The 72,089-nt window shown below is 36.9% G+C and overlaps 4 protein-coding genes and 1 pseudogene across 4 annotated transcripts in view; all 5 read right to left on the reverse strand.

The window, feature by feature from the left end:
* LOC102971613 (olfactory receptor 4F15-like) overlaps positions 1 to 24 on the reverse strand; it is a 936-nt gene extending 912 nt beyond the window's left edge. The window contains exon 1 of the mRNA XM_007087493.2: positions 1 to 24. This exon is cut by the window's left edge and continues 912 nt beyond it. Coding sequence (XP_007087555.2) covers positions 1 to 24 — 24 coding nt within the window.
* A 21,371-nt stretch (positions 25 to 21,395) lies between these two features.
* On the reverse strand, positions 21,396 to 22,331 carry LOC102971319 (olfactory receptor 4F21-like). The gene has a single exon (XM_007087492.2). It carries the CDS (start codon positions 22,329 to 22,331, stop codon positions 21,396 to 21,398), a length of 936 nt encoding a protein of 311 aa, XP_007087554.2.
* A 19,401-nt stretch (positions 22,332 to 41,732) lies between these two features.
* Positions 41,733 to 42,668, reverse strand: LOC102971023 (olfactory receptor 4F15-like). Its single transcript, XM_007087491.1, has one exon. The coding sequence runs from the start codon at positions 42,666 to 42,668 to the stop codon at positions 41,733 to 41,735; it is 936 nt and encodes a 311-aa protein (XP_007087553.1).
* Positions 42,669 to 56,747: 14,079 nt separating this feature from the next.
* Positions 56,748 to 57,686, reverse strand: LOC102970721 (olfactory receptor 4K3-like). The gene has a single exon (XM_007087490.2). The coding sequence runs from the start codon at positions 57,684 to 57,686 to the stop codon at positions 56,748 to 56,750; it is 939 nt and encodes a 312-aa protein (XP_007087552.2).
* Positions 57,687 to 61,746: 4,060 nt separating this feature from the next.
* Positions 61,747 to 62,687, reverse strand: LOC107180141 (annotated as a pseudogene).
* Between the last annotated feature and the right edge of the window lie 9,402 nt (positions 62,688 to 72,089).

The raw sequence follows: 72,089 nt of genomic DNA on the forward strand, positions 1-72,089 counted from the left end.
CACAGAGTCATTTGGTCCATCCATTGGCTCAATCAGTAGAGAAGACGCTGAAGTATTCTGAAGGTAGAAAATAAGGAAGAATTGAGAAATATGGGTACTGAACATTGATGTGCTTTTGCCCCTCAATGAATTTGTGGAAGATATGTTGTAATTGCCAAAATGTGAAGCTGGAAAACATACAGAGAAGGCAAATGAAAGGAAGATAAATGAATAGGATAATTGAGATAATCATAAGTTCAACTAGAGAGAGAAAGAAACAATTATTTGGAAACATGGAGGAATTAGGAGCAAAGAGTAACACTTCCTGGTAAAGAGCCTCTTTACCATGCTCGTTGTCCAATAATTCAGTCTTTCTCAGTCTTTTCCATATACATTCAGGAAAACATCTTCTGTTTCGTGAATAGTTATCCATAATTTGAATGTTCAAACTCTTAATGATATTTGTACACACATTTTCTTGCAGAATGTACTCTCTGACTAATCTTTACTTCACACCTGTGAAATCTTGGGAATTAACACTCATTGTGACCAAGCCAATGAGTAAAAGCCAATGAGTAAAAGAGTGTTGAATGTAAAAGGAGTGGTAACATAAAATGAAAACGCTTAGTCCTTTGATAGTTTACAATTTTTGTGATTGCAACAAGTCACTTGGAAAATTAAGATACATTTGAGGTCAAGTGAACCTCCCAATGCCAAAAAGAGAGTGTCAGAAGACTCAGAAAAATGGCTTTTCAGTACTTTGCTAGGATTGAGAGAGATTTTGTGCTTTTGAAAGGTGTGTTCTAGGATTAATGAGTGGCAATTTAAACACAAAACAGAAATAATTATGCTCACTGAATCAAAATATTTAATCATGATATACTAAGAGCATGTCAAAACTACTGGATCTCAAGCATCATGAGAGCTTGTCTTCAAATATTTGAAGCTTAGTTCAGCTAAAATGCTATTTGGAGGTGTGCAAAATTGCTCCCAACAACTTTTTTCCAGGGGAATATCTGTTTTCAGTTTGAATAAGTAGAAAGGATGAAGATATATAAATTCATTTGGACCCATTCATTATTTAATTTAAAGTGAAAAATTAAAAGGACATTTAAGAGATAAGATATTAGAAGATATGCAGAAGGGAATTGAGAAGATTAGTACCAAAATGAGTGTGGCCATTATAAACAATGCAAATTTGGATTTGACAAGTCCACTAAATTATAAAGTGACAAAACCTGGTTACAAATGAGTATGTGTTATGTGATATGCTCTTTACAAGTATACACTACAAAAATATGTAAATACATGAACATCTCAAGAAGATCACTGGATCAATGACATTTTAGGTAATTTTAATATTAAAAAACTTGACCATGTATATTTTGTTTTTTTCTATATTGGCCACATGTTTGTAATAAAAACTGTGAAAATGTAGAAAGAGACTCATAAATACAGAGAAGAAACCTGTGGTTGCCAGACAGAAGGGTTGTAGAGGGTTGTAGAGAAAGGGGTGAAGGGAGTGGTGCTCCATCCATCTCTGTCTCTGTTTCTCTCAAATAAATAATAGAGAAGGGCAAGAGAAAAAGAAGCATCTTATGAGATTTATGGAGAGAGTAGAGAATGCATATATGTGAGAGAGGTAGATTATTACATATTTTTGGTACTAGATTTATAATTTAAAATTTAAACCATCATTTCTTGGGGGTAAATGACAATTACTGGTATACTGTGTAGAAAATCTTGGTGTTTTATGCTTAATTTTAACCAGAACTTTACACGTACATTCAATACGTGTGAATGAGTTTGGAGTTAAGGAATATTAATGATTGGCAACTGAATGGCTTTTTATAGTATGCTGGTGTGTTATTTGAAACATGCAAGTCTTACACTGAAAACAATGGGAAAGCATTAATATAAGCTATCTTTAGTTTGCTAATCAAATTTTATTCTTCCTAATATTTCCTAAAACAGAATTGACTGAAGAAATCTGTCTAAAGAGAAAAGCTAAAGGTGTGTAGCGAAATCAGACTTACTAGTGACTGCGTGCTATGTTGTGATGATTACCCTGCTTACAGAGGATCCCATCTTTGCTCATGATTTATCAGGAATTGATTCTAGTAATTAGTTTATTCTGAAAGATTGAGTTCATGCTTACAGCATGAGGAGAGGATGAATTCAATCTGCTTAAAAATTTTTTAGTTGTTTTTCTTGCTTAGAAAACATTAAGAATTAGAAATTCTTTGGAGGCAGAGTCTCAAAAGAGTTGGTTTCTATCCCTGCTGGATATTTTGACTTTAACATTCAGAACATAGAAAACTTTTTATGTAGGTAATGCAGATAATCAGGTAGAACTCAGGTTTTTTTATTTTAGTGATTGAAAATTCCCACTTCTTAAGGGGCCAAGAGCAATTATCACCAACCTAAAACTGAAAACACAGAGAAGCAAAGCTGTCCCAAACTCATTTTGCCAGTGTCTTGTCACTGTTGTACCATATTTTCAGAACTGATGGATACCAGTTATTAATCCATATTCATTCTTATTCTCTCTTTATTTCTTGACCCAGTCATTGGCTAACATCATCAAATGCTTTATCAAATATGCCAAGTGGAGGGACTCCACTCCAGCATTCCCCATATGAGGACAGAGAATCATTTCCATTTGTTCAGTCGGTTAGGAGCATGAGTGGGAATGGAGTGGGCAAGAAATATTTACCATATTTGGTCTTCACAATAGCAAATGTGAAGTGTCACATAAGACGATGAAGAAAGTGGTGAGAGGTACAAGATTCTTGAGATACCAACCTACCAAAACCAGACATCATAAATGTTAATCTTTTCAGAAATATCTCCTTCATCAGGCTTAATATAATTTTGTGATTAAAATAGTAAGAATAGTCGTCAAGGGACTGGAATAACTGAAGACAGAAGGAAAGTATACAAGTGGAAAAGAAAGAGAGAAAGTGGAATGGAAGAATAAGAAGGGAGAGATTGCTATGGTATTGCTCAACATTAGGAATATTTTTCTAACCTACCTGTTCTGTTCTAGGGTGTGAAGCAGCATTTGTAGAATCTCAATATTTTTGTTTTCTACTTTGTAGTATAATCACCTTCAAGACAAAAATATATGTTTCTTCCCAGTGAGAATACAGTTAATTAGTGGTAGTAGGTGTTAGTGACCCACTGATATTTCTTAGATTTCTACTAACCAGCCTTTTGTTGATTTCTCCTGGGTACCAGTTCTATGAGTCATGTTAATTTTCCCAAGAGGAAAAAAAAATATCAGAAGAGTTACTTGGTGATGAAAGGTAAAAAAAAAAGGAAGGTGTTATAATATCTTCTGTATATCAGGCAAGATAATATGCAGGATGGGTGGAAATAGGTACCATTTAGAACAGGAAATGTGAGCCTACTTAGATTTGCTGGCTTGGGAAGAAGGAGAAGTCTACAATTATTGCAGATGCCCTCATTTATGGAGTGGCAAAGAATGAGCCCTATGTATCAATTTTTTTTCCCAGAAGAAACAAAAGACTTTATGCAAGTCTTATGTGCATTCACGATTCATTCTCATTCAAGATGTTTTATCTGTTACTTATCCCAAAATTAATCACCAACACTAAAAATGTATTGAATGAATGAACAAATAAATATCTTGCTGTGACTATTCTATTCTTTAATCATATTGGATTATAACTGGACATAAGTGGTATGGGACCATGCTGAATTGTTGAACAAAAGGAAAAAAGCTTAAAAAATGTAATTCTGGATTAAGAGTTGGAAAATTATGACCTATAGGTCAAATTTGGACCACTGCCTCTTCCTCAAATAAAGTTTATCGGAACACAGCCACAACCACTTGTTCATGTGTTGTTTATGGCTCCTTTGTGCTACAACAAGCACAGTTGCATAGTTTCACCAGACACCATATGGCCCATAAGGTTTGGCCTGTTACACAAGATACTTGATGACCATACCCGAGCTCATGCAAGTTAGGCAGAAGAAGAGGGAATAGTAGAGGATCGTCCACATCCATCTTCATCATCTTCATATATATTCAGGAGTAAAGATACAGATGAAGGTTGTGAAGTTAGTTGAAGTCCTGCAGGTCATGCCTCCACATACACTGCCTACACTCAACAGGCACATGCCTGTGGCATCCAGTTCAAACTGAATACGTATAGCTTTTATTTAACAAAATTATTTAAAATGACACCACTCCTTCTCATACCTTTCCAAAAAATCAAAGAGGAGGGAACACTCCCAAATGCATTCCATGAGGCCAGCATAATTCCAATATTAAAGCCAGATCAGACACTACTAGAAAAGAAAAGTACAGTTTAGTGCTTCTGATGAACATAGATGCAAAATTTTTGGACAAAATACTGGCAAACTAAATTCAGCAGCACATTAAAAAGATCATTCAGAATGATCAAGTTGGATTTATACGTGGCATGCAAGGAGGGTTCAATGCACAAAAATCAATCAATGTATCACATTAATATAATGAAAGAAAAAAAATATCATATGATCATCCCAGACGCAGAAAAAGCAGTCAACAAAATTCAACATCAAGTTTATAATAAAACACAGCAAATTAGCCATAGAAGCACATTTCAACATAGTAAAGGCCATATAGGATAAGCCCACTGCTAACATGATACTTGGCGGTGAAAAGTTGAAAGCTTTTACTCTAAGATCAGGCGTAAGACACAGTGCCAATTTTCATCACTTTTATTCAACATAGTTCTGGAAGTCCTAGCTAAAGCAATCAGGTAAGAAAAGATATAATATCATTAGAATTAGAAAGGAAAAAGTAAAACTGTCTATATTTGCAGATGGTATGATTTTATATATGGGAAATCCTAAAAACTCATCCCAGAAAACAGTACTGAACAAATTCAGTTTAGTTGCAGGATACAGAATTAACATTGAGAATTCAGTAGTGTTTCTATACACTAGTAACATATTTTCTGAAAAGGAAATAATGAAATCAATCCCATTTATATTAGCTATAAAAGACTAGGGAATACATTTTACCAAAGAGGTGAAAAATCACTGCTTTGGAAACTGCAAGGCATTGATAGAGAAGATACAAATAAACGGAAAGGTATCCATGTTCATGGGTTAGAAGAATTAGTGTTGAAATGTCCATACTACCAAAAGCCAACTGTAATTTTGATGCAATGTCTATTAAGATTCCAATGGCATTTTTTACAGAAGTAGAAAAAACTCCTAAGATTTATATGGAACCTCAAAAGACTGAAGAGTCAAATTCTGAGAAAGAACAAAGCAGGAGGCATTACACTTCCTGATTTCAAGCTATTTATAAAGCTACAGTAATTAAAACAGTATGATATTGGCATAAAAACAGACGAATAGACCAATGGACCAGAATTCAGAGCTCAGAAATAAAGCCAAGCATATACATTCAACTACTATTTGAAAGAAAAATCAAGAACACTCAATGGAAAAGAGACAGCCTCTTTAATTAATGCTGGGAAAATGGGATATTCTCATATAAAAGAATAAAGCTACCCCCCTAATTTACACCACTCATGAAAAATAACTTGAAACCTTACAGACTTAAATATTAAGACCTGAAACTATGAAACTCCTAGAAGAAAACTTAGGAAAAAAACTCCAAGATAAGGATCTTGGTAATGATTTTCTGGAAATATACACCTAAAGCACAAGCACCCAAGTCAAAACACACAAGTGGGCCTACATCAAACTAAAAAAGCTTCTGCACGGCGATGGAAATTATCAACAAAGTGTAAAGACAACTTGTGGGTGGGAAAAATGTTTGCAAACCATATCAGATTTATTTATTATTTAATATCCAAAAGTTATAAAGAATTCATGCAGCTCAATGGTAAAAACCAAATATTCCAAAAAAAAAAAAAATGGGCAAATCAGGATACGTGGGTGGCTGAGTCGATTAAGCGTCTGAATTCAGCTCAGGTCATGATCTCACAGTTTGTGAGTTTGAGCCCCACATGGGGCTCTGTGCTGACAACTCAGAGCTTGAAGCCTGCTTGACATTCTGTGTCTCCTCTCTCTGCCCCTCCCCTGCTCATGATCTGTCTCTCTCTCAAAAATAAGCATAAGGCAAAGCACACGAATATTCATTTTTTCCAAAGAAGATGTATGAATGGCCAACAGGGACAGAAAAAGATGCTCATCACTGGTCATTAGGGGAGTGCAATAAAACTACAATTAAATATCACCTCATTCCTGTTAAAATGTCCATCAGCAAGAAAACAAACAAACAAAAAAGGTAAGAAATGTTGGTATGAATGTGGAGAAAAAGGTACCCTAGCACATTGTTGGTGGGATTGTAAATTGGTAACCCCACTATGGAAAACACTATGGAGGTTTCTTTAAAGGTTAAAAATAGAACTGTCATAAGATCTAGCAGTTTCACTCCTGGGAATATATCCAAAGGAAATGAAAACTAACTCAAAAAGATATCTGCACCTCCTCATTCATAGCAGCATTATTTACAATAGCCAAGACATGAAAGCAACCAAGGGGTCCACTGATGGATGAATGAATAAAGAAGAGATATATATATATATATATATATATATATATATATATATATATATATACACACATACACATACATATATACATATATATATCTTCAGCATGGAATATTATTCAGCCATAAAAAGCAATGAAATCCTACTATTTGAGACAAGATGGATGGATGGATTTGGAAGGTATTATGCTAAGTGAAATAAGAAAGAGAAAGACACATACTGTATGATCTTTAAAACAAAAACAGTCGAATCTCAGAAAAAGATAAATTTGTGTTTACTAGATGTGGCGAGGGTGGAGGGGGAATTGGAAGAAAGCAGTTAAAAGATACAAAATTCCAGTTATAAGAGAAATAAGTAGTGGGAGTGTAATGTACAATGTTATGACTATCAATAACACTGCTTTATGATACTTGGGAAGTTAAGAGATTAAGTTCAAAGAATTCTCATCACAAGGAGAATTTTTTCTTCTTATCTCTTTGAGATGATGAATGTTAACTAAACCTATTTCAGTAATCATTTTACAATAAATATAAATCAAACCATCATGTTGTACAACTTAAACTTATACAGTGATATATCTCAATTATTTCTCAATAAACCTTGGGGAAAAAGCTCTAACAGTAGGCCTCCCTTATTTGTGGGGGATGAATCCAATAGACCCAATGGATGCTTGAAACTGCAGACAGAACCAAACCCTAGATATACGATGTATTTTCCTGTATGTACATACCCAACTAGGATAAAGTTTAATTTATAAATTTGGCACAGGAAGAGGTTAACAACAGTAGTTAGTAATAAAATAGAATAATTATAAGAAAATATTGTAATGAAATATGTATGAATGTGTTCTCTTTCTTTCAAAATTTTTTATAAGAAATATTTTCTTTTTTTCAAAATATTTAATTTTTGGTGAGAGTGGGGGGAGGGGTTGGGGCAGAGAGAGATGGAGAGAGACAATCCCAAACAGGGGGCAGCCTGAAACCAGATGCAGGGCTTGAGCTCATGAACCACCATGAAATCACGGCCTGCGACAAAATTAAGAGTTGGAAGCGTAACAGACTGAACCACCCAGGCACTCCTCTTTCAAAATATTTCGATGTACTATATTCCGCCTTCTTGTTCTTATGATGAGATGATAAATTGCCTATGTGTTGAGATGAAGTGGGGTGAATGATGCATGTAGGCATTATGACATAGTGTTAGAATGCTGTTAACATTCTGATAAGTCATCAGAGGAGGATCATCTGTTTCCAGATTATGGTCAACCATGGGTAACTGAAACCACAAAAGCTGAACTGCAAATAAGAGAGAATTTCTGTATTTTTGATGCTTTTTTTGGTATTCATTTTCTCTCTAATTCATAATTTCTCCTCTGATCTTTGTGATTTCTTTTGGTCTGCCAAGTTTGGGCTTAGCTTGTTCTTTTTCTAGTTTCCTGGGGTGTAAAGATTGTTTGAGATCTTTCTTTTTTCTTAATGCAGGCATTTATCAATGTAAATTTTCTTCTTAGGACTATTTTTGCAACACCCCATAAGCTTTTCTATGTTGTGTTTCCATTGTCATTTGTTTAAAAATAGTTTTTGATTTTCCTTTTGGTTTCTTTGCCCCATTAGTTGGTCAGAAGTATGTTGTTTAAATCCCACATATTTGCAATTTCCTTTGTTTTCCTCCTGTTACTAATTTCTAGTTCAGATTATTATTGTCAGAAAAGATATTTGGTATGATTTCAGTCTTTTAAAATTTGTTTGGACTTGTTCTGTGGCCTAACATATGATCCATCCTGGAGAATTTTCCATGTCCACTTGAGATTTTGTGTTCTGTTGCTCTGATGAATGTTCTATATATGTCTGTCAGGTCTATTTGGTCTAAAGTGTAGTTCATGTCCAGTGCTTCCTAATTGATTTTTTCTGAGTATTCTATCTAGTGTCGAAGGTGGGGGTGTTGAATCCCTCTGCTATTTTTTGTGTTGTTTTCTATTTAACCCCTCATATCTGTTAGTATTTGCTTAATATATTTAGGTGGTATGATGTTCTGGGCATATGTATATATAGGAGAATATATATATATATATATATGTGTGTGTGTGTGTGTGTGTATGTGTGTGTGAGATATATGTTTATGATTGTTACAGACTTACAATGAGCGGTCTCCTTTGTCATTATATAATGACCTTATTTGTTCTTGTTACAGGTTTTGACTTAAAGTCTATTTTGTCTAAGTATAGCTACCTCTGCTTTTATTATTTTTTTTCTTTTGGTTCCCATTTGCACGGATATCTTTTTCTGTTCCTTTATTTTGTGACTTTGTATGTTCTTAAAGCTGAAGTTAGTCTCTTGTAGGCAGCATATAGTTGGGTTTTGTTTTTTTAGTCATTCAGCCACTTAGTCCTTTTGTTTGGAGAGTTCAATCCATTTACATTTAGAGTAATTATTGACAGGCTAGGACTTCCTAATGTCAGAAAGGATTCTAAAGGATAATGCCATCTTATTGTTTTCTGATGTGTTGTAGTTCTCTGTACTTTTCTTCCTCTTTTGCTGTCCCCCCCTTTTTTTTTTGGTGAGCTGGTGATTTACCATAATGGTATGCTTCAATTCCCTTCTCTTTATCTTTTGTGTATCTACTCTAGATTTTTGCCTTGTAGTTACTATGGGGTTGCTTACAACATCTTAGAGATATAACAGTCTATTTTAAGCTGATAGCAATGTAACTTCAGCTACATAAAAAATTCTCTTTTTGCTCTTGAAAAAGATAACCCTCCACCTTGAGATTTTGTGTTTTTTAAAGTGAGAATAGTTACTTTTTGTTACTCATCAATCATTTCAGGAAAAATACAAATATTTGTGCGCTGTCTGCCTTGGGCATTTCCTAACTGGCTAGAATTCATCAAAGCTTCAAGTTTGCACAGGATTTGGGGGTAATTTGGTTTAATTTTTTACGTTCATGGATTTATTTTCTTCTATATACGTTCTTTGTGGGACAACTTTATAAAGACTTTAGCCATTGTAAGAATGGCCATGTAAACATAATTCAGTCCTTATTTTTTATTCTACAACATTTTCTCTTTTTTTAAATGTTTATTTTTGAGAGAGAGAACCTGCAAGCCACATGAGCAGGGGGAGGGGCAGTAAGTAGGAAGCCGGAGGGTCTGAAGCAGTCTCTGGGCTGACAGCAGAGGGCCCCATGTGGGGCTTAAACTCACCCTGAGCCTAAATTGGATGCTTAAGTGACTAAGCCGCCCAGGCACCCCTGCTCTACAACATTTTCTTATCACTTCCCATGGAATGCAGTGTCCTGTAAGAGACAGCTTTGTAACACATTTCAGGAAGGGTTTGAGGAGCCTGCCTTTGAAGTTGGTTGGTCTTCTAGCCTTGACTCCTCTCTCAGCACATGCTTTTACATGAGGGGTCTTTTGTTTGTCTGCTCCCCCCGGCTTGGCAGGATACAATGTTGCTAACCAAGTTTTCCTAAGATGGGCACAACCTGCTGACCACCCCACCAAATCAGCAGATCATACGGTAGCATACACGTGTCCATTGCAGAGGTCATGGGATAGTGATTTGAAAATCTTAACCCCTCATTTTTTTTTCCTAATCATTAGGCCATACTCATTTTTCTTTTTTTAAAAAAAATTTAATTTTAAATCCAGGTAACATACAGTGTTATTTACATTAGTTTCGGGTGTACAATATAGTGATTCAACACTTCCGTACAACACCCAGTGTTCATCAAGACAAGTGTACTCCTTAATTGCCATCACCTATTTAACGCTTTCCTCACCCCCCTCTAGTAGCCATCAGTTTGTTCTCTATAATTAAGAGTTTATCTCTTGGTTTCTCTCTCTTTTTCCCTTTGCTCATTTAGTTAACTTCCACATGTGAGTGAAATCATATGGTGTTTGTCTTGCTGTGACTGACTTATTTCACTTAGCATTATACCCATGCCTCCCTCCATGTCATTCTTGAAACCTTCAGTAATTGCTTATTCATTTAGCAGAGTTTTTGTTGCTGTTGATTAAGATTTTTTCTTAAATATATAGACTGTTAGGTCATCTGCAAACAAGGACAATTTTATATCTTTCCTCTAAATCTGTATACTCTTCTTTTGTTTTTTTTTTGTCTGATTGCATTGACAAGGTCTTCTAGTACAATGTGGTAAGGTAAGTACAATGTAGGAGTGGTAAGATGGGTTATTCTTGCCCAGTATATAAGTGGGAAAGACTTGAGTTTCTCACTAGCAAGTATGATGTTAGCTGTAGGTTTTTTATTTTTATTTATTTTGTGTGTGTGTGTGTGTGTGTGTGTGTGTGCGCGCACATGTGTATAACCTTTATCATGTTGCAAAAATTTCCCTCTGTTCCAATTTATTTTTATTATTATTATTATTTTTTCAATATATGAAATTTATTGTCAAATTGGTTTCCATACAACACCCAGTGCTCATCCCAAAAGGTGCCCTCCTCAATACCCATCACCCACCCTCCCCTCCCTCCCACCTCCCATCAACCCTCAGTTTGTTCTCAGTTTTTAAGAGTCTCTTATGCTTTGGCTCTCTCCCACTCTAACCTCTTTTTTTTCCTTCCCCTCCCCCATGGGTTTCTGTTAAGTTTCTCAGGATCCACATAAGAGTGAAAACATGTGGTATCTGTCTTTCTCTGTAGGACTTATTTCACTTAGCATCACACTCTCCAGTTCCATCCACGTTGCTACAAAGGGCCATATTTCATTCTTTCTCATTGCTATGTAGTACTCCATTGTGTCTATAAACCACAATTTCTTTATCCATTCATCAGTTGATGGACATTTAGGCTCTTTCCATAATTTGGCTATTGTTGAGAGTGCTGCTATAAACATTGGGGTACAAGTGCCCCTATGCATCAGTACTCCTGTGTCCCTTGGGTAAATTCCTAGCAGTGCTATTGCTGGGTCATAGGGTAGGTCTATTTTTAATTTTTTGAGGAACCATACTGTTTTCCAGAGTGGCTGCACCAAGTTGCATTCCCACCAACAGTGCAAGAGGGTTCCCATTTCTCCACATCCTCGCCAGCATCTATAGTCTCCTGATTTGTTCATTTTGGCCACTCTGACTGGCGTGAGGTGATATCTGAGTGTGGTTTTGATTTGTATTTCCCTGATAAGGAGCGATGTTGAGCATCTTTTCATGTGCCTGTTGGCCATCTGGATGTCTTCTTTAGAGAAGTGTCTATTCATGTTTTCTGCCCATTTCTTCACTGCGTTATTTGTTTTTCAGGTGTGGAGTTTGGTGAGCTTTTTCTAGATTTTGGATAATAGCCCTTTGTCTGATATGTCATTTGCAAATATCTTTTCCCATTCCATTGGTTGCCTTTTAGTTTTGTTAGTTGTTTCCTTTGCTGTGCAGAAGCTTTTTATCTTCATAAGGTCCCAGTAGTTCATTTTTGCTTTTAATTCCCTTGCCTTTGGGGATGTGTTGAGTAAGAGATTGCTGCAGCTGAGGTCAGAGAGGTCTTTTCCTGCTTTCTCCTCTAGGGTTTTGATGGTTTCCTGTCTCACATTCAGGTCTTTTATCCATTTTGAGTTTCTTTTTGTGAATGGTGTGAGAAAGTGGTCTGGTTTCAACCTTCTGCATGTTGCTGAACAGTTCTCCCAGCACCATTTGTTAAAGAGACTGTCATTTTTCCATTGGATGTTCTTTCCTGCTTTGTCAAAGATGAGTTGGCCATACATTTGTGGATCTAGTTCTGGGGTTTCTATTCTATTCCATTGGTCTATGTGTCTGTTTTTGTGCCAATACCATGCTGTCTTGATGATGACAGCTTTGTAGTAGAGGCTACATTGACATTTTGACAATATTTATTCTTCCAATCCATGAGCAGGGAATGTCTTTCCATTTCTTTATATCTTCTTCAATTTCCTTCATGAGCTTTCTATAGTTTTCAGCATACAGATCTTTTACATCTTTGGTTAGATTTATTCCTAGGTATTTTATGGTTCTTGGTGCAATTGTGAATGGGATCAGTTTCTTTATTTGTCTTTCTGTGGCTTCATTGTTAGTGTATAAGAATATAACTGATTTCTGTACATTGATTTTGTATCCTGCAACTTTGCTGAATTCATGAATCAGTTCTAGCAGACTTTTGGTGGAGTCTATCGGATTTTCCATGTATAGTATCATGTCATCTGCAAAAAGAGAAAGCTTGACTTCATCTTTGCCAATTTTGATGCCTTTGATTTCCTTTTGTTGTCTGATTGATGATGCTAGAACTTCCAACACTATGTGAAACAACAGCAGTGAGAGTGGGCATCCCTGTCGTGTTCCTGATCTCAGGGAAAAAGCTCTCAGTGTTTCCCCATTGAGGATGATGTTAGCTGTGGGCTTTCATAAATAGCTTTTATGATCTTTAAGTATGTTCATTCTACCCAACTTTCTCAAGGGTTAAGAAAGGGTGCTGAATTTTGTCAAAGGCCTTTTCTGCATCGATTGAGAGGATCATATGGTTCTTCTCTTTTCTTTTATTAATGTGATGTATCACGTTGATCGATTTGCGAATGTTGAACCAGCCCTGCATCCCAGGAATGAATCCCACTTGATCATGGTGAATAATTCTTTTTATGTGCTGTTGAATTCGATTTGCTAGTATCTTACTAAGAATTTTTGCATCCATATTCATCAGGGATATTGGCCTGTAGTTCTCTTTTTTTACTGGGTCTCTGTCTGGTTTAGGAATCAAAGTAATACTGGCTTCATAGAATGAGTCTGGAAGTTTTCCTTCCCTTTCTATTTCTTGGAATAGCTTGAGAAGGATAGTATTATCTCTGCTTTAAACGTCTGGTAGAACTCCTCTGGGAAGCCATCTGGTCCTGGACTCTTATTTGTTGGGAGATTTTTGATAACCAATTTCTTCGCTGGTTATGGGTCTGTTCAAGTTTTCTATTTCCTCCTGATTGAGTTTTGGAAGCTTGTGGGTGTTTAGGAATTTGTCCATTTCTTCCAGGTTGTCCAATTTGTTGGCATATAATTTTTCATAGTATTCCCTGATAATTGTTTGTATCTCTGAGGATTGGTTGTAATAATTCCATTTTCATTCATGATTTTATCTATTTGGGTCATCTCCCTTTTCTTTTTGAGAAGCCTGGCTAGAGGTTTGTCAGTTTTGTTTATTTTTTCAAAAAACCAACTCTTGGTTTCGTTGATCTGCTCTACAGTTTTTTTAGATTCTATATTGTTTATTTCTGCTCTGATCTTTATTATTTCTCTTCTTCTGCTGGGTTTAGGCTGCCTTTGCTGTTCTGCTTCTATTTCCTTTAGGTGTGCTGTTAGATTTTGTATTTGGGATTTTTCTTGTTTCTTGAGATAGGCCTGGATTGCAATGTGTTTTCCTCTCAGGACTGCCTTCGCTGCGTCCCAAAGCGTTTGGATTGTTGTATTTTCATTTTCGTTTGTTTCCATATATGTTTTAATTTCTTCTCTAATTGCCTGGTTGACCCACTCATTCGTTAGTAGGGTGTTCTTTAACCTCCATGCTTTTGGAGGTTTTCCAGACTTTTTCCTGTGGTTGATTTCAAGCTTCATAGCATTGTGGTCTGAAAGTATGCATGGTATAATTTCAATTCTTGTATACTTATGAAGGGCTGTTTTGTGACCCAGTATATGATCTATCTTGGAGAATGTTCCATGTGCAGTCGAGAAGAAAGTATATTCTGTTGCTTTGGGATGCAGAGTTCTAAATATATCTGTCAAGTCCATCTGATCCAATGTGTCATTCAGGGCCCTTGTTTATTGACCGTGTGTCTAGATGATCTATCCATTTCCGTAAGTGGAGTGTTAAAGTCCCCTGCAATGACCACATTCTTATCAATAAGGTTGCTTATGTTTATGAGTAATTGTTTTATATATTTGGAGGCTCCCGTATTCGGCGCATAGACATTTATAATTGTTAGCTCTTCCTGATGGATAGACCCTGTAATTATTATATAATGCCCTTCTTCATCTCTTGTTACAGCCTTTAATTTAAAGTCTAGTTTGTCTGATATAAGTATGGCTACTCCAGCTTTCTTTTGGCTTCCAGGAGCATGATAAATAGTTCTCCATCCCCTCACTCTCAATCTAAAGGTGTCCTCAGATCTAAAATGAGTCTCTTGTCGACAGCAAATAGATGGGTTTTGTTTTTTTATCCATTCTGATACCCTATGTCTTTTGGTTGGTGCATTTAATCCATTTACATTCAGTGTTATTATAGAAAGATATGGGTTTAGAGTCATTGTGATGTCTGTATGTTTTATGCTTGTAGCGATGTCTCTGGTATTTTGTCTCACAGGATCCCCCTTAGGATCTCTTGTAGGGCTGGTTTAGTGGTGATGAATTCCTTCAGATTTTGTTTATTTGGGAAGACCTTTATCTCTCCTTCTATTCTAAATGGCAGACTTGCTGGATAAAGGATTCTCGGCTGCATATTTTTTCTGTTCAACACATTGAAGATCTCCTGCCAATCCTTTCTGGCCTTCCAAGTTTCAAAAGAGAGATCAGTCACGAGTCTTATAGGTCTGCCTTTATATGTGAGGGCACGTTTATCCCTTGCTGCTTTCAGAATTTTCTCTTTATCCTTGTATTTTGCCAGTTTCACTATGATATGCCGTGCAGAAGATCGATTCAAGTTATGTCTGTAGGGAGTTCTCTGTGCCTCTTGGATTTCAATGCCTTTTACCTTCCCCAGTTCAGGGAAGTTCTCAGCTATTATTTCTTCAAGTATACCTTCAGCACCTTTCCCTCTCTCTTCCTCCTCTGGGATACAAATTATGCGTATATTATTTCTTTTTAGTGTATCACTTAGTTCTCTAATTTTCCCCTCATACTCCTGGATTTTTTTTATCTCTCTTTTTCTCAGCTTCCTCTTTTTCCAAAATTTTATCTTCTAGTTCACCTATTCTCTCCTCTGCCTCTTCAATCCAAGCCGTGGTCGTTTCCATATTCTTTTGCATGTCGTTTAAAGCGTTTTTCAGCTCCTCCTGACTAGTGCTTAGTCCCTTGATCTCTGTAGCAAGAGATTCTCTGCTGTCCTCTATACTGTTTTCAAGCCCAGCGATTAATTTTGTGACTATTATTCTAAATTCACTTTCTGTTATATTATTTAAATCCTTTTTGATCAGTTCATTAGCTGTTGTTATTTCCTGGAGATTCTTCTGAGGGGAATTCTTCTGTTTGGTCATTTTGGATAGTCCCTGGAGTGGTGAGGACCTGCAGGGCACTTCCCCTGTGCTGTGGTGTATAACTGGAGTTGGTGGGCGAGCCGCAGTCAGCCCTGATGTCTGCCCCCAGCCCACCGCTGGGGCCACAGTCAGACTGGTGTGTGCCTTCTCTTCCCCTCTCCTAGGGGCGGGATTCACTGTGGGGTGGCGTGGCCGGTCTGGGCTACTTGCACACTGCCAGGCTTGTGGTGCTGGGGATCTGGCGTATTAGCTGGGGTGGGTAGGCAAGGTGCATGGGGGCAGGAGGGGCAGGCTTAGCTCGCTTCTCCTTAGGTGATCCACTTCAGGAGGGGCCCTGTGGCAGTGGGAGGGAGTCAGATCTGCTGCCGGAGGTTTGGCTCCGCAGAAGCACAGAGTTGGGTGTTTGCGGGGAGCAAGCAAGTTCCCTGGCAGGAACTGGTTCCCCTTGGGATTTTGGCTGGGGGATGGTGAGGGAGATGGTGCTGGCAGGCCGCCCCTCCGCCCTGGCTCCCTCCTGCCAATCCTCGGAATGTGCACCGCCTCTCCGCCCTTCCTACCCTCTTCCTTGTGCCTCTCGTCTGCGCTTGGCTCCGGAGACTTTGTTCTGCTAGTCTTCTGGTGGTTTTCTGGGTTATTTAGGGAAGTGTAGGTGGAATCTAAGTGATCAGCAGGACGTGCGGTGAGCCCAGCATCCTCCTTCGCCGCCATCTTCTTTATCATTATTTTTTTTAACATTTATTTATTTTTGAGACAGTGAGAGACAGAGCTTGAACGGGAGAGGGTCAGAGAGAGAGGGGGAGACACAGAATCTGAAACAGGCTCCAGGCCCTGAGCTGTCAGCACAGAGCCCGACACGGGGCTTGAACTCACCAACTGCGAGATCATGACCTGAGCGAAGTTGGACGCTTAACCGATTGAGCCACCCAGGCGCCCCCCCTCTGTTCCAATTTAACCTAGAGTTATTACCATAAATTGGTGTTGGATTTTGCAAATGCTTACATTTACATGTAAGCATGCATTAACATATATATGTAAATATATACACATATATATGAATAATATATAAACCTAGGCATATATAATTGAGTACATTGTTGCTATTGTTATTTAAACAGTTATCTGTAAGATCAATTAAGTATAAGGAAAATAAGTTTTTATTTTATTTTCACTTATTCCATTTTCTATGCTTTTCCTTTCTTTGTGTAGCTGGGAATTTCTGGCCTATATTATTTTCCTTCTCTCAAATGAATTTCTTTTAGTAGTTTTTTCAATGCAGGTCTAGGCGCAAATTCCCTCAATTTTTACTTGTCTGAGAAAGTCTCTGTTCTTTACTTTTGAAGGATAATTTTTAGAGGTATAGAATTGTAGGGTTTTTCCTCTCAATATATTAAATATTTCACTCTATTCTCTTCTTGCTTGCGTGGTATCTGAGGAGAAGTTGGATATGGTTCTTCAGTTTGTTTTTATATACATAAAGTTGTTTTTTTTTCCCTGTGACTTCTATCATGGATTTTTTTAAAGTTTATTTATTTGTTTTGAGAGAGAGAGAGAGAGAGAGAGAGAGAGTATAAGCAAGTTGGGGAGGGGCAGAGAGTCCCCACTGAGCTTTTCTCTTTCTGAAATTCCCATTATGCATAAATCACACCTTTTTTAGTCATCCCACAGTCCTTAGTCTGTTTGTTTTTAAATTCTTTGTTCCCTTTGCTCTTTAGTTTTCAAAGATCCTATTGATATATGATCTAGTTCAGAGATTGTTTCCTCACCTGTGTCCCACCTACTGATGAGCCCATCAAGGTCACTTTTCATGTCTGTTGCATTGTTTTTGATCTCTAGCATTTCTTTTTTGTTCTGAGGATTTCCATCCCTTTGCTTATATTGGCCATCTGTTCTCACATGCCATCTATCCATTGGAGCCCTTAGCATATTAATCAGTTATCTTAAGTTTCTTGTCTGAGAATTCCAACATCCCTGCTGTATCTAGCTCTGAAGCTAGTTTTGTCTCTTGTTTTTTTTTTTTTTTTTTTTTTTTTTTTTTTTGCCTCTTAGTATGACTTGTAATTTTTTCTTGATGCTGACATGATGTACTGGGCAAAGGAACTGTTGTAAATTGGCCTTAGTTAATGTGGTGGAGTGTGGGTGGAGGAAAAACACTATGTAGTCTGATGATTAGGGCTTAGGCTTTTAATGAGCCTATGCCTCTGTACTGTGAACTCCACAGGTGTTTCTGGTTTTTTTTTGTTTTGTTTTTGTTTTTTTTTGTTTTGTTTTGTTTTGTTTTGTTTTTTCAATTCTTACAAGGGACAGAATGGCAAGCATGGGTTGGAGTTGGGTATTTTCCTTCTCCAGGTCAGTTAGGCTCTTATAAATACCTCAGTAGTTTAGATTCTGGTTTGCTAGTTTCCCGAGGGCAGGGATTCTTAAGAAAAGAGTATTGTGGTGTATTTCAAAATATTTCCTTTTCCTCTTCCTCTGCCAGAAACCTGAGGGGATTTTTCTCAGATATTTACTAGGGAATCTGATCAAGCTGTTTCAAGTAAACCTCACAATATTTTTGGGACCCCCTATGGCTGGTTTCCCCTGGACAGGTTTTAACTTTCAAAATCGCTTGTACTGAGACTCCAGAAATTCATCAATTATGGCTTACATTTGCTACCCAGCTCTCATTCCCACAGCAGTTTCTGGTTGTTTGTGTCTGCTCTAATAAGCCATAACAACCTGTATTTTGTCTGTGTCTCTAATTTTGGAGACAGTAGTTTGCTCTGTGTCCTCCCATTGCTTTTTGAATTCAAGAATTGTTGATTTTTCACTTTTTTCTACCTTCTATTTGTTGTTAGGATGGAATCATGTCCAGGCTCCTTATATGCAGAACTAGGAACCAGAAGCCTTTATATTTATTTTTATAAATTTAAATGTAGTGTAGTAAAATATAGTCTTTTCCTTTTTCATGTTTTCTATTTGTTTTGCCTTGCCTAAAATTACAAATTTTATGCCACAATCATATAAATATCACACTATTAAAAGGTGCTTTATAATAAATTTTTAAATAATTTTATCCAATTTATTTATTTTGAAGAGTATGTATCTGATTTTTTTATATGAAGAATGTAACTTTTTGTTCAAATTCTTAATTTTTGTGATTATGTGGATTTATTCACCTCTGTTTTGAGAATCCTCCTTTATTATAGGATAAAAATTAAATCTCATCTGAAGTCTCATTGTGAAGTCTTTCCATGGGTTCTTTGAGTATGGTCTCTTCTCAGTTAGGCAGTTATAGTGACAGCCACTATTGAATGTTTGTTCATTTCAGAAGTACAGACAGATGCTAAACCCTTGATGTGGTTTCATCAGTTGGTGCTTTTAGCCAGCAACTTGATGGCTAGTTGTTCACATTAGGTTCTTTTCATGCTGTAAGAACAGCAGATAGTTCTTATTGGGATAAACATCTTTTCCGGGTCACCTGGGTGACTCAGTTGGTCGAGCGTCCAACTTTGGCTCAGGTCATGATCTTGTGGTCTGTTAGTTTGAGCCTTGCATCAGGCTCTGTGCTGACAGCTCTGGGCCTGGAGCCTGCTTTGGATTCTGGGTCTTCCTATTTCTCTCTCTGTGTACTCCTCCACTGCTTGCACTCTGTCTCTCTCTCTCTCAAAAATAAATAAGCCTTAAAAAATTAAAAAAAAACCATGTTTCCCAAGTATGGTTTTGACTATCCTTACAGCAGTACCTTGGCCATTAAGCGATCCAAAGACACACAGAATGTCTAATGTCTTTCACAACATTGCTTTGGACAAAGAAGTATCTTTACAACCAAGAAAGAACAACAGTGAGCACACAACCAAGTGATCCACTGATATGGCAATAGATGGCATTATGCAAAAGCTGTCAGACTAATAGAACATGGGAACAGCCTTTTAAAAATGCAAGTAAAGGTGCGAGTAAGTGTGCTTGGGGATAATACTTAGTGCTTTAACTTGTGGTACATACTTTGAACCAATGGGCATTATAAGGTATTGTATTCCAAAACGCAGAGGTCTGGAAACCCAAGGTAGTCAGTGAGAGTTGCTCAATTCACCATCACTTCCTTGGAGAATTTGAGCTTTCTGGACCTACAACTTGAACCTCTGCTGGGGTGGTGTATGTTTCTTCTGGGGACAGAGTAAGCATTTTAATAAAACTAAAATTTTAGTAGCTCCCTGGTCATTTTGGTTTCCTTGTGTTTATAGATCAGCAGACAAAAAACAGTTACTTCCATGCCAGATATAATTAACCTTCATTATCACCAAGAAGTAGAATGTCTGCTATATGTGGTGATAACTCTAAATGAGCAGTTACAGTAATTACAGCCTGACGAAAGCATGGTAATCATGGATTTAGCCTTCATAGGTAGGAAGTGTGGATCTGGACAAGTGATCTAGATCAGCAGAAGTACAGAAAAAATGTGAGGGAAATCTAGAATGGATTAGGGAGGAAGAAGATAGCGATTATCTTCCTGGAAATGTGCAATGATGGAACCCATTAACACTTGTTTCATTAACACTCCTGCATTTGAACAATCAATGATGGAGTGATTTTACATCGAATGTGAATGCCTCTAAGCATGGAAAGATGTGGAGTGTTTGTGATGCTTTCGATGCCACACACATATCCCTCTTAATATTCCTAAGAATATTAAGCCTGGGTGGCTCAGTCAGTTGAGCATCTGACTTCGGCTCAGGTTATGATCTCACAGTCTGTGAGTTGGAGCCCCGCACCGGGCTCTGTGCTGATGGCTCAGAGCCTGGAGCCTGCTTCCGATTCTGTGTCTCCCTCTCTCTCTGCCCCTTCCCTGCACATGCTCTGTCTCTCTCTGTCTCAAAAATAAATAAAAACATTAAGAAAAAAAATTAAAAAAAAAAAAGAATGTAAGATTGTTTTATACCACGAGCTGCAAAAATTTTCTGCCTGAGTACTTTTCTTTGGTTATCAGAACTGCTCAACCTACTATGTGGGGAAGCCTGGAACTGCCATGGGGTCATTGTCTCAGAACTACCCCAACACAGAAATACAGCTTCTTAGCTTCTTAAGTGAAACAACTGTATATTATAGAATATGTACATTCTCCTAGAGAGCCATAGCAGAATTGAACCCCAATGTCCACATAGTAGAATACCCATTAATATATCCTCTGTTGGCATCTTTTTTTTTCCTGTCCCATGTCTCCACTTCTGAAAAAAATGTGTTCCTGGTGCCCCATCCAAATAAACTCTGGGCCTTGAATTTGTCTCTGTGTCTTCTTTTAAAGAATAAGAAAAGCCATTGGGCCATACACACACAGATACATACAGCACACACACAGCAGTTTAATGTGATGGACATTCATCCATTCATAATAACAAATTTACAAGTTATTTTTAAAGCTTATGAATAGCAGAAACAGTGTTATTACATTTTTATTGGCAAAATAACCAAAAATTCAAAATTAAAATGTTGTCAGATTATGCTATTCTCTGTTAGAATATCAATTCTTTGTATGATGAATTTACAACTTCATGATAGTTTTGGTAATGGTCTTATACTTCACAGATGAATTAGTAGCAGTAGTAATGGCAGATGATAAGTTTGTGCAGGATATGTTAAATTTGAGGTGCTTATATAGGGATGGGTCAGCGTGCAGTGGGGTGTTTAGTTTTAGAGCTCCCTGAAAAAGATGTAGTCAACAAAATTTGGAATTAGATATCCTTTTGTGCAGTCTTTTTATAGATAACTTTATGTCTTTGTTCCTTAGTGTATAGATAACAGGATTCAAGACAGGGGTAATAGCGAAGTCTACAACGAACAGATTTTTATCAATTGAAGGTGGGGGAGAAGGCCAGACATACAGAAACATGCATGGAGTGAAAAACAAAAACACCACAGTGATGTGAGCTGACAAAGTGACAAATGCCTTGGATAATTCTCCTGAAGAACGTTTCCAGACAGTGATCAAAATGAATGAATAGGAAAGGATTAGCAGGAAGAAGGTGCCCATGCTCATGAAGCCACTGTTGGCAGTAACGATAAACTCAAACTTGGCCGCATCTGTGCATGCAAGTTTTATGATCTTAGGAAAGTCACAGTAAAAGCTGTCCACTTTATTAGGACCACAAAAAGGCAAGTTTATAACAAATAAAAACTGAGACATAGCATGGATCACCCCAGTTACCCATCCAGTGATTACAAATGAAACACATATTTTAGGGTTCATGATGTTCAGGTAGTGAAGAGGCTTACAGATTGCTGTGCACCTGTCAAATGCCATGGCTATGAGTAACACCATCTCCACTCCTCCTATGATGTGGATGAAGCATATCTGTGTCATACAACTTTGGAAAGAAATTACTTTGTATTCATTTAAGAGGTCTGTGATTATCTTTGGAACTGTAGTAGAGGAAAGACCCACATCAATGAGGGACAGGTTGGCCAGCAGGAAGTACATGGGAGAATGTAGGTGAGAATCAAAAATTACCAAAAACAAAATAAAAAGGTTTCCCAAGATGACCCCTAAATACAGCAAAGAACATATCAAAATAAGAAAAAGTTTTTTCTCCCAAGAGCAAGAAAGGGCCAGTAACACAATTTCAGTGACCACAGAGTCATTTAGTCCACCCATTGACGGGGACAGGAGAGCTGATTTTCAAGTGACCTGAGGATAAAAATTAAAAACAGTAAGCATCACGGGCAGAAACATAGATTCCCTATTTGCCTTGCTAATTAGGTTAGATATAATTCACTGAGAGAAGAAAAATGAATTTGGAAGAAATAAAGTTAACAGCAAATTTATTATGGAGAGGGGATATGTGGGGGCACCTGGGTGGCTCAGTGGGTTAAGCATCTGACTTTAGCTCAGGTCATGATCTCGCAGTTCATGGGTTCAAGCTCTGTGCTCGAACGTCAGGCTCTGTGCTGCCTGCTCAGAGCCTGGAGCCTGCTTCGGATTCTGTGTCCCCACCACCCTCTCAAAAATAAATAAACATTAAAAAAATAAAAAATAATAAAGGGGTATGTGAGGAAAAATGTAAATTTTTCAGATAGAGCCAAAAGGGGTTACTTTAATTTTCATCTCATACCTAAATCTTTAAAAAAATTTTTTTCTCAAAGAATTCTAGATCATTTTCCTAACCATTGCCCTAAGTGTTCTCACACCACATAAACGTCAGCTTTTCTGTTGCACCCCTATTAATATTTTCATACTAATTCTCTATTCTCTTATCTGAACTTTTCTTAGCCCCTTAAAATTTCCCTTCTTCACTGGACTTATAGAGATGACCATGACAAAAGTATTTGAACATATCCCATAACTCCCTACATTGGGCTTTTTAAGTTTAAATGGAACTCAGATACACAGGCTTAATAATTTTAAGGGTTTATTGTATGATTATCATATTAGTCCATGATAACTTTTAATAAACAAATTACTTAATGACAAGCTAAAAATAAAATAAAATATTGCATATCTGAGAGCAAAGAGGAATAAATGTAACCAAAATTAATAAGTCTAATGATCACAGATAACAGATTTGAATGTCTCCTATATTTAGGGAATTGTGGTAAGTACATTATTTCTTCCAAACCTCTCAATGACTAAAAGCTAAGTTCAATTTTATTATCCCCACTTCACAAATGAAACCATGCCTAGGAAGGATGAAGTGGCAAAGCCAGGACTGTATCAAGAGCTTTAGGACTTTAGAATGCATTCTTCTTATTTTTAATATAATTTATTGTCACATTGGCTTACATACAACACCCAGTGCTCATTCCAACAAGTGCCCTCCTCAGTGCCCATCACCCATTTTCCCCCTCTCCCCCCATCAACCCTCAGTTTGTTCTCTATATTTAGGAGTCTCTTATGGTTTACCTCCCTCTCTCTCTGTTTGTAACTATTTTTCCCCCTTCCCTTCCCCCCCCTTAACTTCTGTTAAGTTTCTCAAAATCCACATATGATTGAAAACATATGATATCTGTCCTTCTCTGACTGACTTATTTCACTCAGCATAATACCTTCCAGTTCCATCCACGTTGCTCAAATGGCATGATTTCATTCTTTCTCATTGCCAAGTAGTATTTCCATTGTATATATAAACCACATCTTCTTTATTCATCAGTTGATGGACATTTAGGCTCTTTCCATAATTTGGCTATTGTTGAAAGTGCTGCTATAAACATTGGGGTACATGTGCCCCCTATACATCAGCACTCCTATATCCCCTGGGTAAATTCCTAGCAGTGCTATTGCTGGGTCATAGGGTAATTTTATTTTTAATTTTTTGAGGAACCTCCACACTGTTTTCTAGAGTGGCTGTACCAGTTTGCACAGCATTCCAAATATACTGTAGTCCTCTTCAAGGGTCTAGATGCATCAACCATTTTCTTTCATCTTTCATCTGAACTTTTTACTTTCCTTGGCGTGTTACACATTGTGTCTCTCCTTCAAAAATTAAATCTGTGAAGGATGGGAGTGGGCTATCCTCCTTTTTTTCCCTCTACTCTCTAAAACCCTTCTCAGGTAAGTTTATTTTAATATATACATTCTATTTATTGAACAAGCCAAAACAAGCTTGCTTGCACTCCAGAAAAAACTTTTAGAGAAGTTGCCAGGGATTCAGCACACAATAGTCTACATATAAAAATGTCACATATGATAATGTTTTCAGTCTTTGTTACATACCTGTTGTCCAAATTTGATACTAACGATCTTGCATTGTTTTTGAAATTCCTTCCGTCATTGGATGTTACATATGTTGCCATTCCCAAAGCATTTTCCACACTAGTTCATGCCAAGAGAACACATATCTGTTCTCAATTTGGGGTGGGGTGTGGGGGGGTAGGTTCTTATCTTAGCCCTGGGGTGAAATATGATAATCTATGTGACTTGGCCATGGATTGGTATAAGAGGGGCATGTAGCCTAGACTTGATGAGATACAGAATAATGCCTTCTGTGAAAGGTTTTATTTCCCAGATTAAAATACAAAGATTAATGTGAAGAAGGCTCTTTGTCTAGCCTTTTTATTCCTGTATTCAATATTAAGGTGATGACTAAAGATGCAGTAATCATGAGCCCTGGGTGTCCACATGTTAAGGACAGTAGTATGAACAGATAGAAAAATAATCCAGTCTAAATAGTCTTTGATGTCTGCAAAGATCTACCTTCTGATATCTTGTAATGTGAGAAAAAATACTCCCTCCCCCCACTTATCTTTGAGTATTGATGTGACTCAAGCTGTAAAATATTTTTTTAATTCCAAACATGTAGTTTTAAGTACTCACCACTTATGGGAGATTTCTATATCCATAGCGCTATTCCTGGACTCTAGGATAATATATCCAAGGCTGTATTGTAGTACATAAATGGACATCCCTCAAGCACTTTCAAATTAAAATGTGCAGGGCTGAATTCATGATTTTATCCTCTTTTTAATCCCTTAGAAAATATGATCATTCTCTCAGATGCTTAATCCAGGGATCTTCGAGGCACATTTTCTCCTCTCTCACCTTATATGCCAGTTGGAAAATTGTACCTTCTGAATATTTCTGTTTCATCTCCTCATCTCCATTTCCACTGTCAGTTTTATTTCAGGTCTGTATATTTTTTGTACTTAATGACCAAAAAGCCTCCTGAATGATATCTCTGCCTCCAATCTTACCTACGTTTAGTATGTTCTACATTCTGCTTTCAGATTTGTCTATCTAAAGATCAAATATGGTCATGTTACTCTTCTATTTTATCTTCTGATTCTATCATGGATAAGCTAAAATTCAATAGCATATCACATCAGACCCTTTATAAACTGAACATGTTACTGTATTTTTTCACATTTCTCTGCTCTTGAATATGATTTCAACTGTGTTATTCCTGGTCATTACTACGTGGAAACATACTTGTCTATAAGACCTGATAGACTTGGTTGCCATTCTAGTTCTGCCACTTAGGAGCTATATAAACTAGGGTAAGCTAGCCAATGATGCTGATGGTATTTATTTGTCCATAACATAAATATAACAAATAAAATATTGTGAGAATTTTACATTATAGGAGTTTAACTGTCTGACAGAAGTATTACTTCCCTTTTTCCTTATCCTTCAAAACTTAGATTAAATGCCAGCTACTCAGACGTATCTGTTGAAGACCCTAAGAAGAGTAGTGTCTATGAACTATTGTTGTATCTTGTACATTCTTTATAATATACTATATTATAGTTTCTTTTGCATGTTAGTTCTTCATTCTCAACTATAATTTCTTTGAGAAAAAGGGCTTTTAGCCAACTTTGTATACCCCCATATTTAGCACAATTTCTCACACAAGGTAGGCACTATTAAATAATAGTCTTCACTAACATTCATAGTAGAAAGTTCAAGAAGACATGATAAGCAAATCAGGGGCCTAGAATCCCCTGTGGGAGATTTTGGTGGAGAGTAGATTTTCACCAAATGACTTTGGGGATTGAACTCATTGACATCGGCATACAAATGGTAGAATGGTAGATCAGCAACTCCCTTGTCATGACACTGTCCTCACAGAGTGACCTCAACACCCCACATTCCCAAGTAGACCCTCAATTGTATACAGTAAAACAAGAAAAAGTACAAACCTTCCTCTTTATTTTTTGCCCCAAACAAAATGTGTATAGTCATTACAGAGTGTCTGGAACTTTCCTCAAAATACAGTTAAGTATTAAAGTATGCTATGGAAATAATACTAAGCTTAAAACATCACTGGGATGTTTGGAAAAATTCAGAATTCAAAAGAACAGTACACTTTTCATGCTTTAAGCCCCAGTGAAAAGCTGTTTGGTACATGAAGAAGGAAGAAAACTTTTAAATACACCTGAATCTATGTTCAGAAGAGTTTTTGATGCACATGACATAAATTAGAACTTTGGATAAAGTAAATTGAAAAAACATATAATTTGTTAAGTTAAAAAAAGATTATAAAACACTAAATATAGTGTAAATGCATATGTGTAGATATTTAGACTTTATAATATCTGTAGTTTGTGGGATTTTGAGTAATTTTATCTTTTCCTAAATATGGACTCTTATTTTCTATATTTTTACAAGTAATATTTATGCTTTCTTTAATTTTTAAAGAAAATTTTGAAATTAGTGAGGGGAAATAGGAAAAATGAAATGGGGCAATTTTATAATGGCAATATTAGGTAGTCACTAATAGCAAACATTCTGGAGACAAACTACCTGGATTCGAATCTCCATCTCCTTGATTTATGAGCTATGTGTCCTTGGGTGAGTTGCTTCACTTCTCTGTCCCTGAATTTCCTCATCTGTAAAATAGGGATGATAACAGTACTTACCTTATAGTGTTGTGAGGATTAAATGAGTTAATACATGGAAGACAGCAGAGCATGGTGTGGCATATATTAAGTACTTAATAAATTAAAAAAATAATTTTAACGATCTTTAAGACTTGATCATTCAATGCTTTCCAAACATAGAGATAGCTTGCTCTGCCAGATTGTGCTCAATTGGAATGAAATAGCAAAAACATAATGTTTTATTTCCATTAATCTGATATCAGAGTGAAAAGGGGGTGGAAAATTAAAGCCCCTTCACGTACCAGTTTAAAACTGATAAGGGGGGCGCCTGGGTGGCGCAGTCGGTTAAGCGTCCGACTTCAGCCAGGTCACGATCTCGCGGTCCGTGAGTTCGAGCCCCGCATCAGGCTCTGGGCTGATGGCTCGGAGCCTGGAGCCTGTTTCCGATTCTGTGTCTCCCTCTCTCTCTGCCCCTCCCCAGTTCATGCTCTGTCTCTCTCTGTCCCAAAAATAAAAAATAAAAAACGTTGAAAAAAAAAAAAATAAAAAAAAAAAATAAAACTGATAAGGACTCCTTGAAGAGAAATTCACGTCATAATACAATTGAACTTAAGAAAATGAGACCAGAACATACATAAAACAGTATGAGTGAAAATCATTCAAAAAGCACATGAACAAAAGGAAGCTTGAGATACAGAGGAAAGAAGGTTTGGTAACAAAATGTAACCAGTTGCTAGGGAGTTAAGAGAGCAGGCTTCATGTGTACCTGCTCAGGTGCAGGTTTCACTCAGCAGGAGCTTCAAGAGATTGAGACACACAGACAGTTAACACCCGCTTTGAATCGCCTCCATTTCTTCAGACAGAAACTTATAAATAGTTCATTCCATTAGGAAGGGAGTCAATTAGTAGGACTGGATAGCGGGACTGGATTGAGTCCATAATTACTTCAAATGGAAACCAGGTCTTCTGTGCATACTGGTTTTCCCAAGGGTAAATTATCACAATTTGCAGAAAAGAGATCCAGGGAAATTGAGCAGTTCAATGGGATGATGGTCTGTGATTTTGTGCTCTGATAATATTTTTTTCCAAATGATAGAATTTTAGGTTTGTTACATATTCATTGTTATTGCAAGTTATCTGAACCATTGATAGTGTCATTTTGGCATCACTATCAAATTTAAGAAAACTACCACATTATACCTTAATGGATTTCTAACTTGGATTTTGAGAAATAATGGACTGGTATTTGAACAAATCAGGGGAGTTCCAAAAGTAGTACAAAGTTAGATTTCAAAGTCTCACTTGGTATTTTTAACAGCTTTATGGAGGTTTAATATGTATACTGTAAAATTTATCCAGTTAAATGTTCTACTTAGTAATTTCAAATAAATTTATAGAGTTGTATAATCATCATCATAATTAAGTTTTAGAATAATTTGATCACCCCAAAATACTCCTTGCACCTATTTGTAGTTAATCTTTACTTCCGTTCCCAGACCTAGACAACAAGGAATTTGTTTCATGCATCTAGAGATTTGCTTTAGACTGGATCTGATTTACCAAACCAAAGCTCCTTGAGTGAAGGGAGGACTGTGTCCTCTTGAGTGAGGACCTTTCTACACAGCCACTATTTTATACTATATTTTTCCTATCCTTCTCCCAAAGGACTCTGAAATAATCAGAATTTTGGGCATTATTAGACACTGATTTTGAACTGTCACTAATTTCTGGAGAATGAAAATGCTACTGTGGACAACCAGTCAAAAATTAGGGGCTTATGGTGGTCAGGTGGCCAATGAAATTTTGTCTGTGCCCATCTCACAGTGTGCTCTGTGGTTTCCTAAATCCATTATTTTTTTCTTTTTTTTTAATATGAAATTTATTGTCAAATTGGTTTCCATACAACACGCAGTGCTCATCCCAACAGGTGCCCTCCTCAATGCCCATCACCCACCTTCCTCTCCCTTTAGTTATGTCTATAGTTTGAGGTAAAGATTGGCATAGATATACTAACTAATTGGCAGAATTCCAATATTGATTAACTAAGCCATGAAGTCAAAGCTGTTATGATAAGAAAGGACAAGTGAGCCAAATTAGACCTAATTAACATATCAAAATAATAAACCAAAACAATACTTCATTTTAGAAAGAATTGTAGAGATTAGCACTACCATCAGTGGATTCAAAGATGTAGAGTTTTTTTTTGTTTTTTTCTATTGTAGTAAGAATACTTTATACTTGATCTGAGAATACTTTATATTCTTTCCTAATAGAGTTTTAAGTGTCCAAAACAATATCATTAATTATAGGGTAGATTGTTGTACAGTAGATTTCTAGAACTCATTCATCTTGTTTAACTGAAATTGTTATCCGTTGAATAGCAACTCTTAATTTCCTCCCCCCTACCCAGTCCCTGGAAACCACCATTCTATACTCTGTTTTTATGATGTAATTATTTTAGACACTTCAGATATGTGAGATCATGTAGCATTTTTCCTTTGGAGACTGGCTGATTTCACTTAGCGTAATGTCTTCTAGGTCCATCCATGTTGCGTACAGCGAGATTTCCTTCTTTTTTTGAGGCTCCATCGTATTCCATTTATGTATATAAAACATTTTCTTTATCATTCTTCCATAGATGGATATTAGGGTATTTCCCTATCTTGGCTATTGTGAATAATGCTGCAATGAATGTAAGAGTGTAAATATCTCTCTGTAATGAAATGATGCTGATTTCATTTCTTTTAGATGTAAACTAAGAAGTGAGATTGCTAGATAATAAGGTATTTCTATTTGTAATATTTTGAAGAACTTCTGTACTGTTTTCTAAAATTCTGTACCACTTTACATTCCCACCAACAGTGTACCGGAGTTCTTTTTTCTCCACTTTTTTTTTTTTTTAACCAGCACTTGTTCTCTCTTGTCTCTTTTATAATCGCCACTGTAACATGTGGAATGGTATCATTGTCATTTTGATTTGCATTTCCATGATGATCAGTGATGTTGAATACCTCTTAATATATATATTGGCCATCTGTATGTCTTCTTTTGAGAAATTTCCATTCATGTCCTTTGCCCATTTTAAAATTGGATTATTTGCTTTTTACTATTGAGTCATATGAGTTATGTATGTTAAGCCTTATGGGAGGCATAGTTTCCAAAAAGTTTCTCCCATTCGCAACGTAGGTTGTGTTTCCACTCACTTGTTTGTTTTGCTGTATAGAAGTTTTTATGTTTGATGTAGCTCCACTTGTGTGTTATTCTGTTTTTGTTGCTTGTCTATGGTGTCATGTTCAAGAAATCATTGCCAAATGCAATGTCATGAAGCATTTCCCTTAGGTTTTATTTTAGGAGTTTTATACCTTAAATCTTTATTTCATTTTCAGTTGATTTTTCTGTGTGACGTAAGGTAAAGGGTCCAATTTCATTCTTTGGAGTTTGGGTATCCAGTTTTCCAAATGCCATTTGTTGAGGAGACTCTCCTTTGTGCATTGTATTCTTGGCATCCTTGTCAAAGGTCGGTTGACTGTAATATGAGGGTTTATTTTGGGGCTTTCTAGTCTGTTGCATTGGTCTATGTCTGTTTTCATGCCAGTACCTTACTTTTTTTAAACTACAATAGTTTTGCAATATATTTTGAAATCCGGATTTGTGATAGTTCTAATTTGTTTTTCTTTTCTTTTTTTTCAGTGTTTATTTTTGAGAAAGAGAAAGAGTGCAAACAAGGGAGGGGAAGACAGAGAGGGAGACACAGAATCTGAGGCAGGCTCCAGGCTCTGTGCTGGCAGCTCAGAGCCCTGACACTGGGCTCGAACTCAGGAGCCATAAGATCATGACCTGAGCTGAAGTCGGATGCTTACCCGACTGAGGCACCCAGGTGCTCCCATCTTTGTTTTTCTTTCTCAAGATTGTTTTGCATATTCAGGGTCTTTTGTGGTTCCATATGAATTTTAGTATTGTTTTTTCTATTTTTGGTGAAAAGTGCCATTGGAATTTTGTTAGGGATTGCACTGTATCTGTAGATCACTTGAGATAACAATGAAATTTTAATAACATTAAGTCTTCTAATCCATGAATGTGAGCTATCTTTTCATTTAGTTGTATCTACTTTAATTTTGTACATTTGTGTTCTGGAGTTTTCCACGCACAAGTCTTTCACTTCCTTGGTTAAATTTAATCTTATGCATTTTATTCTTTTGGTGGTGTTATAAATGGGTTTGTTTTCTTAATTTTCTTTTCAAATGTTTATTGTTAATGTATACACATACAATGATCTTTTGTATTTGATTTTGCATTCTGCAACTTAACTCAGTTTTTTATTCTATAGTTTTTTTGTGTATGTGTGAAGACTCATTAGGGTTTTTTACATGGAAGATCATGTGCAAACAAATAATTTTACTTCTATATTTCTGGCTTACATGCTTTTTATTTCTTTTTCTTGTCTAATTGGTCTGGCTAGAATTTCCAGTACTGTATTGGATAGAAGTGTGTGAGTGAGCATCCTCACCTTGTTCCTGATCTTAGAGGAAAATCTTTCGTTTTTTTCTCCATTGATTATGTGATTTTTGTAGATAGCCTGTATTACATTGAAGTAATTTCCTTCTATGTCTTGTTTGTTCAGAGCTTTAATCATGAAATGGTGTTTGAATTTTTAAATGATTTTTCTTCATATATTGACATGGTCATATGATTTTTACCCTTTATTCTGTTAATGTTCTGTGCCACATTAATTGACTTGTGTATGTTGTATCTTCCTTAAATCTCAGGGATAAATTTCACCTGGTCATGGTGTATGATCATTTTAATCCATTGAATTTGGGTTTGCTTGTAATTTGTTGAGGATTTTTATATCTATATTGATCAAGGATATTGGCCTATAGTTTTCCCTTTTTGTAGTGTCTGTTTTTTAAAAATGTTTTATTTAAATTCCAGATAGTTAACATACGGTGTAATATTAGTTTCAGGTATACAATATAGTGATTCAGCTCCTCCATACAACACCCAGTGCTCATCAGAAATGTCCTCCTTAATACCCATCATCTATTTAACCCCTTTCCCCATCCACCTCCCCTCTGGTAACCATTAGTTTGTTCTCTATAGTTAAGAGTCTGTTTCTTGGTTTACCCCCGTCTCTCTTTTTTTCCCCTTTGCTGGTTTGTTTTGTTTCTTAAATTCCACTTGTGAATGAAATCATATGGTATTTGTCTTTATCTGACTTATTTAGTTTGGCATAGTACTCTCTAATAACTCTATCAAAGTCATTGCAAATGGCAAGATTTCATTCTTTTTTATGGCTGAGTAATGTATTGTATGTATATATATCATTTCTTCTTTATCCATTCATCAATCCATAGACACTTAAGCTATTTCCATAAATTGTCTATTGTAGTCATAATGTGAGGCCTGAAACCATAAAAATCCTGTAAGAGAACATGGACAGTAACTTCTTTGACATCAGCCATAGCAACTTCTTTCTAGATATATCTCCTGAGGCACGGGAAACAAAAGCAAAAATAAGCTATTGAGACAACATCAAAATAAAAAGCTTCTACACAGTGAAGGAAACAATAAAACTAAATGTCTTAGTTTATTTTTGATATTAAGGCCTTCTAAATATTAATAGTGGCCTCATAAAATGAGTTTGAAATGTTCCCTTCTGTTTAATTTTTTGGAAGCGTTTGAGAAGGATTGATGTTAATTCTTTTTTGAATGCTTGGTAGATTCACCAGTGAAGCCATCTGGTTGTGGACTTTTCTTTGTTGTGAAGTTTTTGATTAGTGATTCAATCTCCTTACTCATTATTGGTATGTTCAGATATCTGTTCCTGATTCAGTCTTGGTAGGTTGTGTATTTCTAGGAATTTAACCATTTCTTTTAGGATATTCAATCTGTTGGCATGTGATTATTTATAATAGTTTTCATGATCTTTTAAATTTCTGTGTTAACAATCTTAATATCTCATTTTTCTTTCTGATTTTTTTTTTACTGGCCTTTCTTTTGTTAGTCCAGGTAAAAGTTTGTTAATTTTGTTTATATTTTAAAAAACACTTATAGTGTAATTAATTTCTCCCTTTTCTCCATTTTATTTGTGTAGCAAGCCTTCTGCCCCTTCCCTCTGTTTTTGGTTTCCTTCAGGCATACAACCTATACTGGTTCAGCAACACTTGTAAAGGGAAGATACAAACTGGCCCCTCAGGTAGTGCACAAAAGGCTGTGGTCCTTGGATGTAAGTTCCACTTTCTCTTTCCTCCATGGGAAAAGTATAGGGCTGATGTGATCTTTCTAGGCACTGAGCTATGCTGGTTTGGGGGGAGGACTTACACAAAGAGAAATCACTCTTCTTTCACAATTTAATATGGCTATCCTTGGTGTTTTGCTTACCTGGGGTCCTACAACTGGATTCCAGACCTCTCAAAAAGGTGTTTCGGTCTGTATGTTATTGTCAAATAAATGCTCCTGTAGGGGAACGAGGGCTGAGATTTCCTATTCCACCATCTTGCTGACATCACTTTCTCAAAGATGCAGAGTTTTGATTCCTACCACAATTTCTTTCAACTTGGCTACTTTACCGGTGCAGAAGTCTTGATGTATCTTTAAGAACAACAGTGTATTATGTTAAACTTAATCAGGTGATAATGCCAATTATACCTATTGTTCCATCTATGAATTCATTGCTGTGTTAAATTACTATGCATCTGGTTTCTGGTACATAGTTATTGATTTACTAAATGCATTTGATTGTCTACATTTGTTAGCAAAAATTTATTTCCAGTGTTGTTCATGTACAGTGTTATATTAGTTTCAGGTGTACAATATAGTGATTCAATAATTCCATACATGACACAGTGCTTATCTTGGTAAGTACACTCCTTAATCCCCACCCCTCTTTCACTCATTCCCCTACCACCCCACCTCTGGTAACCAAGAGTCTGTTTCTTGGTTTCTCTCTCTCTCTCCTTCCTTTGCTCATTTGTTTTGTTTCTTAAATTCCAAATAGGAGTGAAATCATACAGTATTTGTCTTTCTCTGACTTATTTCACTTAGCATTATATTCTCTACCCCATCCATGTCATTGCAGATGGCAAGATGATATTCCATTGAGTATATACCATGTCATCTTTATTCATCTGTTGATGAATACTTGGGCTGCTTCCATAATTTGGCTATCGTAAGTGATGCTACAATAAACATAGGGAAGCATGTATCCCTTTGAATTAGTGTTTTTGTATTTTGGGGGTAAATACCCAGTAGTGTGATTGCTGGATCATAGAGTAGTTCTGTTTTTGACTTTTTGAGAAACCTCCATACTGTTTTCCAGAGTGCCTGAAACAGTTTTCATTCCCACCAACAGTACAGGAGGGTTTCTTTTTCTCCACACCCTTGCCAAAATTTGTTTCTCCTGTTGTTGATTCTAGCCATTCTGACAAGTGTGAGGTGGTATCTCATTATAGTTTTGATTTGCATTTCCTTGATGAGTGATATTGAGCATGTTTTCATGTGTCTGTTGGCCATGTGGATGTCTTCTTTGGAGAAATGTCTTTTCATTTCTTCTGCTCGTTTTTTAATTGGATTATTTGTCTTTTGGGTGTTTAGTTTTGTAAATTCTTTACATATTTTGGATACTACTCCTATCTTGGATATATCATTTGCAAAAATCTCCCATTCTGTATGTTGCCCTTTAGTTTTGTTGATTATTTCCTTTGCTGTGCAGAAACTTTTTATTTTGATGTAATCCCAATAGTTGGTTTTTATTTTATTTCCTTGCTCAGGAGATATAGCTAGAAAAATATCGCTACAGCCAATGTCAAAAAGTTACTGCCTGTATACTCTTATAGGAATTTTATGATTCAGGTATCACATTTAAGTCTTTAATTCGTTTTGAATTTATTTTTGTGTATGATGTAAGAAAGTGGTTCACTTTCTTTATTTTGCAGGTAGATGACCAATTTTTCCCAGCACCATTTTTGAAGAGACTGTATTTTTTTTCAATTGGATATTCTTTCCTGTTTCATTGAAGATTAATCAACCACATAATTTTGGGTTTATTTCTGGGTTTTTTTATTCTTTTCCATTGATCTATGTGTCTAATTTTGTGTCAGTACCATATTCTTTGCTTAAGGCTGGAATTGTGATGCCTCCAACTTTGCTTTTCTTATTCAAGATTGCTTTGGCTATTTGGGGTCTTTTGTGGTTCCATACAAATTTCAGGATTATTTGTTCTAGTTCTATGAAGAATGCTGTTGGTATTTTGATAGAGATTGCATTGAATATGTATACTGGTTCTGGTAGTATAGACATTTTAATGATATTTGTTCTTTCAATCCATGGGTATGGAATGTCTTTCCATTTCTTTATGTCACCTTCAATTTCTTTCATCACTATTTTATAGTTTTCAGAGTACAGGTCTTTCACCTCTTTGGTTAGGTTTATTTCTAGGTATGTTATTATTTTTGGTGCATTTGTATATGGAATTGTTTTCTTAATTTCTCTCTCTGCTCGTTCATTATTGGTATATGGTAATGCAACAGATATCTGCACATTGATTTTTTAGCCTGGGACTTTTTGAATTGATCAGTTCTAGCAGATTTTTGGTGGAGCCTTTCAGATTTTCTATATATACTATCATTCATATGCAAATAGTGAAAGTTTTATTTTTCCCTTACCAGTTTTAATGCCTTTATTTCATTTTGCTGTCTGATTGCTGTGCCTAGGACTTCCAGTACTATGTTGAATAAAAGTGGACATCTTTGTTTTGTTCCTGACCTTAGGGGATAAGCTCTCAGTTTTTCCCCATTGAGTATGATATTAACTGTGGGTTTTCTTTCTTTCTTTTTTTTTAAGTTTATTTATTTTGAGAGAGGGAGAGAAGAGAGTAAGTGGAGGAGGGGCAGAGAGGGAGAGAGAATCCTAAACAGGCTCCATGCTGTCAGTACAGAGCCTGAAGTAGGGCTTGATGAGATCATGACTTGAGCTGAAACCAATGTTTTATTCATTGATTTCTTGGTTGGCCCTTTCATGGTTTAGTATTATGTTATTTAACCTTCATGTATTTGTGCTCTTTCCAGACTTTTTTTTTTTTTTGTGGTTTCCTAGCATGGTGGTCAGAAGAGGTGCATGGTATGACTTTGATCATTTTGAGTTTGCTGATGCTTGTTTTATGTACTAATATATGATCTAGTCTAGAGAATATTCTGTGTGCACTTGAAAAGAATGTGTATTCTGCTGTTTTAGAATGGAATGTTTTGAATATATCTGTTAAACCTATCTGATCATGTATGTTATTTAAAGCCACTGTTTCTTGTTGATTTTCTGTTTGGTTGATCTGGACATCAATGTAAGTGGGGTGTTAAAGCCCCCTAATATTGTTGTATTATTGATTAGTTCCTATATGCTTGTTATTAACTGTTTTATGTATTTGGGTCCTCCTATGTGGGGTGTATACATATTTACAATTGTTATATCTTCTTGTTGGATTGTCCCCTTTATTAATACATAGTGTCCTTTTATCTATCTATCTATCTATCTATCTATCTATCTATCTATATCTTATTACAGTCTTTGTTTAAAGTTCTGTTTCATCTAATGTAAGTATGCTATTCTGGCTTTCTTTGGACATCCATTTGCATGATGAAAGTTTCTCCATCCCCTCGCTTTCAATCTGCAGGTATCATTACATCTGAAATGAGTCTCTTATAGGCAGCATATAGGTGAGTCCTACTGTTTTATTTACTCTGTCACTTTGTGTCTTTTGATTGGAGCATTTAGTCCATTTGCCTTCAAAGTAATTATTGATAGATATATATTTATTGCCATTTTGTTACTTGTTTCGTGGTTGTTTTTGTAGTTTTGCTCTAATCCTTTCTTATCTTGCTTTCTTTCATAGTTTTCTGGTTTTCTTTAGTGATATCCTTGGATTCCTTTCTTAAAAATTCTTTGCATATCTCATAGTTGTTTTTGATTTGTGGTTTTCATTAGGTTTGTATACAACATCTGCATATATCAATCTACATTAAGTTGATAGTTGCTTAAGTTCGAACCTGTTCTTTACTTCTCTCCCCCCCACATTTAGATATATTGTGTCATCTGTTACATCCTTTATTTTGTGAATCCCTTGACTGATTTTTACAGATATACTTATTTTTACTGTTTTCTACTTTTTACACTCTCACTTATGGTCTTTTATTTTCCACCCAAAGAGTCCCCTTTAATATTTCTTATAGGGCTGTTTTAGTGGTCATGAGCTCTTGCAGATTTTGTTTCTCTGAGAAACTTTTTACCTCTCCTTCTATTCTGTATGATAGCCTTGCTGGAAAGAGTATTCTTGTCAGTAGAAGTTTTCCTTTCAGCCTTTTGTATCTATCCTGCCCACCCCTTTTACCCTGTCAAGTTTTTGCTGAGAAATCAGCTGATAACTCTTATGGGGTTTCCCTCGTACATGGAACTGTCTTTTTTTTTTCTGCTTTAAATTTTTTTTCTTTATCACATTTTTGCTATTTTGATTACTATGTGTCTTTATATGGAATTCCTTGGGTTAATTTTGTTGGGGGTTCTGCGTGTCTACTGGATCTGGATATCTATTTCCTTCCCCAGATTAGGGAACTTCTCAACTATGATTTCTTCAAATAAATTTTTAGCCCCCTTTTCTTTCTCTTCTTCTGGAATTCCCTATAATGCAAATGTTATTACACTTGATGGAGTCACTGTGTTCCCTAAGTCTATTTTAGTTTTGCATAATTTTTTCTATCATTTGTTCAGTTTGATTACTTTTCATTACTCTGTTCTAGTTATTAATTAATTCTTCCACTTCTTCCAATCTGCTATTTATTCTATCAAGTGTATTTTAAATTTTTTTTTTAACGTTTATTTATTTTTGAGACAGAGAGAGACAGAGCATGAACGGGGGAGGGTCAGAGAGAGGGAGACACAGAATCTGAAACAGGCTCCAGGCTCTGAGCTGTCAGCACAGAGCCCGACGCGGGGCTCGAACTCAGGGACCGCGAGATCATGACCTGAGCCGAAGTCGGCCGCTTAACCGACTGAGCCACCCAGGCGCCCCTCTATCAAGTGTATTTTAAATGTCATTTATCGTGTTCCTCATCTCTAATTGGTTCTTTTTCACATTTTCTATCTCTTAAGGGTCTCACTGATATCCTTCACTTACTTCTCAAGTCGATTGATTATCCTTATGATCATTACCTCAAATGCTCTATCAGGCATGTTAATTATATCTGTTTAATTTAGGTCTTTTGCTGTGGTTTTGTCCTACTTTTCATTTGTGACTTTTTCCTTTGACTTTTCATTTTGTCCGACACTCTGTATCTGTTTCTGTGTATTGGGAAAGTCACCTTCATCTCTTGCCCATGAAAGTAGTGTATTGAACTTAAACTTTTTTTTTAATGTTTATTTTTGACACAGAGAGAGAGAGAAAGAGAGAGAGAGAGAAAGAGAGAGAGAGCGAGCATGAGTGGGGGAAGGGCAGAGAGAGAGGGAGACACAGAATGTGAAGGAGGTTCCAGGCTTTGAGCTGTTAGCACAGAGCCAGACGCGGGGCTCAGACTCACAGACGCGAGATCATGACCTGAGCCAAAGTCGGACACTCAACCGACTGAGCCACCCAGGTACCCCTGAACTTAAAACTTTTAACTAAGTGATGCTGGCCCTCCTCCACAGCGAACACACACCTGCTGCAGAGACTGGCTGGCAGGGTGGGAGCATGATGCTGTAAACTGTGTGTGCAGTTCCTCCTCCAATATGGAGGAGGCTGCTGTAGAGACTGGGCCAGCCAAGCTATTCGGTAATTCAGTAAAGCACGTGCAGGCTGGAAGTGCAGTTTTAACAAGGTGTGGGCATCTTACATGGGAGGCAGAGAGGTGCAGTGTTGGCAAAGTTTGTACACATCTTCTGGGGGAGGGAGTCCACAGCATTGGTACTAAGACAGGCCTGGCTCAAGAGGGTGGGGCGTACTGTAAGCAAGTTAGGTAGTGAGTGCTGGAGTAGTGCTGGTTCCCACAGGTGGCTACGTATTTATGATGAGGGGGAGGAGGACGGAAATGGCACCTACCATCTCCTTTATTCCTAAAGAAGTCCCTCAAAGAACTGTGAGATTAGTAACCCACTCTTCCTCCCATAAACTCCAGGCACCTTTTTTAAACTGTTGCTTCCAAGCTGTATCTCTGTGAGCTATTCTCTGTGCTGTCCCTTTAAGGTCAGTGGGTCAGATTCTTAGCACCCTCTGGGCTCTCTCAGAGCAGAGTGTGCTGATTTCTAAAGTTCCAGGTTCTAAGTCCTGTAGGTTGTAAGCACTCATGAAATCTGGTCCCTTTGATTTTCAAAGTCATAGGGTATGGGGATTTCTCTTCTTTTTGTAGGCTCCCTGGTATAAGTAGTCTGTTTCTTGCTCCTCTCACACTCCCAGTTCCTTCACTCTAGTGGTCAAATCTGAGGGTTTAGGTTCCCACTGAGTCTTCACCCTTCCTAACCTCTTCAACATGGCCTCTCTCTACCTTCAGTTGTAAAATATGTTTGGCCAGTCTTTGGGTCCTTTTCTGAGTTGTTTACTCTTATGTAAGTGTTATCTAATTGTATCCATGGGACAAGGTGAGTTTAGGGTCCTCCTACTCTACCGTCTTCCCTGGGGGGGGGGGTTATTAGCAAAAATTTTCAGAAGCATTTTTTTCTTCTGGCAGATACAGCAACATACATTCACTATTCTGTCTCAGGGCTTTATCAACTCTCTAGTTTTCTATTCCAGAGAACATAATCCACGTCCATTACAATAATGATATAATGCTGTTGGACCAGATGAGAAGGAAGTGGCAAAGTTATAGACACTTTTGTAAGTCACATGTATGCCAGAGAGTGGGAAATATATTTTCCCCCAATTCATGGACCTGTCCCTTTGGGATAATTTCTAGGAGACCAGTGGTCTAGGGTAGAAACAGTGATATTTGAAGTTACTGAGTCACATATGGGTACTACATGGAGAATTTGTTAGCCCGTATGGGTGATCTTAGTACAGATCTTTATGATTTAAAATATTCTTCCGTCCTCTTTAGCTTTCTTATAATAAGAAAACATTTATGCAACACTAATTTGAAAATATACATGCTCCCCTTTTCTTGTTACATTATTTATAATAGCCAAGATATGGAAGCAACCCATGTCCATCAATAGATGAATGGATAAATATATGGTATATATACACAATGGAATATTAATCAGTCATAAAAGGAATAAGATGTTCCCATTTGCAACAACATGGATGGACCTAGAAAGTACAATGCTAGATTAAATAAGTCAGAGAAGGAAAAACATCTGATTTCATCATATGTGGAATTTAAGAAATAAATGAGCAAAGAAAAAAAGAGAGATTAAAAAAAAAAACCTCTTAAATACAGAGTATAAAGTGATAGTTGCCAGAGGGGAGGTTGATGGGAGGATAGGTGAAATAAATAAAGAGGATTAAGAGGTACAAACTCAGTTATAAAATAAATAAGTCACAGAAATGAAAAGCACGGCATCAGGAATATAGTAAATAAGATGGTAATAATATTATTTGCTGACAGATGGTAGCTACTTTGTAGTGATAAGCACTGAGTAATGCACAGAAATGTTCAATCGTATTATACACCTGAAACTAATATAACACTGTATATTAACTATAATTCAATAAAATAATTTAAAAACAAAAAAGAAAGGAAAATAAATAAAGAAAAAGAAAAGAAAAGGAAAGAAAGAAAGAAAGAAAGAAAGAAAGAAAGAAAGAATGAAAAAAAAAGAAAACAAACATTTCTGGCTAGTTGCTAGGCCTTAGTAGAGACCAAATAACATGAGGTCAATAAGCATGAGCTGAATGAAAATCCATAATGACTTTTAAAATAGTGATTTTTCAACCCAGAATTATCTTATCCAGTTGCTGCTTTAAAAATCTATAGCAGGATGAAGTGATGTTTAGTACAGATCAAGTATCTTTGAAAAGTGGGATATACCTTGGCATTTGTTACCAAGCATGGAGGTGGTTCTCTACTGCCAGCATCTGAAAGTCTACCTGACATATTCCTGTAATGCACAGTATTATATATGGGGAAGAGTGGACATACCAAGAAGTTAATGCACTCTATGAAAATTAAAAAGTACTCTAGCTTCCTTTACCTTAAATTAGGACATTTCTAAGCCACAGTTTATAGAGTCCCCCAGAGGACCATGATAGGCTCGAATCCATTACATTTATCAACATAAACATCCTTCATGTCTCCGTCTCACTTTCCAATTCATTAATGATGTTGTTTCCAAAAATCAGCTTTCAAATAAATTATAATCAAATTTTGACTTTGGATCTTCTCAAGGAGTACAAACTGAGTAAACTACATAGAATTACTAGTCTCACATATATTTGATATAATGATTCCTAACATTCTCCAGAGCTAGTTGGCAGTTCATTTGCAAACCTGTGGGAAGCAGAAGAGATGTAATTATATCTTTCTATTGTAAAAATGATCATAATTTCAATTATAAATATTTAGTAGATAGTAATGCTGTCTGATAAAATAACCCATATCATAGTGGATTCACAATTCCCATGGTAGTAAGGGTGATGAGTAAATGCTTTACAGAAGTAGTAGAAATCTATTCAGTGACATAGCTGTTATGTCCAGCTCCAGATGTGGCAAGTATCAGAAACCTAAGTGAAAATATCCAATAGGTTGATGGATGTATAGTTTTAGAGCTCCAAAGCCAGATTGAGTCAGCAGAATTTGACATAATGTCCCCATTTGCTCAATCTTTTTATTGATATCTTTATGTCTTTGTTCCGTAATGTATAGATGGCAGGATTCAAGACAGGGGTGATAGCAAAGTCAACAATGAATAGGTATTTATCAATTGATGATGTGGGGAAAGGCCATACATAGAGAAACATGCATGGAGTGAAAAATAGAACCACCACAGTGATGTGAGCTGACAGAGTGACAAATGCTTTGGATAAGTCTCCTGAAGAACGTTTCCAGACAGTGACCAAAATGAAGATATAGGAAAGGATTAGCAGGAAGAAGGTGCCCATGCTCATGAAGCCACTGTTGGCAGCAATAATAAACTCAAACTTGGCTCCATCTGTGCATGCAAGTTTTATGATCCTGGGAAAGTCACAGTAAAAGCTGTCTACTTTATTAGGACCGCAAAAGGGCAAGTTTATAACGAAAGCAAACTGGGACATGGCATGGATCACCCCAATGACCCAGCCAGCAATTACAAAAGAAACACATATTTTAGGGTTCATGATGTTCAAGTAGTGAAGAGGATTACAGATTGCTGTGTACCTGTCAAATGCCATGGCGATGAGTAACACCATCTCCACTCCTCCCATGATGTGGATGAAGCATATCTGTGTCATACAACTTTGGAAAGAAATTATCTTATACTCATTTAGAAGGTCTGTAATCATCTTTGGAACTGTGGTAGAGGAAAGCCCCACATCAATGAGGGATAGGTTGGCCAGCAGGAAGTACATAGGAGAATGTAAATGAGAATCAAAAATTACCAAAAAGAAAATGAAAAGATTTCCCAGGATGATCCCCAAATAAATCAAGGAAAATATCAACATGAGAAAAACTTTAGTTTCCCAAGAACTAGCGAGTCCCAACAACATAAACTCAGAAACAACAGATTCATTTAGTCCATTCATTGACTTGGACAGAAGAGGTGATTTCAAATCGCCTGAGGATAAAACATGAAGAAAAGTGAGAATCAGTGGTACAAATGTAGTTTCCTATTTATCCTACTAGTTTATTCATATCCTAGAGTTAGAAATAATTTAATTGGAAAAGAAATACAAAGAAAACAGAATTACTATTTTTCCCTTCTTATTCCATTATCAGGCATTTTGTTTTCCTGTTAGAGATTTCAAGACATTTCCCCTGACCACTTAACTAGGTATTTCCACAACCGAAAAATCTCAAACATTTCTGTCACCTTCACATTGCTTTCATACTAGCAAATTCTTGTCAGCTAGATATTTTACCTCACTGTTCAAATAGAGATCATCAAGCTGAAACTGTTGAATAAGTTTCACCTTGCTTCACCTCATCTGTGGGGTTTTTTTTTGTACAATTTATCATGCAAGTCAGGTGTCCAAATTGAAATGCTTTGTTCAAGATACATTATTTTCATGGTGCATGCATGGACCTCTATGTCAAATAAAATATTGGGTATGAGAGAAAAAATACCGTTAGTAAGTAAGGAAATGTTTGTTAAGCAAAGATAATATTAACAGATAAAACATATTAAGTGATTCCTCCATGCAAGCCACTGTACTCAGTACATCATTGTAACTTTATAAAATTCTATAATATAATCAATGTTTTATTAGATTCATTTTACTAGTGTAGAAACTGAGTCCCAGAAGGATTAATTGTCAGAGCCAGAATTTGTATCTATGCTTGCAGGATACCAGAATTCCTGATCTAAACCATGGTAGTATGACATTCAAGGACGGCCCCTTCAATTATATCCTGGGTCTTATGCAAGACCCATCAATTAATTTTCTTCCTCTTTAAATTTTCCTTGACCTGTAACTAAGAGAACATTAAGCATTATGACTTATTAGCATAGTGAACTCTCTTTTGAAAAAGTCAAATCTTTATATCTTGTGTTCTTTTCTAATTTTTTTCCTCTCCAACTCTTCATTGGCAAGCTGGTCCAAACTAATTTTCATTCATAAGCTAAAATTAGTGTCCACAGGTCTCTTCCTTGTTAGGAAGAAGCTTTGGATCCTGGATATGTCACATAACACTTTCTTTTCAATCATTATTTACCTTGATCTTACCGCAGGATTTGATACTGTGTATCATGCCCATCCTCGTTTCTGCAACTCCTTCTGACCTTGGCTTCTTGTCTTCTGTAAAGTCATTTCCCTTCCAACTTTTTGCCAATAGAAATTCCATTTGTTCAGGTAGTGAGCTAAAATCATTCAAATTAGGAGGGTGTAGGCCTATCCCACTTGAAAGTTTGTTATATGATTTTTCTAAACCAGTTACTATAATCTCATTTTCCTTGAGATGTTAAGATGGATTGTGCAGCCCAGAATGGTTCATTGAATTGAAAATCAATGTCATCTGTGGAGAGTTTTCTTTCCCAAATAAAAAGGACAAATCTTCATGTGCAAACGGATTTTCCTGATCCATATTTTCCTGAATTTGATGCTAATGTTATGTCTAAAAGTGAAGTAACCCTGACATTCGAAAGCTCATGTGCTAAAAGTAAGAGTAAAAAGTTAGAAAGGACCTGGAACCCAAAATGCATGAATAGTCACTTAACCAAAGCCATGAATGATCTCCCTCCTTCTGCTTTTTAGTACCTACATGTTCACTTTTCTATCTGTAGGTTTATCACTGCACTCCAGAGCAATATATTCATAGCTGTATACGATACACACAAATGGAAGTCTGATTTCCACCTTCAAGTTATCAAGCCAAAACTGAACTCATATTCCACACCATTGTTTTAATAAATATCATTACCATTTTCCCAGATGCCCAATACAGACACCTGTGTGGCACTCTTGTTTGTATTTCCCTTGCCATCTCTAGTTGCACAATTTTTATTGGTGAATATTTCTTCATTTCTCTTCTCTTCATTCTATCGTCATTTTTTTTTTTTTTTGTGCCTTTGGTCTATGTATTTTATCATCTTGACAGTTGAAAAGATCTCTCTGCTCCATTCTTCCTCAAGTCCAGTTGATTCTATAGTCTGCTTTGAGATATGTCTGTCAAAAGTCAAGTTTGATCATGTGACTTTCCTACTTAAACCCTCTGGTAGGTTTATCAAGAGAAAATTCTTGAAATTTCACAGCACATCACATAATATGCTGAGAAGAGATGAGTAATATTTAGTTTCAGAAGCTGTTTCCATGAAAATTTTAGGGAATGAAAGTACTAAACACTCACTGGATAAGTTTCAAAACTGATTCTTTTTTTTAAAATTTATTTTAATGTTTATTATTTTTTGAGAGAGCGAGTGAGCACTAACAGGGGAAGGGCATAGAGAGAGGGAGACACAGAATCTGAAGGAAGCTCCAGCCTCTGAGCTGTCAGCAGAGAGCCAGATATGGGGCTCGAACTCACAAACTGTGAGGTCCTGACCTGAGCCAAAGTCAGACACTTAACCCACTGAGCCACCCAGGTGCCCCTCAAAATTGATTCTTGATAACATCTCTTAGTAAAATAGGAAATATTAAGAAATATTTTTAACATGATTGTTTTAATAGAATTTTTAAGCCAGCAGTCAAAATCTGGTTATAGGTGAAATATCAAAATCAATAACATAAAGAAGGAAGCCTGCAGCACTGTTTCAATAATATGCTATGGACAAGAAGATTAAATCAAGTAATCCTACTGAAGGGATTGTTGCAAAATATATTAATTAACAAATCACACAGTTGTCGACCTCAAAAACTTAAGACAAATATTAAGAAATATTAAATTTAGTAAGATCATTTTATTTTTTTAATTTTTAAATATTTATTTATTTTTGAAAGAGAGAGAGACAGAGCATGAGTGGGTAAGGGGCAGAGACAAAGGGAGACACAGAATGTGAAGCAGGCTCCAGGCTCCGAGCTGTCAGCCCAGAGCCCAACTCGGGGCTAAAACTCAAACTGTGAGATCATGACCTGAGTGAAGTTGGATGCTTAACCAACTGAGCCACCCAGGTGCCCCTAATAAGATCATTTTAATAAATATAATGTCAAAAATAATCTGTTAAATAGAGAAACTTCAATTATAAGTGAACAAAATGTGTAGTGTATGCATTCTACTGAAAAAAAATTTTTTCTGAAATATTTGAAACCTGTATGATAAGGGAAATGAAACCATGCAAATGGAGGGAAAGAAAGATGACAAGTAATAAAAATATCAATTCTCACTGACCAATTTGTGCACTAACTGCAGCGCTCATTTGAAGTCCAGTGGAAATCTTTTGGAACATTACGAAGTGATCCAAACGTCTGTTTCAAAACTCAGGAAATTTTCCAAAGGAAATGAAATGGGAATTGAGGACAAAATGAGAATGCTTTCTATAAAAGATATTAGAATATGTCCTAAACCTATACTAATTAAACAGTGATTAATTTGGCTAAAGGTCAACAGATAAATAAAACACAGTTAAGAATGTGATACAAATAAGGGAATTTGACATATGATAAAAAAGGCATCACAATTATGTAGGTGATGAAGAGTTATTCAATCTACTATAACACTATATGTTAACTACACTGGAATTAAAATAAAAATAGATAAATTCAGAATATTCAATAGTTGTTAAACATGTAGCTCAACATTGCAAACATAAAGTTGTAAGTATCTTATTATACATTTAACAATTTTTTTAATGTTTATTTTTTTGAGAGAGAGAGAGTGCCACGGGAGAAGGGCAGAGAAAGTATCTTATTGTACATTTTATAGCAATGGAAGTTCTGGATGATTAGAAAGATTAAATGTACAAGTAAAATTATAGAATTTTAAGAAAATAGGTATGAATTAATTTGAAAACTGCAGGTGAAGAGGTCTTTCTGTATTTACTCCAAGTTCAGAAAGTAGATTCCAGTTTTGTATTTATTTCTCAACAGAATGGATAAACCTGTTGCTGCTGTAGGTTCCGGGAAGCAGTGCTTCTCATTCTCAGCTCATGGGAGATATGAAGTGGTACAGTCATTCTAGAAGGCAGTTGAGTCATAAAAGTAAAAAAAAAACAAAACCAAAAACCAAAAACACACCTCAGTAATCCTGTTGGAATTGTTTTGAAAGGAAATAGAGAAATGAGCAAAATGTATTTGTAATGTTATTTTACTTATGAGCATTTTGAATAATCTAAGCTAATTGGAAACATATTGTTTAAGAATAACAGAGTGATTAAATAAGTGGATATATTCATACACGGTAGGCTTAAAAATGAACATTAAATCTACATTAAGTGGGGTGAAAAGATTTCAGTAAGTTAAGGAAACATTTATAGAGAAAATCTTCTTATTTTGGGGGCTGGAATAACATTTTGCATGAGTGAATGTTTAGGATTCACCCCAAGTTTCTACAGGTGGTGGAATTTTAAATAGTTTTATGCTTTTTTTTAATGTTTATTTTTGTGAGAGAGAGAGAGAGAGAGAGAGAGTGAGAGAGAGAGAGGGAGAAGGAAAGCACCAAAGGGGGAGGGGCGGAGAGAGAGGGAGACATAGACTCTGAAGCAGGCACCAGGCTCTGAGCTGTCAGCACAGAGCCCCATGTGGGGCTCAAACCCACAAACCTTGAGATCATGATATAAGCCAAAGTCAGATGCTTAACTGAGCCATCCAGATGCCCTTATTCTTGTTTCTTTATCTCCAACTTGATTTGCTATATATCTAGGGGTAATATTTATTGTTTTTTAAGTTTGAAAGTAAATGTGTCAAAATAAATTGAGAGAATGGAAAGAAACATTTATATAGGAGCCATTTCCAGGAAACAGTACAACGCAGTGTTTAAGAGCACAAACACAAGGCCCAAACTGTTTGCATCCCCACATCCCCCATTTACCGGCTATTTGTTCTATGTTAGTTCTATGTTAGTTACCAGACTGCTGGATGTATCAGTTTCTTCATTGTTATAGGCAGATCCTAAGAGTCAGTAGCTTCTGTAATTGTTTTAAGGACTAAATGAATTGAAACAAGAAAACATAAGAAAATGCTTGGACATATAGTAAATGCTAAATAAGTGTTACCTATTGTGATACTTTTGATGATTTTCAGGAAACAGACCTAGCATTTCAGACTGGTAACTGATTGAATAAATCTGGCAGAAAGAAAGCTAGCATGCCCTTGTCATGTTGTTTCAGTAGGAATACAATCCTGAAGGCATAGATACTGCTTTTTGTTTTAAGATACTAATATTTAGAGAAAAGGAGATGGAAGAGTCAATATACTTCATATACTATCTTTAAAAAGATACTAGAGCTTTGAAGAATATGTTTATTCATCATACAGTTTTAACTCTGAGAATAATACCAGAAGGATATTAAACAACATGAATGAAAATCATTAAAGTTAAGTGAATTAACAAAAGAAAAGAGTGACTGAAAAAGAAATAAATTATGGGGAGCCAAAAAAGGGGTGATAATAATGGAGCCAGATACTGTAGAATTAAAGATTGAATTTCCACCTACCTGCAGGCTCTGGTTTTACCCTCCAGCTTCAAGGGATTGAGAAACACAGAGAGATTAACTCCCTTTTAGATTCATTGTTATTAATTAAGACACATAGTTAAAAATAGTGCTCACCATTAGGAATGAAACCAATTACGGGGCTGGGTATTAATGACTAATATCTATTCCATTATTGGTTGTCTATAGAAATTAGGTCTTTTATGAACATTGGGTTTTTCCCCAAGGTCAAGTTACATGAGCTACAGAACAGTGTGATAGAGAAATTGAACAGTCTGGTGTTATGAGTAGTAATTATGTGATTGTGACAGTATTTTTTCAAATTTGAGATTAGAGATGTGATACATTACAGATGTTTTATAGATTATAGAATTGTTGAAAGTTAACAGAATCATGACTCACTGATTGTATCTGTTTGGCATCAATATTATGTAAAGGACTAAATACCACTACATACTCTTAATTGCTAGTTGCACTTAGGATTCTGAGAAATAGTAAATTTGTATTTGAAAAATATGAAAGCATCAAGCATAGATTGAATATAAACTCAAAAATGTCACTTGGAGTTTTAATAACCTGAAATAATTCTACATGGAAGTCTAGAGACAAAGGAATTTTTGTTTTTGGGAAAAAAGCAGTATGTTTATTGGTTAAATATACTTAAGTGATGTTTTTCAGTTTTCACAAATAACTTAAGCAAACAGAGTACTTTACCTAGGGCTTCACTGCAGGATTTGTTGGAGTTCCACCTGTACAGCTTTAACTTGGGATCCCTTTTGTGATGAAATGATTTTCTGTTGAAAGGAAATGGAAGCTATTTAATTAAGAGGAATATATTTTCTGGAGGGATTACCTCCAGAACATCAGTCCTTTTTAGCTAAAATGCAAAGCTTTTTATGGCAAATATACTGGCCAAGTCCCTATACATAGAACTAGAAAAGTACTGAATAACAAAGTAAGGGGAACATAATGAATCTGAGAATGATAATGCAGTCTGGTTAATGAAGTGTGAATTGTGTAAATGAGGAAGAATCAAGACAAGATAACAGTGCAGAAACAACTTACAAGAACCTGAGGATCTTTTCTCTGCAAGCTGAAATCCATAAATATTTATTGTTTCCTGATTTAAGAGTGGGAAGGCAATGGATTTGGCATTAATGAATTGAGGATACAGTCTCTATTGACTACTGTTCTCCTCCTCATCTCAGCAATATAAACTACAAGGAAAGGTGAGGCAATATGAAAATGCAATGGTGGCATGATTTATTATCTATACTGACTAGATGAAAGTCAGAAGGAAATGTGATTCATTTTGTGGCCAGTTGTTCAGAAGCATGGGTGTATGGGTGTTTTGGTTCATGAATTATTAGTAAATAAAAAACCAACTTAGTTTACCATTTTACTTTTTGTTCCTAATTTCATAGTATTGGGTTTCCCAGGACAATAATTTACCTTTCTTACAATACGTTCTATCCCCATATCATTATAATGGGGGTTGGGTAGGTAATTTGGTGTCTGAGGCAAACTTGTTTGCTGCTTGACCAGGCAATCTTTGGTGGTAACTCTTATTTCTGGTATTCCTCTTAGTATTTTGATCACAAATACTTTAGTGTCCAAAACCAAGTGTTAATGTCCGTTCTGGTACTCTGTGAAGCAGGAACCATGACAGAATTATAGGATAGTTCTAGGAGGAAATGTCTGTGAAGGAGAATAAGAGCAGTAGTGGGTAAGGAAAGCCTTCTTTTTTTTTTTTATTTATTTTTTTAATATATGAAATTTACTGTCAAATTGGTTTCCATACAACACCCAGTGCTCATCCCAAAAGGTGCCCTCCTCAATACCCATCACCCACCGTACCCTCCCTCCCACCCCCCATCTACCCTCAGTTTGTTCTCAGTTTTTAACAGTCTCTTATGCTTTGGCTCTCTCCCACTCTAACCTCTTTTTTTTTTTTTTCCCTTCCCCTCCCCCATGGGTTTCTGTTAAGTTTCTCAGGATCCACATAAGAGTGAAACCATATGGTATCTGTCTTTCTCTGTATGGCTTATTTCACTTAGCATCACACTCTCCAGTTTAAGGAAAGCCTTCTTAACAAAATGCCATGTGGCTCTTGTGAAAAAGGAAGGGAAAGGAGGGAGATTGGATGGGGTAACCTCGGACTGAAGTGCAGCTCTGAGAAACCCCGGTCAGGTTGATGGGGGCTCCAGCAAAGATTGAGCAGGAATGTCCGGGCTCTGGTACACCTACTGTTGTCAATCATTGGCTGGGAGAAGCCTGGAGGAGACCGTGGCCTCTGTGAATGGTGCTTTGGAATCTGAAATTGTTAACAACTGGAAACTGTCAGCAAAGTACATCTGCTGAAGCCAATTCTATCTTGAAGGGAGACATGAGTGGTCTCCTCATGACCCTCCTGTGGCTCAGTGCAGTGTTAGATATTCTCTACCTATTATATACCAGATTTCACAACATTTGAAACCTTTGCTTGATGTTTCATTGTTCTGATACTTTTGATTTTATTTCAAAAGAATCTCATTTTTCTTTGTTAATACCTATTTGCTTCTAATTTTTTTTTAATGTTTATTTACTTAGAGATAGAGTGTGAGTGGAGGGAGGGACAGAGAGAGAGAGAGAGGGAGACACAGAACTGGACGCTTAACCAAGAGCCACCCAGGCATCCCAATACCTATTTGCTTCTAAATCACTGTTAGATCTGCCTTTATATTCCTCTTTACTCTCCAGTAATTTCTATTCTCTTCAAGCTTGCCATCTATCTAGGAAAACAAATGAAATGGGCAATATTGTATGTTAAATGCTATTATAAGTAGGTAGACAGTCCTAGGCTGAGGAGTCTATAGAAAGGATATGTGACTTTTAAACAAAAATGTTGCCTAGGAACAATAAGTTTATTTCTGTCTTGTGAATGTGTACCTCTTAATTCTCTTTATTTCACACATCCCCTCACCTACATTTCTTTTTATACATTTTGTTTAGTGCCCTTGCCTTATTTAACTGGTCAGGACTTCCAATAAAATTCCAAATATTAGTATTGAGAGGAAGCATGTTTTTCTCATTCCCAATCTTAGGTTAAAGGTTGGAATTGGAAAGGTTGGGGGAGCTTCCAATATTTTATCATTAACTGTGACTTATGCTGGAGATGTTTGTAAGTACTTTTTCAGCTCAAATACTTTTCATTCTAAATCTACATTTCTGGGTTTTAACATGAAAGTGTACGGGATTTTATCAAGTGTTCTTTCTATATCTACTCAGATATGTGTATGACTTTTCTCCCCACCCTCCATTTTTTTTTAACCTGGTGATTGGTTTCCAATAGTTAGGTCAACCTTGCATTTCCAGTACTAAATTAATTTAGCATAACATTTTATTCTTATTATATATCATTTCACTTTCTTTGCTATAGTTTTGGATGTTGCATGTATGTTTATGAGAGTGAACAGCATATAATTTTTCTTTTTTATGTCTTTATCTGATTTTCATGTAAAATTTATGTTGGCTTCATAAATCTGGATAAAGTGTTAGCATCTGGTGTGAAATCCATTCTTCCAAATTTGTGGACATCTTGGAGAAAAAAAAAGTAGAAGGAATGGTAGAAATGACCTCTCTATCTCCTTGGAGGAATGCTAATTGGACCACTTGTAATATTTTTTATTAGAAAGATAATGGGGAGGCTTCACATACGTAGCCCTTTAAGCAGGCTACACTTGACCTGTCTAGGTTGCTAATAGTAAATTAGCCTGGAATTTTTGGAATGATTGGATGGATTCAGCTGAAAAAATGTCAATTAGCTATCCATTTGTCAGAGTAAACATTGAAGATGTTTTATGACCAAAATAAGGTCCTTTTCTGTAAGGAGGTATACACGCATCATTAGGGCCGAGTCTTCATTGTTCTGTCTTCTTCACGTGCAGCCTACAACAGCCTGAACAAACTTGGGGACTCTTCTTAGTGGTCTCAGGAGGCTCCATTCTTGAACTTTGTGTTCTGTATCCTTTGGCTTATTGGTAAATTTTGATAGCAGATAATGTTTTTGATTGTCCAACTTTGTTATTTTGGCCAAAAAAAAAAAAAAAGTGTTTCTTCTTTCTCTCTTCTCAAGAGAACGTTATATAAAAAATATTTCTTTTTTCTTTTTAAAATTTTTATTTACTTATTTTAAATTTCTGTTTTCTTTCTTAAGTGTTTTGAGTATTCACCAGGGAAGCCTACTTTAGGCCTGCACTTTTCTTTGTGAAATGCTGTATCAGTCAGGGATCAGCCATCAAAAAGGACGCACACGTGATTTGAACAGAGTTTAATATAAAAATTAACCAGGTACAAAGTTGTTAACTAGGTATCTGAAAGTATATAAAGATAGCTCTCTGCTTTCATGGAGGTAACAGTTGTAAGAAGCAGCTTCTACTCCTAAGGGTGAGGGAGCAGAGACAAGAAATTGGAATTACTGAAATGTAGTTCTTTAGAATAGAGTCCTATGGAGCTGATGAAAATCCCTTTTTGGAGGGAGTGTATCTTGGCTATTGCTTGTTTCTCTGAACTCAGAAGAGAGGCATGATAAGCCCGGGACCGTATTTTTTGGAGATAGAGTAGCAGCATGCTAGTGTTATCTTCAGAAAGCCCACTGAGGCTAGTTCTCAAACTGTTGGAGAGACCGCACCCTGGATTGACCTGCTGCCATAGCAAAGAAACATCACTGCAGTAGCTGTGGTGATAATGCTCACACAGGCACAGCAGGCAGAGGGGGAGCCCGTAGAAGCAAAGAGGAAGGAATCCCTTCCCCTCTCTCTACCTTTGCAACCTCCCCCTGGCATGGTCTATCACCAGAACATAAAATGTAGACAGATGGCAGTACAGGAATGTGGTTTGCGGAGTCCCCATATCAGAAAGCAGAGTGCAAAAGGGTGGGTTTTGAGCTGAGAGATAATCATACAGTTTCAATATGTTTAATAAACATAGGTATATAAGGATATTTTTACTTTAGGAGGTAGTTTCTTATAGGAATTTTCCTATTTTCTGTAAAACTTTAAATTTAGAGGTGTAAGATTGGACATAATATCATCTTATAATATTTTTAAGGATTGCAGCATCTGTGTTTTTGATATTGGTTATTTGTGCCTTTTTTCCCCCTTCTTGATCAGTCTTGCCAATGTATTGTCAATTTTGTTGGTCTTCTGAAATAACCAACTTTGGTTTTGTTAAGTGTTGAATGTAACATTTTTTTTTATTTTGATTAATTTTTGGTCTTATTATTTTCCTCCTCTAGTTTCCTTAGGTGAATTATCTTTAGATGGACACTTGGATCATTTGTATGTGTCATTTCTCTTTTAAAAATATGTGCATATAGAAAAGTGCTTGCAAATGCGGCTATAGCTGCATTCCATATGTGCTTATATATGTATTGTTTTTTTATTAGTGTTTAGTTAAAAATTTTCTTAATTTCCATTGTGTTTCTTGTTGAAATATAGATTACTTAGAAGTGAATTGTGTTGACTTACTAATGAGTTAAATGAAGTTAATATGCTTAGAAACTAGATGGACAGTAGGATCTCATTTTATAGTCTATCAATTAGAATATTAATTATATTGTCTAGCAAGAACTCAATCCTGATCCAATGTTGTTTTATTCCTCCAGTACAGAGTTGTGAGAAAACGTTATATATAGCCTTCAAATCACTTATGAATAAATGGTGGTTCCTAAAACTAAAGACTTCTATTAATGAGTACAGCTGAGATAATTGCATCTTAAAAATATTCCAAGAAACCATCATATGTCCCCATGGATATCTGAAGGCTGATCTAAGTATTGCTTCCATGATTATTTGGTTTGGGGAAATATAACTTTCTGCAAACATCTCTTTTTTTAAATTTTATTTTTGATGTTTACTTATGTTTAAGAGAGAGAGACAGTGAGGGACAGAGTACGAGCAAGGAAGGGGTAGAGAGAGAAGGAGACACAAAATCTGAAGCAGACTCCATGCTCTGAGCTGTCAGCCTAGACCCTGATGCGGGGCTCAACTCACGGACTGTGAGATCATGACTTGAGCCGAAATCGGACACTCAACTGACAGAGCCGCCCAGCCGCCCCAAACATCTCTTGATATAGTTGGCACTTCTCTTTTTAAAAATATTCCAGGAAATGAAAAATTATAACTGCCATTATTTATATAGTTTCATTAGGTCAGCTATGTCATCATCACTTTATTTTAATGGTATAGAGATTGAGATGTCATTATGAACAGTTTAGGTCTTGGTATACAGATAGTGCACAAGAAGTCATGGCTTTCTTCTTTTGTTCATGGGAGTAAACTAGAAATCACAATATTATAAAGGTGTGTCAGTACAATTTTAGTTAGCAAATGGCCTGTATCACTCAGTGCTGTAATGTATGCTCTATTACAATGGCAGTTTCATTCAAAAAGATCAGAAGATGTTGACATGACTGTTTTGCCCAATCCAAGACTACTAACACTAACACCCAACTGCTCACATTTTCTTTCTCTATGTTTTACTATTTATGCATGCCATATCATACATTTTGGGGGCTTTCTGTTGAGGGCTTCGCTCGAAGGGAGAAGTTGGTTAGGCATATAGCCCAAAAGAACATGGTCTATCTGAAACCTGTAGAAAGAAATGTTGTGTGGTATGTGGAATTTTGTGGTGGTGGTGGTGTTGTTAGAAGACCAAAAAGAAAGCCTTTCCTTTATTTTATTTTTTTTAATTTGCAATATATAACACCTGAAATAAACAAAGCAATGTAAGTGGGTTAGGAAGAAAAGCATGCAAATGAACGATGGTATGGTGGTAGATAGAACATACCAATACCATCTTAGCTGCCTCGGCTCCTTCTGGAGTCCCTCTGTTTCCTGGAGGGAGCATTAGCTCTGCTCCTCTCAGTGTGTAGCTTTCATTACTGACTCCAGAGCATCTGCTCCAGTTGTGTGCCAGCCACCAGGACAGAGGAAAGAGAAAACGGAGCTGATGTCTTTAAAGAGATGGCTGAAGTTTCACAAATTGCTTCTCATGTTCTGCTGCCAGAAGTCAGTCATATGACCATATCCGTCTGCAGAGACTAGGAAATCTGCGCTGCAGCTGGGTGGTCATGTGTCCAGCTGAATCTTGAGGGTGTTGTGTTAGTCATGGGAAGAATAGGCATATGGGCCCTTAGCAGCCAGGCACTGACTTACAGTGTATCCCCATGTTTGGTTTTACAAGGCAACACAAGATTGTTTTTCAGGATGGTTGTCAACTTTCACCCACCAGCAGGCCATAAAATTTCCATTAATACACAGCAATACATATTGTCAACAATAACTGTTACTGACAGATGTTTTTCTTTAACATGTATGTCATTATGATCTAAAGTTACATTTTTGTGATTACTAATGAGGTTGAGTGTCTAGTGTCCAGTGGTATTTCTTTTCAGAAATAAACACCTGGTCTAAATTTTTCCCACTGTCCCCCCTTTTGGATTATTTCTCTTTTTTATTAATTTCTAGGAAGTTTTTAGATTTTTGAATAAAATTATTGTGTTGTATGCATTGATGGTTTCATTTTGGCTTTCTTCTCTTCGCTGTAAATTTTTTGCTTCAAAGGAACACATTCTTCCCGTCTACTAGCAATCCTTTCTTAATGCTTTAACATCAGGTAAAATTAGAATCATGAAATTCATTTATTCACATAAGAAAATAAGTAATGTTTCAAGAAGTTGTGAATACTTTTTCTGTTGTATTTAGCAAAAAAATATGTGAAGAGAAATTCAATGTTTGAATCAACAGTTAAGACTTGAAAACTTGGGGCTCCTGGGTGGCTCAGTCAGTTAAGCATGCGACTTTGGCTCTGGTCATGATCTCGCTGTTCGTGGGTTCGAGCTCCGCGTTGGGCTCCGTGCTGACAGCTCAGAGCCTGGAGACTGCTTCGGATTCTGTGTCTCCCCTCTCTCTCTGCCCCTCTTCCGCTTATGCTCTCTCTCTGTCTCTCAAAAACTGAATAAATGTTAAAGATTAAAAAAAAAAAAGACTTGAAAATTTGAACTATAAGGGTTATGCTGTGGAGTACAAAGGCAATAACATTATAATTTGATTCATTTTTTTTTTCTAGGTAGATGTAGATCACTCAAATATCTTTATTATCCTCTCTAGCTAAGTTAGAATTAAAGTAAGTAAATCATGTATTATTAGAAATGAGAATAATGGTAATTAACTCATAGTGGTTTTGTAACATACATAAACTAGGTAAAATGCTTAGCATGGTGTAGGGATTATTGGTAAACTAATGGTAGTATTTATTACTCTTATCATTATCATTATCAATGTTGTCATCTGGAAATATTTGAATAAATATAAAGGAATATTTGTACAAATTATTATTTGCAGTTATCCTCTCCAAGTGGTAAGAATATAAGTGTTGGAGTTTTGAACACATTTTCATAATGGAATAAACACAAACCATACATCTGGGAATACTTAAAGCTGTCAGTATGATGAACAGGTCATGTTTCCAGTTCAGTTTATAGGTAAAAATGTGGCCAAATTTGGATGTAAAGGGTGAAATTTCTGATTTAATGAGAAAACTAGAAATTATCTTTTGAATCCATATGCTGACTTATCAGTCTCTTTATGGCATTCCTAATGTCTCTATTTCTCAGTGTGTAAATGGCTGGATTCAGGAGAGGTGTGATTACTGTGTAAAACACAGCAAGAAACTTGTCCACCCAAGTGATGCTAAGTGGCCACAGATAGATGAAGATGCAGGGTCCAAAGAACAGCAGCACCACTGTGATGTGGGCGGTACAGGTAGACAGTGCCTTTGATGCTCCATTCTTAGAGTGAAGGCGCACTGTTACTAGGATATAGGTGTAGGAGATGAGTAGGATAATGAAGCAAGTTGTTGCCAAGACCCCGCTGTCAGCATTTATCAATATTCCTAGAGTATGTGTGTCCATGCAGGCCAATTTGATCACCAAAGGGATATCACAGAAAAAACTGTCCACTGTTCTGGGTCCACAGAAGGGCAGATCTAAAATCATAGCTAGTTGGCTCATGGCATGCACAAAGCCAATGACCCATGATATCAAAACCAGCCAGATGCACTTTTGTCTGTCCATGATGCTGGAATAATGGAGTGGCTTGCAGATGGCCACATAACGGTCATAGGCCATTGTCACGAGTAGCACCATCTCACCCCCTCCAAAAAAATGCACACAGAGGATCTGGCTCATGCAGCCACCGAAGGAGATGGTCTTATTATCCTTTAGGAAGTCTATGATCAGTTTAGGGGTAGTTACTGAGGAAAGGCAGAAGTCCACAAATGAGAGATTGGCTAAGAGGAAGTACATCGGGGAGTGGAGATGAGGGTCAGTGATGAACAAGAACACGACAAGGAGGTTGCCCACAACCGTCATCAGGTAAAGCATGGAAAATGGCAGTAAGAGGAAGGTCTGGAGCTCTCTTGAATTACAAAGTCCACGAAAAATAAACTCAGACGCCACAGACTGGTTAGCTTCCTCCATTTAGTACGTTGTGTTCTCATGTGACCCAAAGGAAGAACTAAGAACTTCTAGAATGGAAAGAAAAATGTAATTAATGCTCAGGTGCTGGAGAGCAGATAAATAGTACTCATGTCAAAAATTCAAATCATACCATTGTACAAAAGCTCAAAATGGGGGTGCCTGGGTGCCTCAGTCGGTTAAGCGTCCGAGTTCGGCTCAGGTCATGATCTCACAGTTCATGAGTTCGAGCCCCGCGTCGGGCTCTGTGCTGACAGCTCAGAGCCTGGAGCCTGCTTCACATTCTGTGTCTCCCTCTCTCTCTGCCCCTTCCCTGCTCATGCTCTGTCTCTCTCTGTCTCAAAAATAAATAAACATTAAAAAAAAATTTTTATATTAAAAAAAAGCTCAAAATGCAAAATAAAGTTCTTGTGAATTTATAAGTAGGCACAGTCTGATGGCCCAGAAGGAGAGCTAAGTATAGAAGTGTAGGTCAAAAGCCTTACCTAGCTTAAGTATAGTTGTTATGGCAATAAAAAATGAATATTCTGGTTAAAAATTTCAATAGTAATATATTGGGTAAATAATTTCTCCAAGGCTTGAATGTGCCTCTTCTGCAGGAAAATGAGTAGCTTTAAATATCTTCAGAAGTTATTTCCCAGAATCCGGGAAATAATCAAATGCTACATTTCTGACACAAAACTTGCTTCCCAGAAACAAATATTGCTTTGTGAAAATGTGTTAGCAGACCGAACCGATTATTTCACTGACTCTGGGAAAAACCGTTCATCAAATGACTTGAGAAAAGATAGTTGTGTTTCCAAAGAGACCCCAGTTACAGACTGTGCGTTCCTAGTATCCAGTATTTCCCTGCATTTGGAATCTGCCCGTGGAAGAATATGACCACAAACTCCTGTTTCCCTTGGCCTGAGTAACATTAACATGCCTTGATGGTCCCTGGTTCTCGGTTCTCATTGGTAACAGAGATTTCTTTTTTGAGGCTGGCCTAAATGAAGCATATATGAAAATTACTTTTCTTTTGACTGTTCTTCAGGAGAAAATATAAATTCTAAGTTCATTTGTATGTAAACTCTTCCTTTCTATTGTTTAACTTGAGCTCTGTGGAAATACATATGTTTACTTTTTCTGTAAGCCAGGAGGCCAAGGTCTTTTTTCATGTTTCCTTTTCTTTTTCCATTTCTTCTTTGGTTTCTCTTCATTTCTCCATCTTTCTCATAACCTATTTTTTTTTTAAAGTTCATATTATAAAAGTGACAAACTAGCTCGAATTATATAGCACATCTATGTTAAGCACCTTGAAAACAGTTATCTGTCTTATTTATTCATGTGTTTGTATTCCTTCTCCTGAGCTTAAAGCATTTTGCATTTCCACCAGCAATGTATGAATTACCTGTGTTTTCACAGGCTGTCCTTTGTGATGTTATTGTCATATGATGATGAGAAATGGCAAGTGTATGTGGTTTTAATTTCTTATTGTGATTTTAAGTATTTTCTCCATTTTGAAGGATGGTTTGCCTTTCTTTTTATTTCGGTTTTTTTTCTGTTTTACTTTTTCCTATTAGGTTTTGTTCTTTCTCCTTCTAAGTATTTTTCCACAAAAAGTAAGACTTTATTAAAAAAATCAACATGTGCTTATGATGTCCTTGTTAATATCATCTCACTATTGAATTCTAATTATTTATTTTAATGTCCTTTAATATATTTTTTGGTTAGAATACTTCACATAAACTTCACAAACTATGTACATACATACACAAATTATCTATTTTCCAAGTTGTAAAATAAAAAGTAAAAAAAAAAACCACTAGAATATAAACAGGTCTTTGTGACTCCAAAGCTTCCAATAGAATTTTCCTGCTAGAAATGGCACCTGGTTGAAACCTTGATTTTGACAAGACTAAAAAAATAAATAAAGTTTCTTAAATTTTTTTTTTTAGAAGATAAGTAAGACAGGGGAGCCTGGATGTCTCAGTAGGTGAAGTGTCCAGCTTCAGCTCAGGTCATGGTCTCGTGGTCTGGTCCATGGGTTTGAGCCCCACATGGGGGCTCTGTATTGACAGCTCAGAGCCTGGAGCCTGCTTCAGATCTGTGTCTTCCTCTCTCTTTCTTTCTCACTGCCCCTCCCCCACTCATGCTTTGTCTCTGTCTCTCTCTCAAAAATAAATAAACATAAAAAAAGTCTTCTGAAATAAGACTTTGTTCTATGAAGAGGTAACAGAGACACAAATAAATGTAAATGGCTAGTAACAATAGGAGTGAGATACACAGGTTCACATTAAAATCTATTCAGTTTCATTGTTTTGAATTTTAGGTACTTTGCCCTACAGTTTTTTTTTTTTTTAGTTTTTTTATTTTTATTTTTTTTAATATATGAAATTTATTGTCAAATTGGTTTCCATACAACACCCAGTGCTGATCCCAAAAGGTGCCCTCCTCTATACCCATCACCCACCCTCCCCTCCCTCCCACCCCCCATCAACCCTCAGTTTGTTCTCAGTTTTTAACAGTCTCTTATGCTTTGGCTCTCTCCCACTCTAACCTCTTTTTTTTTTTTCCTTCCCCTCCCCCATGGGTTTCTGTTAAGTTTCTCAGGATCCACATAAGAGTGAAACCATACAGTTTTTGACTGAAGCATTTCTCCCATTTGCTACTTTGATCAGGGGTAAAACAAGTAAAATCCAAAAGGAATTAGAAAATGTCAGGATAGGTTGGACGGTTTTTGAGAACCAATCTTCCCCAACCTGGGCATCTGGCAGCATTTAAGGTCATAGAAAGGCAATGCTTTTGTTAGTATTTGAAATGCTGTTAGGAATTCGGAAGTCCCAGGGATTTGTTGGGAGAGAAAACCCATAATCTTTCCCAGAAGACATGAACCAAATAACACATTCAGAACTCTAAGCTCTATAGATAGGTATGGGAAAAAAATGCTTTAGGAAAAAAAAAAGAATTTAGTCTTAACCTGTGTGGAAGACATTAAAAGTGTGAGTTCAAACATCAATTATCTGGGATATACTTACACTACACAGATCACCTCTGAAACCAGTTTCTTCGCTGCTTACTGAGAGGGCTGACTCCAGAGTCTGCTTTAGGTGAAATGAATTGCAAGTAATTTTCTGCCATGAGCATTATTGGAGGGACTGTGTCCTCCTCAGTGTGCCAAGTGTGCACTCTGAAGAGTATTGGAGGCTTTCCATCTCTATCTCTGTGTTTTAAGTAGAGCCACATATTTGGAAAGGTTTTCCCTGTCATGCTCTTGGGGGATCCTTAGCTTCCAAGTTTCCCTGAGGAAAAGCTGGGTGTTGAGGGCATCATGCAATAAAAATCCACCCTTTTCAAAGTAGATTCAAGTTAGTCTAGTTACATACAAGTGAAAGTATAAGAGAAAGGCGTTTCGAGCCTTTGATTTCTTTGTGTATTTTGAGGATATAACTTTATTTCTTTTGCCTGTATCTACCATGTCATAAAGGGAGCTAAGATATTGGTACCAATCCCAGCAGAAGTTAGATGATTTACATAGATGGGCAGGTGACAGCTAGCTCGTCTTTGGCACATTGCAACTAGGCTCATGATTTAAGGGCCTACTTGAACCTTGCTTCTTGGATTTCAGAGAAATGTTAGGTCTCAACCTTCATGGTACTTCCTTGTGCAGAGTCATGTATATTAGCAGTTTGAGTGTAAACCATATGATAGGCATTTCTCTAAGTGATGAAAAGATAATGAAAGGATACTTTTTTTTAAAAGACATTTATTCAGCATCATGATCAGACTATTACATTTAGCCATCAACAGCATGGGAGTTAAAAAAAAAATCTACATTACAACCCTTTGTTGGAATGCTTTACACTTTCCTCAGAGCAGAACAAAAATAATCTGTTGTACAATTAGTCACAAATACAGTTCTCCAGTTTTTTGTCCATACACATGTCTACAACATGTCTTCTTTGAAGCAACTAGGCCCTGCCACCAGTGTGCTTGGCTGCGTTCACAAATCTGTTGTAACCCGTAGCTTCCCTGTCACTTCTCTGGCGCTCCTCCCTTGCTAAGCTTTCTTTCCTGGCAGTAATTAAAACCTTCTACCACCTTCATAGCTACTGCCGCTGCTGGATCTGCCATAGCCACCTTGGTTTCATGGTTTGGCAAAGTATTGACCTCCACTACCATAGGGGCCAGAGCTTCTGCCTCCAGAATTTGAAGATTGATTGTAGTAATCGCCAAAATCATTGTAGCTTCCACCACTTCCAAAGTTGCTTCCATTGGTACCAAATCCATTACAGCCTTCCCCACTGCCACCATATCCACCACCACCTCAACTACCACCAAAGCCACCTTGCCCACTGAAGTTTCCTGCACGGCCAAAGTTGTCATTTCCACCAAAAAACACCTCCACGACCACCACCGAAGTTTCCAGAACCACTTTGACCTCCTTGGCTGGAGGAAGCACTAGCCATCTCTTACTTAGATGAAACTTTCCTTACTTTACGGTTGTGGCCATTCACAGTATGGCATTTTTTGAATGACGATCTTGTCTACAGAGTCATGGTCATCAAATGTTACAAAAGCAAAGCCTCTCTTTTTGCCACTGCCTCGGTGAGTCATGATTTCAATCACTTCAGTTTTCCCGTACTGTTCAAAATAATCTCTTAGATGATGTTCTTCAGTGTCTTCTTTAATGCCACCGACAAAAATCTTTTCCACAGTTAATTGGGGACCAGGTGTTTGAGAAGCTTCTCTCGAGACAGCCTCTTTGGTTCTACAGCTCTTCCATCCAACCTTGTGTGGCCTTGCAGTCATGGCTGCATCTGTCTCTTCCACAGTGGCCTATGTGACAAACCCAAAGCCTCTGAAGCATTTGGTGTTTGGGTCTGTCATGGCCACACAGTCCGTGAGCATTCCCCATTGCTCAGAGTGGCTCCTCAGGCTCTCATCCATTGTTTCAAAGCTCAATCCTCTGATGAAAAGCTTCCGCGGCTTTTCACGCTCTTTGGGAAACTCTGACTGAGACATGAGGGTGGTGGGAGGGAGACTTTCATGTTGCTTACTTGGCAGGTCCACCGGCAGAAAGCCTGAGAGGATACTTTTTAATTCACTCCGTTATTAGCGAAATAATACATGAATGCAGTCTAACCTTATAGCATTTAAACTATTAATAATAGATTTATTTGGAGCAAATATTGAAGGCTCTCTTCATCTGTCCTCTCCCATCTCAGCCACTCTCAGAGGTAGCGACTATCATTCCTGCAGGGCATCCTTCTGGTACTGTTCCCATCAGTAAAAATGAGTGTAATTATGTCTTTAGAGAATTTAGTTCTTTATTTTTCTTTTGCATTTGTTTGCAGTGACGATTTTAAATACATTAGATGTGAAAGGGTCTTAATAAAATTCTCCATTTCTTTCTTTTCTCTTATCCTTTACTGGCCCTGCTTCTGCCCTTCCTCTTTGCTGTCTCATTTTCTCCCTCTCAGATTTCATCTGTTTCATGTCCAAATCTCAAAACCTTTAATTTATTTGTCCTGTGAGCTATTTTGTACCCTGAGGCCTAGAATCCAGAACTATCTCAGCCTGAGAACAGAAGGATTCAATGCCTATTCACTTGCTTATGTGCGACGACTCATTTTCCAGGCACCATCTTGTACCATTATGATAACACACAATCCATTTACAGAGGAGAAAACAGGCGAAAAGAGGCTAAGTGACTTTCCCAAACCTTACAGCTGTGACGTGAAAGACCAATGAGAGGTGCCCTCTGGGGAAGGATGCTGGTTCAGGGGTGAGTTTGAGGAAGTACACAATTACTGTGAAACTTGAAAAAAAGTAAAAACTCTTGCAATGCAATAAAGTATTTCATTTTGTAAATGTTTTTGTTATTTTTAGTTTTTCACACACATACACACACGTACATTTTACGTGTAGCAAAATTAAATCTTTTAAGTATTCCGTTCTGTAGTTACACATACATGTATGTTTTTGAAGTTTTTATTTAAATTCCACTTATTTAACATACGACATAATAATAGTTTCGGTTGTACAACATAGTGATTCAACACTTCCATACAACAGCCAGTGCTCTTCACCACCAGTGCCCTCCTTAATGCCTATCACCTATTTAACCCATCCCCCCACCCACCTCCCCTCCAGCATGTCCCAGTTTGTTCTCTGTATTTAAGTCTGGCTCATCACGACCAGTGCTGTCTTTAATTCCCATCACCTATTTCTCCCATCCACCCACCGACATCCCCTCTGGTAACCATCAGTTTGTTCTCTGTAGTTAAGACTCTGTTTCTTGGTTTACCTCTTTTTCTCTTTTTCACCGGCGTGTTCCTTTGTTTCATTTCTAAAATGCCACATATCAGTGAAATCATATGGTATTTGTATTGCTCTAACTCATTCCGCTTAGCATAATACTCTCTAGTTTCATCCATGTTGTTGCAAATGGCAAGGTTTTATATTTTTACGGCTGAGTAATATTCCATTGCATATATATATGCATCACATCTTTTTTTTTTCTCCCCTCAATGTTAAGATTAGGGCTGGGGTTAGGTGCTAGGTTAAGGTATTGGCCTGGCATCCTGTAGTTCAGAGAACTATCCAAAGACTAAAACACCAGACTTCTGCCAGAGTGTGAATAGACATGCAGCCACCTATGGAGCTGTGTCAGTGAGGGGATTTGGGGCCCTAGATATACCTTAAGACATTCAAGAGTTCCCTCTTTTTATCTGTACTTTCACACCCATTTTCAGAAGTATTACCAATTCTTAAATGTTTGGGGACTTCCCAACAATAGCTAGGCTGCTTCTCTGCTTTTATACATATATATTTGGGCAACCACATCACACCCAAGATGTACTACAGTCTCATTTCATGTCAACTTTTCCTGTGGTCCTTTGAGTCAACCACACACCATTCCCTTGTCTCAAGAAACTGCTGATCTCTTTTCTGTCCCTATAGTTTCATTTTATGAAGGACCATAAAAATGGAATCATATATTATGTTACCTTTTGAGCCTGACTTCTCATTGCACTTGAGATTCATCCATTTTGATGCATGTATTAGTAGTTTCTTTTCATTGGTAAGTCATATTTCATTGTATAGATGTACCAAGTTTATTTATCTCTGTTCCACTTTAGGATATTAGGGTTGTTTCCAGTTTCCAGTGATTAAGAGTAAAGCTGTGTGAATATTCTTTTTTGTTTGTTTGTTTTTAAATTTTTTTATTTTTTATTTTTTAATTTACATCCAAGTTAGTTTGCATATAGTGCTATAATGATTTCAGGAGTAGATTCCAGTGATTCATCCCCTATGTATAACACCCAGTGCTCATCCCAACAAGTGTCCTCCCTAGTGCCCCTTACCCATTTAGCCAATCCCTCCTACCTACAACCCCTCCAGCAACCCTCAGTTTTGTCTTGTATTTAAGAGTCATGTTTTGTCCCCCTCCTTTTTTTTTATTATTGTTTTTGCTTCCCTTCCCTTATGTTCATCTGTTCTGTGTCTTAAAGTCCTCATATGAGTGAAGTCATATGATTTTTGTCTTTCTCTGACTAATTTCACTTAGCATAATACCCTCTAGTTCCATCCACATAATTGCAAATGGCAAGATTTCATTCTATTTGATTGCCGAGTAATACTCCGTTGTATGTATATACCACATCTTCTTTATCCATTCATCCATCGATGGACATTTGGACTCTTTCCATACTTTGGGTGTTGTTGATAGTGCTTCTATAAACGTGGGGGTGCGTGTGTCCCTTTGAAACAGCGTACCTGTATCCCTTAGATAAATACCTAGGAGTGCAATTGCTGAGTCATAGGGTAGTTCTATTTTTAATTTTTAGAGAACCTCTATACTTTTTTCCAGAGTGGCTGCACCAGTTTGCCTTCCCACCAGCAGTGCAAAAGAGATCCTCTTTCTCCGCATCCTCGCCAACATCTGTTTTTGCCTGAGTTGTTCATGTTAGCCATTCTGATGGGTGTGAGGTGGTATCCCATTGTGGTTTTAATTTGTATTTCCCAGATGATGAGTGATGTTGGGCATTTTTTTCATGTTGTCTGTTAGCCACCTGCACATCTTCTTTGGAGAAGTGTCTATTCATATCTTTTGCCCATTTCTTCACTGGATTATTTGTTTTTTGGGTGTGTTGAGTAAGATAAGTTCTTTATAGATTTTGGATACTAACCCTTGATCTGATATGTCGTTTGCAAATATCTTCTCCCATTCTGTTTGTTGCCTTTTAGTTTTTCTGATTGTTTTCTTCGCTGTGCAGAAGCTTTTTATTTTGATGAGGCCCCAATCGTTCATTTTTCTAAGTTTATGTTAATTAATGGATATGGTATGGGTAGTGGAATTCATATTCTTAGGGCTAAAGTGAGGGCTAGGATTGGTGCAATAATAAATATGGGTATTGATGATGTTAGTGATTATAATGGTTCTATAATGAATAGCTTGAGAGAATCTGTGATAGATAGACGGCCCTCATGGGGGCAGTGATGTTTGGTCTTTTCTGAAGTTGTATGTAGGCTAATACTTTTCACTCAATTAGTGTGAGGAATGTTACAGCAAGTATCATAGGTATAATTAATGACAGAATAATAATTATGAACAGGCTGTTAGGAAGAGGAATTAAATCTGTGGCAATAAAAGTGTACGTTTTATGCGGTTACTGGGCTCTGCCACCTTAACAAGCTATTCTTTGGCAGGGTTAGGTATAAATTGATTAGATTAGTATTATCTCACCTATTAGTATGAAGACACTTTTGTAATGTAGCCCTTATTTCTCTTGTAATTTCCAACTGGGAGAAATGTAGAACAGATAGAAACTGACCTAGGTTACTCACATCTGAACTCAGATCACATAGTACTTTAATTGTTGGACAAACCAACTGTTAATAGTGGTTATACCAGGGGCACCTGGGTGGCTCAGTTGGTTGGGTGTCCGACTTCGGTTCAGGTCATGATCTCATGGCTTGTGAATTTGAGCCTGGAGTCCAGCTCAGAGCCTGGAGCCTGCTGCAGATTCTGTGTCTCCCTCTCTCTCTGCCTCTTCCCCATTCACATTCTGTCTCTCTCTCTCTCTCAAAAATAAATAAACACTAAAAAAAATCATGGTTACACCGTTGGGATGTTTTGACCCAAGACTGAAATCATAAACCTTATGGTCTCTATGAAGCTTAGAATAGGATAGTGCTGTTATCCCTAGGGTAACTTAATCTGTTGATCAATGTTTTGGATCAGTAAGTGATAAAATATTTTGACTGGTTGGTCCAGATTTTGATTAGTTGGAGTTTATTTTTTTATCTTTGGTCATGTCAAAGAAAATTGTTAGTCCATTTACAGTTTCGTTATCGTTTAAATTTGGTTAAATTTTTTTGTTCATTTTTGGACTGATTAATTAAGCTCCTTGTCTTCTTGTCTCATTTTGTCATTTCTGCCTCTTTACAGGAAGGTCATTTTCACTGATTAAAAGTAAGAGTAAGTAAAACCTTATGTGGCCACTCATACAAGTCCTTTTTTTCTGAACAAATGATTATGCTGCCTTTGCGCAGACAGGATACCGCAGCCATTAAATAGATTTCACTGGGCAGGCAGTGCTCCTAATATTAGAAATGCTAGAGAAGATGTTTTGGTAAAAAGGAGATGTTTGTGTTTGCTGAGTTTATGTTTTTTTTTTTTTTAATTTTTTTTTTTAACGTTTATTTATTTTTGAGACAGAGAGAGACAGAGCATGAATGGGGGAGGGTCAGAGAGAGGGAGACACAGAATCTGAAACAGGCTCCAGGCTCTGAGCTGTCAGCACAGAGCCTGATGCGGGGTTCGAACTCACGGACCGCGAGATCATGACCTGAGCCGAAGTCAGACGCTCAACCGACGAACCACCCAGGTGCCCCAAGTTTATGTTTTAAAATCTTTTCTTGGGGCGCTTGGGTGGCTCAGTCGGTTAAGCGGCCGACTTCAGCTCAAGTCACTGTCCCGCGGTCGTGAGTTTGAGCCCTGCGTCGGGCTCTGTGCTTACAGCTCAGAGCCTGGAGCCTGTTTCAGATTCTGTGTCTCCCTCTCTCTCTGCCCCTCCCCTGTTCATGCTCTGTCTCTGTCTCAAAAATAAATAAACGTTAAAAAAAAAATTTTAAAAAAATTAAAAAAAATCTTTTCTTAAATGCATACCTGTGTTGGTTTACAATTAATTTCATAAGTAATGAATTATTGGGTAAAATTTATTTTATTGTTAACTGTCACTGATTATCCATTCTGATATAAGCTTATGCAAGGAGAAATAATTCATGTTATTCAAATGAACAGACTTTGTTCTATTAATTAATATATTAATCCAGTATTAGGTTAGTAGTTGGTCTTTAGTATTGGAATTTCGATAAATATATTGTTGGCCTCGAGTACTTTGATTGGTGGTTATCTAGGCCAACTATGGCCTGTTCATACTAACTCTCTAAGGAAGGTTATATCCTGTATCTAAAGGCTGTACCTTTTTATTTTTAATTTTAATTTAATTTTATTTTTTAAATGTTTATTCATTTTTTTTTTGAGAGAGAGTGAGTGCATGCAAATGGGGTGGGGGCGGGGGTGGGGAAGGGAGAGAGGGAGACACAGAATCTGAAGCAGGCTCCAGGCTTTTAGCTGTCAGCACAGAACCTGATGCAGGGCTTAAACTCATGAACCATGAGATCATGACCTGAGCCAAAGCTGGATGTTTAACTGACTGAGCCATCTAGGCGCTCTTTATTTTTTAATTAAAAAAAAAAATTTTATAGTTTATTCATTTTTGAGAGAGAGAGAGGGAGAGAGAGTTTGCACGTGCGTGAGCAAGGAGAAGGAGAGAGAGAATCCCAAGCAAGCTCCAGGCTGTTAACACTGAACCCTACAGTGGGAGAGAGAGGGGGCTTAATCTCATGAACTTCCAGTTAATGACCTGAGGTGAAATCAAGAGTTGGATGCTTAACTGATTGAACCACCCAGGAGCCTCTAGGCTGTATCTTTTTAGATTAGTATTTAAATTTATGTTGAAATTTTTATTTTTTACGATCAGTTTAAAAGTGAACTAAAATTCTGTTTTGGATGACTAGCCGTCACTAAGGTTTTCACCTCTACCTATAAATCTTCTATTTTGCTACATAGGTGAGTTTGTTCTTTAAGACTGTTACTAGGTAGCTTGTCTGGTTCAGCGAGGTTAAATTCTTTTTAATTGTTCTAAGTAAATCATTATGCAAAAATAAAGGGGGACAAACTTTGCTATTTAGTTCTTTTCATATTTCTTTTATCATTTCCTTATGGTACTTTTTCTGTAGTGCCAATTAAAATTTTCATCACCTATATGTTTAATTTAATTGAATTTTATTTTTAATGTTTATTTATTTATTTTGAGAGATAGAGCAAGAGACTGGGGATAGGGCAGAGGAAGAGGGGGAGAGATTGTCCCAAGCAGGCTCCGCCCTCAGTGGAGCTTCAAAAGAAACTCATTTTTCTTTGCTAATACCTATTACTTTCTTTGCTAATACCTTTGCCAACACTTCTGAAACACTATTAGATCTGCCTTTAATTCCTCTTCACTCTCCAGGAATTCCTATTCTCTTCAGTTAACCATCTATCTATGAAAACAAATGAAACGGGTAATACTGTATGTTAAATGCTATTATAAGTAGGTAGACAGTCCTAGACCGAGGAGTCTATGAAAGGATATGTAACTTTTAAACAAAAATATTGTCTAAGAACCATAAGTTTATTTCTATCTCTTTTGTGTGTGTGTGTGTCCCTCTAAATTCCCTTTATTTCACACATCCCCTCACATTTCTATCCTTTTATGCATTTTATTTAGTGCCCTTTCCTTATTTAACTGGTCAGGACTTCCAATAAAATGCCAAATATTAGTGTTGAGAGGAAGCATGTTTTTTCATTCCCAATGTAGGTGGAGAGGGGGTTAGAAAGGTTGGTGAAGGCTTCTAATATTTTATCATTAACTAGAATTTGTGTTGGAGATGTTTGTAAGTATCCTTTATCAGCCCAAGTAACTTTCATTCTAAGTCTACATTTCTGAGTTTTATCATGAAAGTGTATGGGATTTTATCACATGTTCTTTCTGTATCTATTCACATATGTGTAAGAACCCCCACCCTTTTTTTTTTTTTTTTTTAACATTTATTATTGAGAGACAGAGAGGGATAGAGCATGAGCAGGGGAGGGGCAGAGAGAGAGGGAGACACAGAATCAGAAGCAGGCTCCAGCCTCTGAGCTGTAAGCACAGAGCCTGATGTGGGGCTCAAACTCACAAACCATGAGATCATGACCTGAGCTGAAGTTGGCCGCTTAACTGACTGAGCCACCCAGGCGTCCCTATCTGACCCCCTTTTTTTAACCTGGTGATTGGTTTCCAATTGTTAATTCAACCTTGCACTTACAGTATTAAATTAATTTGACATAATATTTTATCCTTATTATATATTGTTTCACTTTCTTTGCTATAGTTTTGGATGTTGCATGTATGTTTATGAGAGTGAACAGCATATAATTTTTCTTTTTTATGTCTTTATCTGATTTTCATGTAAAATTTATGTTGGCTTCATAAATCTGGATAAAGTGTTAGCATCTGGTGTGAAACCCATTCTTCCAAATTTGTGGACATCTTGGAGAAAAAAAATGTAGAAGGAATGATAGAAATGACCTCTCCATCTCCTTGGTGGAATGCTAGTTGGACCACTTGTAATATTTTTTATTAGAAAGATAATGGGGAGGCTTCACATACGTAGCCCTTTAAGCAGGCTACACTTGACCTGTCTAGGTTGCTAATAGTAAATTAGCCTGGAATTTTTGGAATGATTGGATGGATTCAGCTGAAAAATGTCAATTAGCTATCCATTTGTCAGAGTAAACGTTGAAGATGTTTTATGACCAAAATAAGGTCCTTTTCTGTAAGGAGGCTATACACGCATCATTAGGCCGAGTCTTCATTGTTCTGTCTTCTTCACGTGCAGCCTACAACAGCCTGAACAAACTTGGGGACTCTTCTTAGTGGTCTCAGGAGGCTCCATTCTTGAACTTTGTGTTCTGTATCCTTTGGCTTATTGGTAAATTTTGATAGCAGATAATGTTTTTGATTGTCCAACTTTGTTATTTTGGCCAAAAAAAAAAAAAAAGTGTTTCTTCTTTCTCTCTTCTCAAGAGAACGTTATATAAAAAATATTTCTTTTTTCTTTTTAAAATTTTTATTTACTTATTTTAAATTTCTGTTTTCTTTCTTAAGTGTTTTGAGTATTCACCAGGGAAGCCTACTTTAGGCCTGCACTTTTCTTTGTGAAATGCTGTATCAGTCAGGGATCAGCCATCAAAAAGGACGCACACGTGATTTGAACAGAGTTTAATATAAAAATTAACCAGGCACAAAGTTGTTAACTAGGTATCTGAAAGTATATAAAGATAGCTCTCTGCTTTCATGGAGGTAACAGTTGTAAGAAGCAGCTTCTACTCCTAAGGGTGAGGGAGCAGAGACAAGAAATTGGAATTACTGAAATGTAGTTCTTTAGAATAGAGTCCTATGGAGCTGATGAAAATCCCTTTTTGGAGGGAGTGTATCTTGGCTATTGCTTGTTTCTCTGAACTCAGAAGAGAGGCATGATAAGCCCGGGACCGTATTTTTTGGAGATAGAGTAGCAGCATGCTAGTGTTATCTTCAGAAAGCCCACTGAGGCTAGTTCTCAAACTGTTGGAGAGACCGCACCCTGGATTGACCTGCTGCCATAGCAAAGAAACATCACTGCAGTAGCTGTGGTGATAATGCTCACACAGGCACAGCAGGCAGAGGGGGAGCCCGTAGAAGCAAAGAGGAAGGAATCCCTTCCCCTCTCTCTACCTTTGCAACCTCCCCCTGGCATGGTCTATCACCAGAACATAAAATGTAGACAGATGGCAGTACAGGAATGTGGTTTGCGGAGTCCCCATATCAGAAAGCAGAGTGCAAAAGGGTGGGTTTTGAGCTGAGAAGCAACCATAATTGGAACAGAAAATGTTTTAATTAAAGGTTCAATTTGTTTAATAAACATAGGCACATCGAGATGTTTTTGCCTTAGTAGGCAGTTTTTTATAGGAATTTTCTTATTTCATGTAAAATTTTAAGTTTACAGTATAAAACATTTGTTTTTTTAATGGTTCTTTTTATTTCTGAGAGAGAGGGAGAGAGAGTGAGCATGAGTGGGGGAGAAGCAGAGAGAGAGAGACACAGTATCCAAAGCAGGCTCCAGGCTCTGAGCTCTCAGCACAATAGCCCGATGCGGGGCTCAAACTCGCTAACTGTGAGATCATGACCTGAGCTGAAGTGGGACGCTCAACCGACTGAGCCACCCAGGCACCCCCAGGGTAAAACATTTTTAAAAACTGCAGCATCTGTAGAGCTATCTCCTTTTTTATTTCTG

Source organism: Panthera tigris, chromosome B3 (genome assembly GCF_018350195.1).
Source record: "Panthera tigris isolate Pti1 chromosome B3, P.tigris_Pti1_mat1.1, whole genome shotgun sequence".
NCBI lineage: Eukaryota > Metazoa > Chordata > Mammalia > Carnivora > Felidae > Panthera > Panthera tigris.

Coding starts and splice junctions, on each gene's coding strand:
- LOC102971319 (XM_007087492.2), bottom strand. CDS start 22,331: ATGGGTGGACTAAATGACTCTGTGGTCACTGAAATTGTGTTACTGGCC.
- LOC102971023 (XM_007087491.1), bottom strand. CDS start 42,668: ATGAATGGACTAAATGAATCTGTTGTTTCTGAGTTTATGTTGTTGGGA.
- LOC102970721 (XM_007087490.2), bottom strand. CDS start 57,686: ATGGAGGAAGCTAACCAGTCTGTGGCGTCTGAGTTTATTTTTCGTGGA.